At 41.7% G+C, this 59,787-nt stretch overlaps 2 protein-coding genes and 1 long non-coding RNA gene across 3 annotated transcripts; all 3 read right to left on the bottom strand.

The window, feature by feature from the left end:
- Positions 1-2,784: 2,784 nt before the first annotated feature.
- LOC120544693 lies at positions 2,785-38,052 on the bottom strand. The gene is made up of 6 exons (XM_039778638.1): positions 37,680-38,052; positions 34,487-34,741; positions 34,147-34,224; positions 8,715-8,839; positions 6,187-6,292; positions 2,785-3,013 (listed from the first exon to the last, which is right to left on the bottom strand). Exons 1-6 carry the CDS (start codon positions 37,905-37,907, stop codon positions 2,849-2,851), a joined length of 957 nt encoding a protein of 318 aa, XP_039634572.1. The 5' UTR covers positions 37,908-38,052; the 3' UTR covers positions 2,785-2,848.
- On the bottom strand, positions 32,604-58,589 carry LOC120544694. The gene is made up of 5 exons (XM_039778639.1): positions 58,217-58,589; positions 52,792-53,046; positions 51,548-51,750; positions 33,669-33,774; positions 32,604-32,829 (listed from the first exon to the last, which is right to left on the bottom strand). The coding sequence occupies exons 1-5, from the start codon at positions 58,442-58,444 to the stop codon at positions 32,668-32,670; spliced, it is 954 nt and encodes a 317-aa protein (XP_039634573.1). The 5' UTR covers positions 58,445-58,589; the 3' UTR covers positions 32,604-32,667.
- Positions 47,569-47,969, bottom strand: LOC120544695. The gene is made up of 2 exons (XR_005636539.1): positions 47,885-47,969; positions 47,569-47,773 (listed from the first exon to the last, which is right to left on the bottom strand). It is a non-coding gene; the product is annotated as an uncharacterized LOC120544695 (long non-coding RNA).
- Positions 58,590-59,787: the final 1,198 nt, after the last annotated feature.

The following is a 59,787-nucleotide window of genomic DNA, read 5'->3' as shown; positions in this document are numbered from 1 at the left end:
TCCTGTAGTCAGGTGTGTTCAGCAGTCTGAGCTAGTGTCTCCTGTAGTCAGATGTGTTCAGCAGTCTGAGCTAGAGTCTCCTGTAGTCAGGTGCATTTATTGAATCAATGAAACAATTAAACAAATCACCAGTGAAAACACCATGAACTGTGACGTTTCCCTTCATCATTTCCCTGTTTGAACTATTTAATTTCCCCTTCGGAACACGAGACAGAATAAGAGTTTACTTGCAAAATGTAATGTGCAAAATAATTATTTTCATTGTTGTTGCGATCGTTACTTATGAGCCGAAATCGAGGATGATCATATACTGAGCAGAGACAGTTTATGTCTCATTTGCACCACATCCTGTTAACAGGTTGTGCAATATAACTATACAGTAGGTAATATAACTATACAGTAGGTAATATAAATATACAGTAGGTAATATAATATACAGTAGATAATATAATACAATAGGTAATATAAATATACAGTAGGTAATATAATATACAGTAGGTACTATAACTATACAGTAGGTAGATCATTAACCCTTGTGTAGTCTTCCCCATCAACTTTTAGTTTTTCTGGGTCAAAATGTTCCAATGTCTTGTTCATCGTTTTACACTTTCTGAAGATTCTGTCAATATTTTTCTGCACTTTTTTGACATTTTTTAAGCTTTTCCCACTTTTCCTGACTATTGTAAAGATTATCCTGGCTTTTTTATGACTTTTTGTCCAAGTTTTCTGTTACTTTTTCCAATGTCTTTGTCACTTTCTTTCCAAGTTTTTGAAAGTTTTTCTGACATTCTTTTCCTATGTTTTTCAACGGTCTATTATACATTTTTCTTCAAATGCTATAAAATTGAATAAAACACAGAAATTCAAAGAAAGTAGTGAACTGGTCATTTATTTAACTTGTGAAGAGCATTGTATGGCACCTCCACCTTATTTTTATTTTAAATTTGGTTGAAAAGAAAAGATTTCTGATATAGAAACTTTAAGCAAATGGGTCAAATTAGACCCGAGGACAACAGGAAGGTTAACTGCTGTATATCATTTTATAACGTATTCAGCCATAATAACACTATTTATAGTTGCAATATATCTTGTTGAGCTAACATAGTTACCTCAGTATTCTATTATTATCTCACTGAATAGAAGCTGCTGTAACTAGGAGTCAGATTCCTCGAACACAAAGCACACTTAGCCACAGGGCTGATAGTGGCATCATAAAACCATCATAATATTTAGAGAAGGAGAGAAACAGGACAACGGGTTTCTCTTATGAACATTTGTCCTTCACTTTCATTTCTTCTTATTTCCTTTCCTGTCTTAATGGGAATCCACATTGTTGGCACACTATATAAAAACACAAGAACAGAGAGATAGACAGAAAAAAAGGAAGAGACAGAAAGAAAGAGAAAGAAACAGAAAGAAATGAAGAGAAACTAAGACAGTAAGAGTAGGAAAACAAAATAGATATCTGTTAGTTTTGGCTGATTGTTGTCTGAGGGCAGGACAACTTAACTTCTGAATGTGCTAGAGTTATGCCAGAGTTGTACACACACAACTACACCCTATTTACACTTTCAGGCTGTACCTGGCAGCCATGCATTTCAATGAGAATGCTGGCCCCACCCAGGCCAGGACTACATCAGGGAAACTAAGATACAAGGTGCTATTTCCTGAAGCCAAAAAGGGAGCTCACACCTTGAAGGGATTGTGTTTGTGTGTTGAGTTCAGAAAGAGTTTCTGCTGACTCATCACTAGCAGAGTGAAGTGCTGCTGGACCTAAAAAGGCCATATAGTTTAATAAACAAGAGAATCCAGAACATAAAATATAAAACACCTTTTAAAATGCTTTTTAAAGATGTTCACTGACATGTATGGAGGAAATATTTATTCATAATTCAAAATGAAAGTCCAAAGAGACGAAGCAAGATCAAATTAAAAATATTATTATTTTACTACTCTACTAGGAAAAATCATGCCATAATTACATTTAAAAAAGGAAACTGAAAAAGCAAAGTTTTAATGTAAAATGATAATTTCAAAATGTAAAGTTCAATGTAAAAAGTCAAATTTAAAATGCAAAGCTTAAATATAAATGCTTAAACTGAAATCTTTGAAATCTTTCATTGAATGACAGAAACATCAAATATGAAACTCAAAATGTGAAATGCAAAGCTTAAATAGAAATACTTAAATTAAAATCTCAAATAGAAAAAAATAATTAATAATTTTCAATTTGAAGTTTTATCTTTTGAATTTTACATTTGGTAATTGCCTTTTGACATTTTTTTAGATTCACCATTGCTATTTCTATTTAACATTAAGGCTTTTCAATTTGAAGTGATACTTGTCAATTCAAATGAGGAGGCCTGGCATGAGGGCTGCTGTCAAAGTTGTTAGGATCTCACTCAAGGCCAAAAGAGATGAGGCACGTTTCAAAACTCTGTTTGAAGAGGCGACGGCTGTGGTTCAGTATTTAGGTGTTAATTACCATTCCACAGACCAGACCACCCCCAAAACGCTTCATTGAAGGAGCTGAGGCACATCAGCCTAAAAGTGTGAAAGACCACTACAGAGGGGAATTCTTTACAGCGAGAGTTACGCTTTAACTTATAAAAAACAGAAAGGACAGTAAGAAATATAAAAAAATACTGTGAAGTATACAGTATAACAATACAATATAGTGATATTATTAAGTGTTTACCAAAGTAAAGCAGGATGTCAGGTCTTAACGACTGATGGACACTGTACAGACAGGACAACCCCAAAACAGACTCAGAGGCAGGAAGATTCAGGGAAGACACTTTAATAGTGAAAAACTATCAGATGGTGACACTGTTGACACTTAATTTAGCTATTCATCTTTCTCCAGTGGTGAGGGATATTTAGGCCAAAATTCATTAACAAGCTTTTCAGCTGTTTGGAAGTTTTCAAATGTGACACCACGTATAAGTCCAGGTTTTTCTGCCCTGCAGAACTTGAGGTTCTCTCTCAGTCGGCCGGCATCAAAGTGCAGCACCTAAAACAGAAAAACAAGAGGAGAAGGTGAGGAGCAGAACAAGTGCCGGGTCTCTGAATGAAAGGGTTAAAAAAGTGGTGTGTGTGGTGGGGTGGATGGGTCAAACAAAACACAGGACTTTCCCCCAGCAGACCAAGGTTCATGTCCCGTTTGAAAAGAAAAGGAAACAGAGAGTTATTTTAACTTTAAGCCTGGCTCACATTACAGGAATTTTAAAATCCTAACCTGTTATGGTTTTGGTCTTGTCTTATTTTGGTAGTCTGTTTTCTGTGTTGTCTTTTGCTCAGTTTCCTGTTTTATTTTGAAGTCTCTGGTTTTCTGTCTTGTCTTGTCCTATTTACTTCCTGTCTTGTGTTTCCCTCCCTTTTTGATTGCTCTGCCCAGCCTAATGTGTTTCACCTGTTTCCCAGCCCTTGTGTCACCTGTCTTGTGTTTTCTCATTAGTCTGTGTATTTAGTCTTTGTGTTTCCCCTTGTCCTTTGTCAGGTCATTGTTTGTGTTTGTGTTTGTCATCATTAAATCCTCGTTTTCACCTTACTCCTGCCTGCCTGCCTGCTCTCTCCGCATTTTGGGTCCGCCATTCCCTACTCCTCCCTGCTGAACCTGACATAATGACCTGACCATCATGGACCCAGCGGAGAAACTTCTTTTCACCAAGAAGGTGTTGGAATTTGGCTTGACTGTGCAGTGTTTGCTCTGCTCTGAGCCAGACCGGCACCCTCCTCTCCTGGTGAAGCTCGCCATTCAGCGACAGTGGTTGGCAGAGAGGCCTTGGGTGAGTCACTTTGTTCCCCAGCTGGAGGAAGTCAAGCTCGTGCTAGAGCGTTTTCTACAAGCCACCCCCAGTGACTCACCCACCACCAGCCTGCCTCCTCCCCAGTCGGCCAACACCGTAGCCGTCGGTGTGTGCTTTGTCAGCCCGCCTGCCACTTTGCCAGCTTCCCCAGAACTCTTGGGAGACTGCTCAGACGCTACCCGCCTGGCCGTCTTCACGGGGACCCGTGGAGGCCGTGGACGGAGGAAGGGACGTCGTGGCTCTCAGCGCCATGTCCCCAATCAGCCTCACAGTGGACCTGAGCCTGAGCCGACCTGTGTGCCCTCAGCCACGCCGGCAGTCCAGTCGCCCGACCCCAAGCCTGCAGCCCGGTCGCCCGATGCCCAGTCGCTCGACGCCACTCCTGCAGCCCAGTTGCCGCTGACGTGCAGCTCTCCTGACTCTGAGCTGACGTGCAGCTCTCCTGACTCTGAGCTGACGTGCAGCTCCCCTGACTCTGAGCTGACGTGCAGCTCTCCTGACTCTGAGCTGACGTGCAGCTCCCCTGACTCTGAGCTGACGTGCAGCTCTCCTGACTCTGAGCTGACGTGCAGCCCTCCTGACTCTGAGCTGACGTGCAGCTCTCCTGACTCTGGGCTGACGTGCAGCTCTCTTGACTCTGAGCTGACGTGCAGCTCTCCTGCCTCTGGGCTGACGTACAGCCCCTTCCCAGCCTCTCGGCCTGCTAGCATCTCCCCTGAGTCCAGGCCAGCTAGCATCTCCCCTGAGTCCAGGCCAGCTAGCATCTCCCCTGAGTCCAGGCCAGCTAGCATCTCCCCTGAGTCCAGGCCAGCTAGCATCTCCCCTGAGTCCAGGCCAGCTAGCATCTCCCCTGAGTCCAGGCCAGCTAGCATCTCCCCTGAGTCCAGGCCAGCTAGCATCTCCCCTGAGTCCAGGCCAGCTAGCAACCTCCCTGACTCCCCGCTAGCTAGCAGCCCCCTAGAGTTCCTTGAGTCCCGGCCGTGTAGCGGCCCCCTTGACTCCCATCTAGCTAGCAGCTCCCCTGATTCGCAGCTAGCTAGCAGCTCCCCTGACTCGCAGCTAGCTTGCAGCTCTAGCAGCTCCCCTGACTCGCAGCTACCTAGCAGCTCCCCTGACTCGCAGCTACCTAGCAGCTCCCCTGACTCGCAGCTACCTAGCAGCTCCGCTGACTCTTCGCCTGGCTCCAGCCCCGCTGACTCTTCGCCTGGCTCCAGCCCCGCTGACTCTTCGCCTGGCTCCAGCTCAGCTGACCCGTTGCTTGCCCGGCCCTCGGAGGGTTTTCAGCCTTCATTGGCCTGCCAAGTCTCGTGAGGGGTTCGCGCCCGGCCAGAGGGGATCTCCTTCGCCCCCGCCAGACAGGGACTCTCCTCGCCACCAGAGGGCTTGGCGCCCCCCGCAGAGGGGACTCCGCCCGCCCCCCGGCCGCCTGAAGCATCCTGCCGCTCGTGCGCTCGCCTGTGGGATTCTGCCTTCTCTGCGGCCCCCTGTCGCCCCAGTGCTTCGGTGTTTCCCGTACGCCCCGGGGACTCTCTGTTCCTGGTGCCGGGTGATTGTTTCCCGCCTGTGGACCCTCCTCCGGACTCCCTCCTCCTACGTGGTTTTTTGTGTATTTGGGTCGTTCCCTCCTCCGGGCCCCCCTCCGCCCTCCCTGGGTTGGTTTTGCCCTTGGTTGGTTTGTTTTGTTGTTTTTGTGGACATCTGGGATCTGTCCCTTGGGGTACTGTTATGGTTTTGGTCTTGTCTTATTTTGGTAGTCTGTTTTCTGTGTTGTCTTTTGCTCAGTTTCCTGTTTTATTTTGAAGTCTCTGGTTTTCTGTCTTGTCTTGTCCTATTTACTTCCTGTCTTGTGTTTCCCTCCCTTTTTGATTGCTCTGCCCAGCCTAATGTGTTTCACCTGTTTCCCAGCCCTTGTGTCACCTGTCTTGTGTTTTCTCATTAGTCTGTGTATTTAGTCTTTGTGTTTCCCCTTGTCCTTTGTCAGGTCATTGTTTGTGTTTGTGTTCGTGTGTTTCATCATTAAATCCTCGTTTTCACCTTACTCCTGCCTGCCTGCCTGCTCTCTCCGCATTTTGGGTCCGCCATTCCCTACTCCTCCCTGCTGAACCTGACATAACCGATTTTGAAATCTGGTTGCAGCACACACTTGAGGAGAATCTTTGCAGATTTTATACTTAAATAAAATACTTAACTTTTCACTTAACAGCAAGACTTTAGAGACGTGGTTCACCTGAGAGACGGCTGGTGGTTCACCTGAGTTGTCCTAAATGTCTGAATCTGCCCAGAACCTGCAGATCCACTTTGGATCCTCCTGACCTCTTTATCTTTAGAATATGGACAGAAAAGACTAAAGAGTGAGAAGAACGAGCAGTAAAGGTACCTGTTTATTCGGCACATGCAAGGTGATGGAGACATTATCCCAAACATCGAACTCATGTCTACGACTCAGCTCCTGGGCTTCCATCTGACCCTTGACAAACTCATATCTGACAAATAACAGAGACAAATATAACGTTGAACCCTTTCACTCATTACTATTACTAAAGATATGGCAGCTACAGAGAGACAACTGGAAACTACAAGTTCCAGGTCAGTTCAGTGTCTGTAATAACAGCAGGATAGATGGGTGTCTGTGGTCAGTTCAGTGTCTGTATTTCTGAATTGCTAAAACACTAAAATCCATTTGCAAAACCAAAGTTGCAAGTTTACAAACCTTATTGATTGAATCACACAGTTTGCAGAACTTTAAACACTTCTCATGTGGTTAGACACAACTAGCAAATCGAAATCACTCTTTGTGCAAAACTGTAAACACATTGTCATTCACAAAGCACATGTAGCATTGTGGTGCACTTCGACTCAAAATGGCACAACACAGCCCCCAAAAGTGAAACAGAAGCAACACACTGTCATCAGTAACACACAAGCACTCAAAATTGAACACACCTGTTTCAAATCAGTAATGTGTTGCACCTAATCAGTAATCAGGATATAAAGCCATGTCAAATCCAAATGGCATGTGTGATTTTCATAATGGAGGGCAGGAGAGAAGGAGGAAGTGGAAGTGGAAGAGGACAAGGACAAGGACAAGGACGAGGAGGAGGAGGAGGAGGAGGAGGAGGAGGAGGAGGAGACAGGAGACAGGAGACAGGAGGAGGAGGAGGAGGAGGAGGAGGAGGAGGAGGAGGAAAAACAAGAGCCATCATTTCCAATGAAATTAGAGAAACAATCATTCACCATGTTCTGGTTCATGGAATGAGTGAGGGAAGCAGGACTACATGTCCAACCAAATATAAGCAGGTTCTCTGTGGCCTCTGTTGTCAGGACATTCAGAGAAGAGAACAGGTAAGTGTACTATCATTTGTGGTTCCTCAAACTTACAGTACAGTATGTAGAGTCGTGGAACATCTCAGTAAATTACTGTAACATATCTCTAGAAATTGGTCTTTCTTGCAGTGATGTACTTGTATAATATTATTTTATGTATTGTACATATTTGGTGACATTTCAATGCATTAGGCCTGTCTGTACAATTCTAACAAGAGGTTTATTTGCTAGAATTGAAAGACTACCACATGCCGGTGGAAGGAGAGGTATGTTCTCACAACAGCAGGAGACCATTATTGTCAATGTGGTCCTTCAAAATAATCGTATTCGTCTGCGTGAAATACAACAGCGAGTTGAGGAAGACAACGTGAATTTTGAAGGAATCAACAGTGTGAGTCTCTCCACAATTGACCGTGTCCTGAAACGCAACTTGATAAGTTTCAAACAAGCCTACAGAGTAACATTTGAGAGAAATTCTGAAAGGGTAAAAGAGCTACGATATCAATATGTACAAGTAAGTAATCATGTCCAGAGATTATACAGCACTATTGAGTTACTGTACATCTTTACTGTGTTGAATGTAATGCAGCACATGTATACAGAGGCATAAAGCCTGGAATGCTTTGTCATTTACGTTACTTCATTTCTATAGAGAATGTTTCAACTGGATTCCATGGAGAGGCCTCATGAGTGCATCTTCTTGGATGCCTCACCAAGAGGAGAAGGAGAGGCCGCAACATTATTGGTCAACGTGCCATTGTAGAGTTGCCATGGCAGCGTGTTGGCAACGTGACCATATGTGCACCCATCAGCAGCTACGGGGTTATTCACCGCCATGTAACTCTAGGGCCTTACAACACTGCCCATCTTATGACGTTTCTGTATGCTCTACAGGAAGCACTACTGAGACATGAACAGAGAGCTGATGAGCAGGCAGAGCATCCCATGTATGTGGTAATCTGGGACAATGTGAACTTTCACAGTGGTCCTAGAATTCGTGAGTGGTTTGAAAATAACCCCGTTTTATAAATATGTGCCTCCCACCATACTCTCCCTTCCTTAATCCCATAGAAGAATTTTTTTTTCTGCATGGAGGTGGAAGGTCTTTGACAGAAATCCTTATGCACAGGAAAATCTCATTCAGTCAATGGATGCAGCATGTGACAACATTGGAGTGGAAGCATGAGTGAGTGCTCTGCCCTGAGTGCAGTGTTTTGCATTTATCTCTGTAGTGTGTAATGACTGCTGTGTAGTGTTTATGCATTAGCTGGATGTGTGTGTTATCTGTGTTTGGTTTTGGGTAAAGATAACATAGTTCTGAAGGAATTGTTTGATATAGCAAGACAAGTCAAAGGTTTTGACAGTGTAGCTTAAGTTTGGTGATTTGTGTTTTAAGGTTTTGAGAAAGCGAGAGAAACATTAAAAAAATGTGTTTTAGCAATTCAGAAATACTGTAACAGCAGAATAGATGAGTGTCTGTGGTCAGTTCAGTGTCTTTAATAACAGCAGGACAGATGAGTGTCTGTGGTCAGTTCAGTGTCTTTAATAACAGCAGGATAGATGAGTGTCTGTGGTTCTTACCCGTGTGTCTCACTCATGGCCTCAGGCCTCCAGATGAAGCAGCCATCTCTGTAAGTGCAGACAGTGTCTGGGTTGTCAGTCAGCAGAGGATAGTCAGAGAACTGGTCCTGATCTGGACTGTGGACCAGCACAACGTAATTCACTTCCTGTTTGTACAGGATGGTCTTGAACACCCGCATAACGGGAGGAGCACTGGAGCAAAACTGGAAACAACAGAAGAGGAATTACTGTACAGTACAGGAACATCCATTCATCAAAGTCACTGTAATGTTCTGAAAACCCTCTTCTCTGTATGTTGAAGGAGGCAAGAGCTGTTTTTGATAGTTAACTGTTTGTTTAAAGTAATAATTGTTCATTAATAATGGATTTTTAAGACCGATAACAAGAGCGACCTGACGTCTATCAATCTATTGATTGTTTTTACTTCTGCCAACACAACGTACAAACTGATGGAGCTTAACTCTAACCCTGTACCTGTTCTCTGTAGGCCTCCAGCAGGTCCTCCAGGGGGAAGGTGAAGCAGTACGAGCCCAGCCTGGAGGTCTTCAGGAAGGCAGGAGAGGTGGTGAACTTCTCCAGGAATCCCTTCTCCTCCTCATCTGGGAGGTCCTCATCTTGGAGGTCCTCATCTTGGAAGGGATTCTCCTCCTCATCTGGGTAGGTTTTCTCCAGGAGTCTCCTCTCAGCTGACTTTATCTCATCAGGTCCCACAGACAGACTCCACCACAGCAGATCCAACCCAGAGGACCGGTCCTCAAATCCCTAGGAGATGTGGAACAAAATCTGATATCACGATATTCTTGACCAAATATCTCAATGTCAATATTGCGACGATAATTGGTTCTTTAACAAAATGTTTTCACAATTTTTGATAAATAATCATCAGTAATGTGAATACTAGAGGGTGTGAGGGTATCTCGAGAGATTAAATGTGACGAAATGTCTCGTTGAGGTTAAAAGTGTTTCGCGATATGAGTTCACAAATGCAGAGCAGCAGCCTTGAAATTAGCTTAGAAAATCCAGCTTCTGTTTTTACGTTATCAGGCTTTATTGTTACATGGCTACTATTTGCGCTGCAAAGGCTTCGGACACCAGTGGCTTTGCATGAACGTCAGCATAGCCGCTGCTGCAGCCATCACTAGAATGAACCTGCCATTACGGTCGACAGCTTAGGAGACTCACCGGCATCTCCGCCCCAATGCAAAATGTTCTATTAAAGAAAAGATAGAAAATAAATATTTGTGTGTTAGAAAAAAATCTGACATCAGAATCGGCCTAGAAAATTGGAATCGGTACATCTCTACTTTTTATTGTATCCAATACTTGATAGAGATGTTATGCAAAATGCAATGAATATACTGTATGTTGTATTTAGTGTATTTAGTTGTATTTAATTTCGTGCCAGTCAAAAGAGAAACAGGAGCATGTTTACCACAGTGTTCACCTCTTTTTTATTTAACCAGGTAGGCCATTGAGAACAGGTTCTCATTTGCAACGACGACCTGGCTAAGAAAAGGGTGAGCGTGCAAGACAACGCAAGTAGTATACACCCCCCACCAGTACGCCTAACAGTAAACACGCACGCGTTGACTGTTACGCGTTGGTTTCTAGGGTTGTGATTGGCCGAGCGTCCGTAACTGCGCGCATCTAGCGTGCGTGCGTGATGACATTGTCATTGTGTCTGTATTGCGTAGGGGGGTGCGATGCCTGACATTAATAACAATGCATTATTTATATTTGTAAAGGTGTTAAAAACTTATGTTAGACCAATGGTTAACGGCTAAAAGTCTAATGGCTAGGGTTAGGGTGTCAAGCTGTCACACAGGGTGTGGTTTGTATGGTTTAAAAGTATGTGTTTCATGCTGTAATCAACTGTAATCAATCCGACTTTGTTTTGCACAAAGTGCAAAAATGTTCTGTCCATGTCTGTGTGGGTTTCTTCTGGTGGGGGGAAAACCAGAGCCCTTACAGGAAACATTCTTACAGGAACACTCATCCCTTGAGGGATGGGTTAAAATGCAGAGAATGAATTTTGTTTGTGTGTGTGTGTTTGTATGGGAAGACAGAGGGAAGTAATACAATTTTTGCCTATTGCTTACACACTTTTTGCAGAATTTGGCTCATTACGTCAACACTCTACACACCACTCTAAGCCAATCAGACGTAGCACTTGGAGATTACAGTTTTTTCCAACTGCTTACACACAAAATCTTTTCATGTCACACGATTTTTGAAACATCTCACTCAAAGTGCAAAACTACAAGCTATTTCTCAGCCTTTCACTCAGCTTTCAATTGCATAAAACACTTTTTTCAAAACATGAAACACAATTCTCTACCTAAGACACAAAACTCTAACAGGAAGTGACTTGCTTTCCTTTTCTAAACACAACCAATCAAAATGCTACACTTATTTACCAGGGCACACACACACTCCTCACATTTGCAAACACATTATGTCATAACTGAACACTAACCAATCACTGCTTTAGTATAGGCCTATACATAGGTCAAAGGTCAGATTACCTGTTTTGAACAATGGATGCCAACAATAGACAGAGAGCAAGGGGAGGAGGAGGAGACAGGACAACAATGAGGAGGAGGAGGAGGAGGAGGAGGAGGTGGGAAGAAGAGGAAGAAGGAGAGCCATCTCTGATGAGATCAGGGCCACACTTATTCATCATGTGATCAACCACGGATTGACCAATGAGAGAAGTCCATCTTGAGTAGCTTTACAGTGGCATCCATACTGCATGCAACTATCTAATGACTTTTGAATTGAATTTTTTTTTGCATACAATCTCTGACACACACGCACGCACAAACACACACAATACACACACACACATATTCTTTATTCTAAAAATGATACCTTTGCTTTACATATGTTTGTACTTTTGTTTTCTTGTTTCATGCTACTGTATACAACACCGTGCTACTCTTACAAACATAATGTTTTGCCCAATAAATATTTTCTGTTTTACTGTAACATTACATTGTTTTTTACAGTGCACTTTTCAACCACTTCCAGCAGATTACTTTCTCTCTAGAACATTGTAAATGTAGATATAAGCCTATGAAAGACAAAAGAGCTTTAGATTTAGAACAACAGTGTGTACATGGTACAGTGCCTTGCGAAAGTATTCGGCCCCCTTGAACTTTTCGACCTTTTTCCACATTTCAGGCTTCAAACATAAAGAAATAAAACTGTAATTTTTTGTGAAGAATCAACAACAAGTGGGACACAATCATGAAGTGGAACGAAATTTATTGGATATTTCAAACTTTTTTAACAAATAAAAAACTGAAAAATTGGGCGTGCAAAATTATTCAGCCCCCTTAAGTTAATACTTTGTAGCGCCACCTTTTGCTGCGATTACAGCTGTAAGTCGCTTGGGGTATGTCTCTATCAGTTTTGCACATCGAGAGACTGACATTTTTGCCCATTCCTCCTTGCAAAACAGCTCAAGCTCAGTGAGGTTGGATGGAGAGCGTTTGTAAACAGCAGTTTTCAGTTCTTTCCACAGATTCTCGATTGGATTCAGGCCTGGACTTTGACTTGGCCATTCTAACACCTGGATATGTTTATTTGTGAACCATTTAATTGTAGATTTTGCTTTATGTTCTGGATCATTGTCTTGTTGGAAGACAAATCTCCATCCCAGTCTCAGGTCTTTTGCAGACTCCATCAGGTTTTCTTCCAGAATGGTCCTGTATTTGGCTCCATCCATCTTCCCATCAATTTTAACCATCTTCCCTGTCCCTGCTGAAGAAAAGCAGGCCCAAACCATGATGCTGCCACCACCATGTTTGACAGTGGGGATGGTGTGTTCAGGGTGAGGGGGTTTGCTGCTTTGTGTTGGCCAAACATAACGTTTTGCATTGTTGCCAAAAAGTTCGATTTTGGTTTCATTACCACGCACACCTTCTTCCCACATGTTTGGTGTGTCTCCCAGGTGGCTTTGGTTAAACTTACAACATCTGGTTTTATGTACATTAATCTTTAAGAAATGGCTTTCTTCTTGCCACTCTTCCATAAAGGCCAGATTTGTGCAGTATACGACTGATTGTTGTCCTATGGACAGAGTCTCCCACCTCAGCTGTAGGTCTCTGCAGTTCATCCAGAGTGATCATGGGCCTCTTGGCTGCATCTCTGATCAGTCTACTCCTTTGCGAGCTGAAAGTTTAGAGGGGACGGCCGGGTCTTCGTAGATTTGCAGTGGTCTGATACTCCTTCCATTTCAATATTATCGCTTGCACAGTGCTCCTTGGGATGTTTAAAGCTTGGGAAATATTTTTGTATCAAAATCCGGCTTTAAACTTCTCCACAACAGTATCTCGGACCAGCCTGGTGTGTTCCTTGTTCTTCATGATGCTTTCTGCGCTTTAAACGGACCTCTGAGACTATCACAGAACAGATGCATTTATACGGAGACTTGATTACACACAGGTGGATTCTATTTATCATCATTAGTCATGTAGGTCAACATTGGATCATTCAGAGATCCTCACTGAACTTCTGGAGAGAGTTTGCTGCACTGAAAGTAAAGGGGCTGAATAATTTTGCACGTCCAATTTTTCAGTTTTTTATTTGTTAAAAAAGTTTGAAATATCCAATAAATTTCGTTCCACTTCATGATTGTGTCCCACTTGTTGTTGATTCTTCACAAAAAATTACAGTTTTATATCTTTATGTTTGAAGCCTGAAATGTGGCAAAAGGTCGAAAAGTTCAAGGGGGCCGAATACTTTCGCAAGGCACTGTATATCCAAAAATGTACTATTATGAAAAAAGTGTTGCCATTTGATGCAAATGCTTCATTTTGAGATGTGTTTATGGTATTTTGAATGCAGTGTTTCATTTTGAAGGAGATGTGAGGCATTTAGCATTTTGTGTGAGCGGTTTTGGGAATTGTGTGTAGAGTTTTGAAAAAAGGAGACATAGTTTTGAAAATGTGTGTAAGCAGTTGGAAAAAACTGTAACAACTCACATCTATGCCAAAATGAAACACTGCAATCAAAACGTAACACTCCTTTCTAAAAATGAAATTCTTGCACCAACCTACACACAAGCACTATTTTAATTCCTCTTTCATATCACCAGCATCACACTGATGGGCTTTATAGAAAACACTGCAGTCTTTGGGGTTCTAGTTTTGTTATTGTCATTTTCTCGGACTCAGTCTTCTGGAAAACTCAAAAGTAGAATTCCTGCAATAATCAAACAAGAGTTTTTACAAAAAACAAACATTATTACAGAAATAAAGAAAAATAGAATCACAAATCATCACATTTAGCAACAAAACAAAATATTTGATAAATTGCTTTTGGGATCCTTGGTGTGTGTATGCGTGTTATTGAGTGTGTGTCTGTGTGTGTGTGTGTGTGTGTGTGTGGTGGTGGGGGTGGGGGGCTTATGGATCCCACCTTCTGTTTGGATCTGGCCACAAGAGCTTGTCAACATCACAGGCGATGTCTCTTCCACGTCCGACTCCTCTCTCTCTCTTTGTCTTCCTCTTACTCTGACTCTCGTTGCCTCCATGCTTGCTAAGTTCTCGAAATGGTTTACCTGAGGCCTATCTGTAGTGCTAAGGCTCAGACCGATTGGTGTTCTGTTTTCTGGTCTGTATGTAAGTTCGTACAATTGCCAGATGCGTTTTGCATTTTGAACAGAGTGTTTTTACCAATAACAACAGGAGATTTCATTTTTGAAGAAAGTGTCTAATGTAAGAAAACGTGTGTAGTGTTTCGCAATAAGTGTGTTAAAGAATTGCAAACATAGTGCAAAGTTGATTATGTGTTTAAGCTATGGTTACACTGTGTTTAAGCTATGGTTACACTGTGTTTAAGCTATGGTTACACTGTGTTTAAGGTATGGTTACACTGTGTTTAAGCTATGGTTACACTGTGTTTAAGATATGCTACAAGAAGTTTAGGTTTTGAGGCTTTGGTCTAAAAAGAAACGACAGAAAGCAGCCTGCAGGCTGAAATGAGTGTGATTTGGCCGACTGATGTCTGAGAGGAGACAGATAATACATCAGAGATGACACAACTAACTTTTTGGAAAAAAGCAACTTTTATTAAATCAAAATAGTTTAATATTTTTGTTGGTTACAGAGTTTATTTCTATTTCCCCTGATTGCCTAAAAGAAAAATTTTCAAAAGCCAAAATGTTTAGTCATCATATTTCTTTATGTGATTTCAAAACATTTCTGTGAGATTTGTCTGTATAGTCATAAAACAGTTTATACATCCATGTGACATCCCTGCAGCACATCCTGATAGCCCAGGTTCTCCTGAAAGAAATTATGTCTAGAACTTGATTTAGATTATACAGGCAGTATTACACAGGGAGACCATGCAGGGTGGACAAAGATGGGGAAACATGGATCAGACCTCAGAGGAGAAAAGTGGAATATTTCTAATAGTTAGTCGTACATTTTTTTATTGTAAGTCTGAATAAAAGTCTAGAGAAAGTATTGAACTGGGTACCCAGGCCCATTACTTAAGTCCAAAATGTTGAGGTACTTGTACTTTACTTGAGTCTTTTTTTCGGAAATATTGTACTTTTTAATTGAAATACAGGAAATGGTTTACAGTGTAACTACATTTATGGAGACTTTTGTTTGCTCAAATCAAATGATGATAAGTGATCATTTCCTGACACAATATCACTAAACTCAGGACTGAGACACATAATGCCACACTCATATTTTAAGAGGAATCATCCTGGCACAGGCAACACAGAATAGTTGTGCAACATGAAGTGATGCAATCGCAGATGCCACTGCAGTCGCAGCCACTGGTGTCGATGTCACCGGTGTTATTGTCACTGGTGTCGATGTCACTGTTCTCCATGACAGTTTTGATGGCAGCCTTGGTGGCAGTCTTGGTGGCAGACTTGGTGGCAGACTTGATGGCAGACTTGGTGGCAGACTTGGTGGCAGTCTTGGTGACATCTAAGAGAGAGAGAGAGAGAGAAAGAGAGAGGGAGAGAGGGAGAGAGAGGGACAGACAGAGAGGGAGAGACAGAGGAAGAGAGAGAGAGAGGGAGAGAGAGATAGGGAGAGAGAGACGTTACGTCTGAAGCAAGAATTTTGTTAGCAAGTCCAATATCCAAATGTCAGTTTTTTGCCTATGTCTGTAAATTACATATATTATTGTCACCTCTGCCTCCTCCTCCTCCTCCTCCGTCTGGAGCTTAGCCCCGCCCAAGACATTTATGATTGGTTTAAAGAAATGCCAATAAACGAGAGTACGTTTGTGTGTGTGTGTGTGTGTGTGTGTCTGTCTGTGTGTGTGTGTGTGTGTGTGTGTGTGTGTGTGTGTGTGTGTGTGTCTGTCTGTCTGTCTCTGTCTGGGCCGGCTCGTGCCTGTAGGTAGACTAGGCCACGGCCTAAAGCGGCACTTTTGGCAAGGCAGCAAAATGTGGGCTAATAAAAACATTGTTTTACTTTTGTTTAGTAATAATAATGAAGTATTATTAGTTGGTTCAGTATTGCACAACAACAATGAACCAACTGGTTTATGGGATGTAACTTTTACTTTTGTATTCTCTAAAACTCTTTACGTGTTGTATTGGACCAATGTCAAAGACTGTTGTTCCCAGCAGTCACTTAGACACAAAAACATAAAAATAAAATAAAGCCATGACATATCTCACACACACACACACACACACACACACACACACACACACACACACACACACACACACACACACACACACACACACACGCACACATACAGTACACACTAAAGTTTAACTTTAAAACTGAAAAATAAGTATTTAAGGGGGTAACTGGTGCTACAGAACATTGTTATTAATAGTTATTATAAACTAAACCATTAGACACTATTTCCAATACAGAAATATGAGTCAACTCTTCTACAGTGTTGAGTTCACAGCACAATGCCAGACTCTGTCTTTCCTAAACTCTTAACGCACCAACACACCTACAACATACAATTGGCAAAACAGTTAATTTTATGCTCAAAATCACACATTGTAAACTAAACTCCAAAACATTTTTTTCAAAATACAATAATTCACTAACACAGTACACTGTATTTACCAAAACAATGAAATTATGTCTCAAAATTAAATAATTCTTCCAAAACACTAACACATGTCCTCTCCCAACAGGAACATTTAGTCAATCACTGCACAATGTCATAAAAAACACTAACATCCCAGGAATTACAGAAACTGCATTATTTTATATGTCAGTCAGGTCTGCCCTTATACAACAGACAATAGTGATTGTATTGATCATATACTGTGTGTTTTGCACTGCAGTTTCTCTTGAAGTCTCTCAAATTTTTTGTTTTGTTGGGTTTAGTAAATGCATGCATATTTTTTTAAGATTATTTTTTGGGCTTTTCCACCTTTATTTGACAGGACAGCTAGTTGAGAAAGGAGAGAGAGAGAGAGAGAGAGAGGGGAAGAATTGTCCTGGTACTCCTCTTCCTCTCCCTCGTGAAGGCATTTTTCTTATTTTCTGTGTTCATCTACAGTCTATTGTTCAAATAGGTCCTCTTTTACTGTATGTACTAGAGTAACATATGGTCATGCGATTGGAAGAACCTCGACACCTGAATGTGTTTCCTAGAAGGGAATCAGCTGTGATTGATCTATTTGCATAACTTAAATCAGCTGTTTCTCAATAAGTGCATATATAAAATGCAGGGGATATATTTGTGTTTCAATTTACATTATGATCAGCTCACTTTGACTTTAGCCTATAAGTTAGGTTTAGAACATGATGTTATCTGTTCTGACATACAGTGTGAAAGCATTTCGTCACCTTCCTAAAATAATTGCCTAAGTCATTTTTTCAGGTTTTTCAGAAAACACAAAAAATAAAACTGCCTAAGTCACATGCTTGACATGGGCAGTTATACAAGGTGTAGAATCACATTACCTGTTCAACTGAGGATGTAGGCAATTTTACCAAAGGTGGCCAGCACCATGAGGAGATGATTTAGGCAAAGAAATCATTTTTGTTAAAAGTAATTTTTTCAGGTTTTTCGGAAAACACAAAAAATAAAACTGCCTAAGTCACATGCTTGACATACGCAATTTTACTAAAGGTGTAGAATCACATGACCTGTTCAACTGAGGATGTAGGCAATTTTACCAGAGGTGGCCTGCACCATGAGGAGATGATTTAGGCAACAAAATCATTTTTGTTAAAAAATGACTTAGTCAATTATTTTAGGAAGGTGACGATTTGTAAATTGGTCAGTAAAAATCCATTGTTTTGGTCTTGGTGGAGCTTATGTGTAAAAGAAGTTCAGCATTTTAAATTTGTGTTAACTGTATGCATTTTGTGTCAAAGCAACAAGAAATGTGTTAATTGTATAGCCTACACAGACAGATGTTGTGCTTAAGAGTTTAGGAAAGTTGTTAAAAGTATTGAAAAAAGTGTCATAGCGATCGTAAAAAACTGTAACAGAGCACTGATACTGATTCAAAGAAATGTGCACTTCACGTGAAACAGCTGTTACTAAATTAAGTAAAAACGTAAACAAATACAAATACGTTATTAAACAACGTCCCGTGAAACATTGATTCCCAAAAGTCTGGACTACTTCTTAATTGGGTAATTTTCTGTCTGAGTCTGGTTCATAATCTGGAACTTACCTTCAGTTATTTGACAAACATTAAAATTCTCTCGCTCCGCTGATTGTTGGATCGATTGTGTGCGAGGACTGGCTGGTGTCTCTCTCTCTTTCTCTCTCTCTCTCTCTCTCTCTCTCTCTCTGTGTCTCTCTTTGTACGTGTGTGTGTGTGTGTTTAAAGGAAACAAAAGTAAAAAAAGGTTTTAACACAATTAAACTTGATATGAGGAACACATCAGATGATGCTATCGCATGACCAACTGGTTCTTTATGGAAAGGGACTTTCAGACACACCACACACACACACACACACACAAAAGAACACACACACACACACACACACCGAAATAGAGAGAAAAGTTTTCTTTTCAGTCATGGTGGGTACATTATATATAAGTTTAAGAAGCAAAACATTTCAGCGAGTTATAAGTTATAGCCAGATTGAAGTCTGGAGGCTGAAATGAGTGTGATTTGGTCAAATAGCTGACAGATAATACAGTAGAGATGAGGTTTATCTTTTTTACAGAAATATTGCACTTTAAATATACACACACACACATACACACACAAAAACATGAATGGCAATCAGAGAGACACAGGGGGAGAGAGAGAGAGAGATGGAGAATGAGAGAGAAAGAGAGAGTGACAGACACTCTCACACACACACACACACACACACATGCACACACACACACACAACCAGGCTTATAATCGTTAACATAAAATGGCTGAAATGAGTGAGATTTGGTTTACATAGCTGACAGATAATACAGTTAAGCTTCAGTGAGTTATGCACCTTATTCCTAGCTCCCATGATACCTTGCAGGAATCATGGGCATGACTTCCAGAGTCAGCAATTGCCATGGTAACGGTCATAAACAGTCATTGCAGTACACTAATTGTCTTTCAGCGTTTGGGAAATAAAACATGTGGGAACACAGCCTGTTCCACCTCAAACGGGACAATGTGATTATACCTCTGCCTTCTACTATTGAGGGATGGGAGGATGACCGGAAAAAGTGGCCTCAGATAACGTACACTAGCATATTTGGCTACTTTATCAACTCTGCTGCTATGGACGGTGAAGCGATGAATAACCTGAAAAGCTCGGAGTCTTATCAGTACCTGCACAGCAATAAAGTCGGTCGCGTTTTAATAAAGGAGGTGGGACACAACCTTATCTACCTTAAAGCAGACACAGAGCCTAGTCAGAGCCTTAAAGTCCCACATCACATCCTGGGTTTTAGTTTCATCGTCAGGTGAACTACAAACAGCTGGGTGCTCATGTGTTGCTGGACCAGGGCCACCTTGCAGCCATGCAGGTGCAATACTGAGGAAGGTAAAGTGCTGATTCTTTTGATTGTTTTATTTTATTTTTTTCAATGTATTTTGTAATATTAGTTTGCAACTAACAACTATTTTATAATGGACAGTTTTCTAATGTAGGTTGAGAATGCAGTCAGACAGGGAAAGACAGAGGAAGTGGAATGCAGGCACAAGGAAGAATGTAGAGCAGAAAAAGTTGAAGCATATACATTTCAAACGTCACAAACCAGACCACATTCATGCAGGCTCATCAACAGTAGCAAGTGTGTCATCTACAGAAGGCTGCCCCAATCTTTTCAAGGATCACTCAGAATTTAACCCTTTTTTCCATTTTGGTAGCTCTCTTTTGTTTGTGAATACAATTTCATCCGTTAATTTTAACCTGGGAATATTATAATTGTCACATACCAGCCATCAATCCAAAGACAACTAATGAGCTCAACTCATTTTACTCAGAAGGTAGGTATAATTTCATGTAAATGAGGTCTGTTGACCATAAATAGAAAAGAATAAGTGTAAAATTAGTTGAGATGAATTGGAATGAAGTTGAATAAAAGTGGTAACACAGAATTGAGTGATTAATTATAATTGTCTATGCTTTATAAACACGAAAAGCAGACCAGGTCACTTTTTACCCAAGAAGACACCAGGTGTGATTATTGGCTGCCATTAAAAATAATAAAATGGTTTCAAAACCATATCCTGACTAATCACTAACATATACCAGTCAGTGATTATCCACAAACATAGGTTCATCTGATCTTAACTATCATGAAAGTAATTCATAATTTATGCTTATTTTACCCCAACAATTAGGTATTGTTTCATGTAAAGTAAGTTTATTCACCATACATTCCAAAGATAAGTGTAAAACTAGTGTTAGTGAGTTGGAATTAAGTTGTTGAGAAGGTGTAAAATAGAATTGGTTGATGATTTATACTTTATGCTTTATTAATAGTCAAAACAGATTGGGTCAATTTTGACCCGGGAGGACAACAAGTGTGATTATTGGCTGCCATTAAAAAAATTGAAATGGTTTCAAAACAGTTTCCTGACTAAACTTTGACTTATACCAGTCTGTGATAACCCATCAACATATGGTCCCGTTGATCTCAACTTTCAAATTTCATCTTTTTTTAACTCAGAAATTAGGTTTAATTTGATATAAATGCATTTTTTGACCATATATTAAAATAAATAAGTGTAAACCTAGTGGTAAAAGGTTGGAAAGAAGGTGGCTAAGAAGATGTAACACAGAATTGGGTAATAATTTATACTTCATGCTTTATAAACTGGCAAAACAGACCGGGTCAATTTTGACCCGGTCAGGACAACAAGTGCGTGGTCCACGGGAGGAAAACACAAGGGTTAAAAGTGATGTCAGTTCCTCTGTGATGGCCCCACTATTCCAGCTACAGACGGATGGTCTCCTTCAGCGGTTTAAAAGAAAATGAGCATATAGCCATACAGCGCATGGAGGCTCAAGGGCACACTGTGGAGAGAAAAGGCCTGGTAGTTGGTCCTGACCATCCCTGGTTTGGAGACAGCCCAGATGGAATCTGGACCCACCACAGCTCCTTGTGATAAAGTGTCTCCAAAAGAGACCTGTGTCACTTGCAGAGTTTCTTAGTCAGCCAAAAGGGGACATCAGATGCTTAAGTGATGGACATGATCTCATTCTTCCAAATGGGCAAAGTGAATACTACCTCCAGGTGGGTACACAAATAGTGTTACTTATGTGTGAACTAATGCAACAGATATTTGTGAACCTTCATTAAAACATTAATGAGCCTTTTTTTTCATTTATTCTTCCAGATCCAGCTGACAGTGCCCGGGGCTACAGAGCTGCAAACTCGTTATCTGGACATCAACTGAGCACCTGGAGTTGGACACTTCATTTGACAAAGACTATGCAGATGCACACATTAAACACCTCCAGGAGTTTTATTTTTCACACATGCTTCCAAGATTAGTAGATGATTTTGTTGCAAAAAAGATGAAGCTCTGCCCCAAATACCTGAATCTGTTGGAAATACAGTAAGCACATAACAGCTGTTATGTCTTGTACACACAACAAACAGCAAGAGCACTGTAGAAAAGCAGTAGCAGAAACTAAACAGTAGAGTAAGAACATGGAAGTTTTATTTATGGCGCTGCAGTATACAAGAACTCAACAATCAATAAATACAATATACTGTAACACACAGGTATACAAGAACTCAACAATCAATAAATACAATATACTGTAACACACAGGTATACAAGAACTCAACAATCAATAAATACAATATACTGTAACACACAGGTATACAAGAACTCAACAATCAGTAAATATTTTAACACACACTATGTACCAATTTGGGGAGTAGAAAAAAAGTTCAATCACACCAGGTTAATTTAATAACACACATAGGAAGGCAGTTTGAAAAGAATAAGTTATACATCAAGCTATATATATCAAAAGACATCTGTATTATTATAAAAAAACATGAGGCATTAGAAAAGTATATTACATTTTAACAAAAAACATACACTAATGAAAACACTTGTTTTTTATTAATTTAGTTACAGCTTTTTCTGCTTTATTTATTATGTGAGTAAAGGGGTTTTCAGCATTGTACCTGCTATGTATAATGTTATGTATTATAGGTATGACGATTGTAGCTGTACCTAATTACAGTTTTTTTAATGAATGAAATGTGTGTGTGTGTGTGTGTGTGTGTGTGTGTGTGTGTGTGTGTGTGTGTGTGTGTGTGTTGAAGTGCAATATATTTAATGTCTTCTTACCTTTCAATTGAAATAAGCTCAACTCTTAAATTCACAGATCTTGATTGTTTTATCAATTTTTGGAACCAAGTTGATTGGCACTGTTTGAGAAAGAATCCTGTACACCTTAAGACGCCTAATTGCACGTTCAACATGAATGCGGGCGTGAGCAATGCGCCGTATATGAGCGACCTCCTCATTGGTCAGCTGGCAACCTTTGCGTGTAAATGCTGGAATGATTAAGTTCACTCTACGCTCCTCCAGCAAGTCCCTAACTGTGAAACCACGATCAGCCATCAGCTCATCTCCAGCACGCAACTAGTCCAGAAACCCAGAGCTCTGTGTTATGGACCTGCCACTGCATTTGCCACCATAAGCATCTGAAATGAACATGATTATTTCAGAGGGAGAAATTGCCACTAAATATTTCACAGTGTTGCTGGCATAGTAGTGACTGTATGATTCACTTGTACTGTTCAGATTTTTGGCTTTCTCTGAGACAGTCTCTGTGCAGTCAGTTACACAGGTTATTAGGTTTAAAAAGTGTTCTTTAAAAGCTTGGAGCAACATTGCTCGGATTGTTTCACGAGGCAACCACATAACAACATCATTGGTGTGTTCAGACATTATGTCTATCCAAATTCCAACAGTCTTGCTGACCTGACCTTGTGATGTTTAAAATCGTCGCGCTAAATCAGCCATAACAAAATTTTGTCTTAGCTTCATTAAGGTCATTAGGATTTGGTCCACAACAGGCATGGATGAAGACGATGGGGAAAATGGTTGTAGGCAGGATACAAGGGTGTGGAACTCAGTAAGTGGAATCCCTGTATTCAAGAGGGAGTCTGCTTCACCCTCCAAAATAAAATCTGCAACAGGAAAAGGTAATTTTGGGGGTGATGTAGCACTCATTCTGCACGTGATGGTAGGCCTTTTTGAATAGGTGTGGTCCTCCATCCCTGGGTCTTTGTGTCTTTGTGTGTGTGTGTGTGTGTGTGTGTGTGTTTCTTTGTGTGTGTGTGTGTTTAGAGAAAACAAAAGTAAAAGAATAATCCTGTCAGACAAGTTTCAACACAATTAAACTTGATATGAGGAACACATCAGATGATTCTATTGCATGTTCTTTATGGAAAGGGACTTTCACACAGACACACACACACACACACACAAACACACACACAAAAACATATACACACAAAGACTGCAATAGAGAGAGAAAAGTTTTCTTTTAAATCATGGTGGGTACATTATATATAAGTTTAAGAAGCAAAAATTCAGCGAGTTATAAGTTATAGCCAGATTGAAGTCTGGAGGCTGAAATGAGTGTGATTTGGTCAAATAGCTGACAGATAATACAGTAGAGATGAGGTTTATCTTCTTTACAGAAATATTGCACTTTAAATACACACACACACACACACACACACACACACACACCTGTGTGTATACACACAAAAACATTCATGGCAATCAGAGATACACAGGGGAGAGAGAGAGAGAGAGAGAGAGAGAGAGAGTGACACACACTCACACACACAGACACACGCACATGCACATGCACATGCACATGCACACACACGCACACGCACACACACACACAAACCAAATAATCGTTAACGAAAATCAACGAAATAACGAAAACTAGATGGGAAAAAACATTGTCGTTAACTGAAATAAAACAAAAACGAGGCATTACAAAAAAAATTATAAGTAAACTAAAAATGTAATGTCTGTTTGCAAAACTAACTAAAATTAAACTGCAAGAAGCGATACTGGATACTGGATCATAAGATGGATCATAAGATGGATAGGATATGACTCAGATTTATTAACAATCTTAGCAAGATTTAGGGCGTTTTCACACATGAAAGTCCGAACCAAGGTCCGGACCAAGGTTCGTGTTTTTGTTCCATTGTCTACATTTGATCCGGTACGTCTTGGTTTCACACTGCAGTTATGCAAGCCCACTAAAGATCTCTACGTGACAAACCTACGTCCTGCCGTCATCACAAACGTGAGCTGTGTCTCCAGATACTCAGAACTGATTGGTTTGTTGACGGGCTTCCCCGTCCTCTCGTCTCCTCTCTCTGTGTCAGAGTTTTTTCAACTGACTGCTGCTCCCCCCTACTGACTGCTGCTCTCCCCTACTGACTGCTACTCTCTCCTACTGACTGCTACTCTCCCCTACTGACTGCCTCTCTCCTACTGACTGCTCCTCCCCTACTGACTGCTGCTCCCCTACTGACTGCTACTCTCTCCTACTGACTGCTACTCTCCCCTACTGACTGCTACTCTCTCCTACTGACTGCTGCTCTCCCCTACTGACTGCTACTCTCTCCTACTGACTGCTACTCTCCTACTGACTGCTGCTCTCCCCTACTGACTGCTGCTCTCCCCTACTGACTGCTACTCTCTCCTACTGACTGCTGCTCTCTCCTACTGACTGCTACTCTCTCCTACTGACTGCTACTCTCCCTACTGACTGCTGCTCTCCCTACTGACTGCTGCTCTCCCCTACTGACTGCTACTCTCTCCTACTGACTGCTGCTCTCCCCTACTGACTGCTACTCTCTCCTACTGACTGCTGCTCTCCTACTGACTGCTGCTCCTCCTACTGACTGCTGCTCTCCTACTGACTGCTGCTCTCCCCTACTGACTGCTGCTCTCCCCTACCGACTCTACTCTACTGCTGCTCTCTCCTACTGACTGCTACTCCTCCTACTGACTGCTGCTCTCTCCTACTGACTGCTGCTCTCCCCTACTGACTGCTGCTCTCCTACCGACTGCTACTCTCTCCTACTGACTGCTGCTCTCCTACTGACTGCTGCTCTCCCCTACTGACTGCTGCTCTCCCCTACTGACTGCTGCTCTCTTCTACTGACTGCTACTCTCCCCTACTGACTGCTGCTCTTCTACTGACTGCTACTCTCCCCTACTGACTGCTGCTCTCTTCTACTGACTGCTGCTCTCCCCTACTGACTGCTACTCTCCCCTACTGACTGCTGCTCTCTTCTACTGACTGCTGCTCTCCCCTACTGACTGCTGCTCTCCTCTACTGACTGCTGCTCTCTTCTACTGACTGCTACTCTCTTCTACTGACTGCTGCTCTCCCCTACTTTTTGTTTTGTTGTGATGTTGAGAAGCAAGACACGGGAACTTTCTTTCTGGAGCATTTATTCAGAGACAAACTGAAACCTACACTGTACATTTACTACCACTTAACAAGTAAACTGCTGATGTATTCTCTGCTCTGATAGCCGACAGCTGTCTGCTCTGAGCACATTCACCGTCACTCTCTCTCTCTCTCTAAGCACCGAGCTGTTCCTTAAAGGAGCTTCCCTGGTCTTGTAACATGAGGAGAGCCTGCCAGAGCTTCTTGTATTTGGTCCGGAAGTCCGAACCATCCAAAAAATGCTTTCACACTATTAACGAACCGGACCGAGACCACTTCTTTTTGTCGGACCAAAGTTTGGTCTTTTGATCCGGACCATGGTCCAGGGGAGGTTTCACACCTGTAATTTTGGTTCGGATCAAACTAAGAAGTCCGAAAGTCTGGACCAAATAAGGTATGTGTGAAAACGCCCTTAACACTAAAAGTGCCGGAATTCCATAACTACTAGAACTGCCGTGAGCGGTCATTTTGACCGCCACATTCCAAACTCTTTAATCTCTCATAATAAATACCTAATTGCAATATTGTACATTTAGCTATAACCTAACCTAACCTGGCTCTGCTCTGGTGCGCAGCGCTGCTCGGACCGTGCGCCGCTGCCCTTTTTTTCCTCCATAAACTCCGCTCTCAGCTCCTCTGCCAGTTGCTGCATGAACTTCCTCCAGACAATTTTACTGCTGGTGCAATCCTTGGAGAGGATGTGTGTAATGATTCCAGCCAGATCGAGGATGTATAAGTTATATGAACATGTAAACAGCCACCGGCCATCTACGTGTACCGCGCCTTTTACACAGCGAGTGCCCGGAGCTTGCCTTCTGATTCAGAACCGAGTCCATCCAAGCCTACGTTACCGACTGTGGCTTTGCCTTCGGCCCATCGGTGATGCCCACACTTGTTACCGCTAGTTACGTTTCTCTGACAGAGACTATGGTAGTTACTAAGCAACCAAGATGCATCTTCAACCGCGCAAAAGATTAAAAACAATACCGCGAAAATCCGAGCGGTCAATATGACCGTGTATGGCCGAAATAGGTAAAAGTGATTGTATTTTCTTTGCCTTTTGTGTAATGTATGTAAAAACAATTTTAAATTAAAATACAGACTATTTTAGGAAAAGTCAGGCAGCAGCAGGATTGTATTTTTTTATTCAGCAAAGTTATTACACATAAAGGTCAAAATGACCGTCATGGCTGTTCTAGTGTTAAACAGTGGGCCGATAAAGGGTTAATAAAACACTATGACCTCTATGAGCGGGGCACGCTGTGACAATTCCAGGATCTTAAAAATCTATTTGGTTTAACCAGTCAGGATTTTTATAGATATTATTATTACAGACACTGAACTAACCACAGACACTCATCTATCCTGCTGTTATTACAGACACTGAACTAACCACAGACACTCATCTATCCTGCTGTTATTACAGACACTGAACTGACCACAGACACTCATCTATCCTGCTGTTATTACAGACACTGAACTGACCTAGAACTTGTAGTTTCCAGTTGTCTCTCTGTAGCTGCCATATCTTTAGTTATAGTAATGAGTGAAAGGGTTCAACGTTATCTTTTTCTCTGTTATTTCTCAGATATGAGTTGATCGTGGGACCTGATCAGATGGAAGCCCAGATGCTGAGTCCTAGCCAAACTGAGTTTTATGTTTGTGAAGATGTCTCCATCGCCATGCATGTGCCGGATAAACAGGTAGCCTACTTTTACTGCTCGTTCTTCTCACTCTCTACAGACACCCCTGTTTTCTTTCAGTCTTGTTTTTTATTCTTTCAATTTTCAATTCAATTTCTTTATTTTTGAAAGGGGACAGTGAACATTAATCAATTCTGTCCATATTCTAAAGATAAAGAGGTCAGGAGGATCCAAAGTGGATCTGCAGGTTCTGGGCAGATTCAGACATTTAGGACAACTCAGATACATTAGAGCCGTCTCTCAGGTGAACCACGTCTCTAAAGTGTTGCTGTTAAGTAAAAAGTCCATCTGAACTTCAGTATTTTATTACCAACAAGTCCTCCAAACCATATGAAGATATAGTACGTATGGGAGTATTTTTTAGGGGAGGATAGTCTCTTTATTCGTGCTGACAGCCCTGCCTGAACCTTCCTGCCACAGCAGATCCACCCCATATTTGTGTTTATATGTTTATAAAATGCATATAAAGTATATCTTCACCAAATTTTTAACCCTTTCATTCAGAGACCCTGCACTTCTTCTGTTCCTCATCTTCTCCTCTTGTTTTTCTGTTTTAGGTGCTGGACTTTGATTCCAGCCGACTGAGAGAGAACCTCAAGTTCTGCAATCCTGGACTTGAATGTGGTGCCACATTTGAAGACTTCCCAACAGCTGAGGAGCTTGTTAATAAATTGTGGCCTGGCCATCCCTCACCACTGGATGAAGATAAATAATAAAGTAGAGGCAGGACTGTTTAAGCATTAGAACTTGTCCTTTTTTTGGTTCTTTGGTGAAATCAGATTGATTTGTCTGTTTGTGTTTCATCTTTGTGTTTTTTCCCGATGTTTTTTCTTTTCTTCTTTTACATAGAATCAGAATAGTTTTTTTTGCCACAATAAGTACACTCATTGGAATTTCCCTTGGTGAAAGGTGCAAAACATAAACAAACAAACATATTAAACATTTATAACAAAAACAAATATATATTCAGTACATACAAAGTAACTGTTGCATAAGAAAAAAGGCTGAATGGGTTGAGTGCAAGATTGCAAAGAATATACAGAAATATGAATAGCTAAATTAAGTGTCAACAGTGTCACCATCTGATAGTTTTTCACTATTAAAGTGTCTTCCCTGAATCTTCCTGCCTCTGAGTCTGTTTTGGGGTTCTTCCTGTCTGTGTGGCGTCCATCAGTCGTTAAGACCTGACATCCTGCTTTACTTTGGTAAACCCTAAATAACATAACTGGGTCACAGTTACACTCAGCAGTTTCTGGGCTGATACAGTTGTGTTCGTTAATTGAGAGGAAGTCACAAACAGCTTCTCTCATTTGATCTCTATTTATTTTAAGTAATAAAGCAAAAGGATTACATGACAAACATTGATGCGGGTCACTTTGCTTTGCTCTGAAAGCTCTGCCAAATGGCCCAGACTTCCTGGTACAGACAGTTGCTATTCTATTCTACTCCAGGGTGTTGCCTCCTCCCATTGGTTGGTTGGGGCCAGGGTCCTTTGGCCCTTTGCTTCAGCACAATCCTGGTCCAATGACTTCCTCAGCCACCCTCTGAAAGAGGAGTGTGCTGTAGGGAATTGTTCTGAAGAAGTGGAAGGCCCACAAAGGCTAGAAAAGATCTGAGTCCAATTACTCTGTTTAATAATAATAATAATAATAATAATAATGCATTTTATTTAAGGGCGCCTTTTATAGCACTCAAGGTCACCTTACAGTTAAAACAAGCAAAAATACAGTTAAAAAGGCAAATATAATTAAATTAAAACAAACACATTGAAAAGATTGAGATAAAAAAATTTAAATAAAGCAATCTATCCATTATTTTGATGGAGAGTGTATCATGTGGGGTAGGCCTTTCGGAAAAGGTGGGTTTTGAGGGAGGTTTTAAATGTGGGTAGAGACTCTATGGTATGGATGCAGGAGGGCGTTCCAAAGGCGAGGAGCAGAATGGCTGAAGGCTCTAAACCCCATTGTGGACAGGCGGGCAGAAGGAGTGGAAAGCAGTGAGGAAGAGCAGGATTGGAGAGTTCGGGATGTCCTGTGATGCCCTGCTATACCCTGCTACGTCCTGCTATGCCCTGCTATGCCCTGCTACGTCCTGCTACGTCCTGTGACACCCTGCAGTGCCCTGCTATGCCACGAACTACTACAACTACTATTTCTAGTCACTGATCCATTATCTTTAATGTGACTATTATTGCAACTGTTCATCACACCCCCAACCGGCACCGTCAGACACCACCTACCAAGAGTCTGGGTCTGTCCCGTCAGACACCACCTACCAAGAGTCTGGTTCTGTCCCGTCAAACACCTCCTACCAAGAGCCTGGGTCTGTCCCGTCAGACACCTCCTACCAAGAGCCTGGGTCTGTCCCATCAGACACATCCTACCAAGAGCCTGGGTCTGTCCCGTCAGACACCTCCTTCCAAGAGTCTGGTTCTGTCCCGTCAGACCCCTCCTACCAAGAGCCTGGGTCTGTCCCGTCAGACACGAGGAGCCAGATTATGGAGGGCTTTGAAAGTGAGAAGAAGAATCTTAAAGTCAATACGGTATTGGACAGTTTAGTAATACAGCAGTTTAAGTTCTACAAACACATATGTGGGCTCACAAATGACACTAAGTTTCCCTAGCTTCAGACACGAGTGTACGGCGCTTAAGGTCAGCAAAGTCTGCACCTCGTCTAACCATGTCCCCAATCTTTTATCATCCTCCTCTGTCTCTGGGCAGATTCTTCAGCACACACACACACTGACCCAAGAACTGAAAGATCTAAGAAAAGATCTTTTCTACCTACACAAAAGGCTTATTTCTATCAAATATTGTTAATAAATCTGTCTAAATCTGTGTTAGTGAGCAGTTCTCCTTTGCCGAGAAAATCCATCCACCTCACAGGTGTGGCATATCACGATACTGATTGGAGAGCAGGATTATTGCACAGGTGTGACTTATGCTGTCCACAATAAAAGGCCACTTTAAAATGTGCAGTTTTACTGTATTGGGGGGGTCCAAAAACCAGTCAGTATCTGGTGTTAGGGTTAGGGTTTATAAGGTATTTAGCTATAGTAAGACTCTTCATAGTTGCAATATATCTTGTTGTGCAATCATAATTACCTCCAGTATTCAGATTCCTTGTACACAAAGCACTTAGCCAACAACACTGATAGTGGCATCGTAAAACGATGAGTCATTATGTGATTTAGAGAAGGGGAGAAACAGGACAAAGGGTTTCTGTTATGAACATTTGTCCTTCACTTTCATTTCTTCTAATTTCCTTTCCTGTCTTAATGGGAATCCACATTGTTGGCACACTATATAAAAACACAAGAACAGAGAGACAGACAGACAGACAGATAGAAAGAAAGACAGCAGACAGAAAGAGAGAAAGGAAGAGACAGAGAAAGAAGGAAAGACAGACAGACAAACAGACAGACAGACAGACAGACAGACAGAAAGAAGGAAAATAGAAAGAGAAAGAAAAAGAAGGAAAGAAAGAGAATCTACGACAGAAAGAGTAGGAAAATGAAAGAGAAAGAGAGATAAATGTGTTAGTTTGGGCTGATTGTTGTCTGAGGGCAGGACAACTTAAATCTTGAATGTGCTATGTTATGTCAGAGTTATGTACACAACTACACCCTATTTACACTTTCAGGCTGTACCTGGCAGCCATGCATTTCAATGAAAATGCTGGCCCCACCCAGGCCAGGACAACAGGGAAACTAAGATACAAGGTGCTGTTTCCTGAAGCCAAAAAGGGAGCACACACCTTGAAGGGATTGTGTTTGTGTGTTGAGTTCAGAAAGAGTTTCTGCTGACTCATCACTAGCAGAGTGAAGTGCTGCTGGATCTAAAAATGCCATATAGTTTAAATAAACAAGAGAATACAGAGCATAACATATAAAACAACTTTTAAAATGCTTTTTAAAGATGTGCACTGACATGGCTTCTTATCTATGTTCATTTTCATTTGTCTTATAAATACGATCAAATGGAAATACACAAACTCTCTATAAATTCCATTTAACTCCCGTTTTCCAGAGCTTTCACAGAGCAGAGCCAACTCTGTCTGATAAAGACTGAGAGACTTTTCATTTCAAGATCAAGAATGAACTTCCATGTCCAATTCCTCCTACACTGTTTATCTGATGTTAATGCTGGACAAGAGAGAGACTTTTATTTTGTCTTTTTAATCTAAATTATTCCTCATCTAAACATGGAGACAGTGGGATACAGGAGAGGATCTGATGAACACGTTAGAAGATTGCCCTTAAAGCTGAATTACTTGACTTACTGACCAATCAACTAACTAACTGACTGATGAACCGACCGACCAATCGACCGAACAATTGACTAACTAACTGTATTGCTATAAAACGGTATTTTATTGTGTGTCATTTTAATATTTCAATAATGTTAATAATATGCATTTATTTGCATCTCTTTAATTTATCTTTAAACTTTTAGATTTTTAGGACTATTTTAAATTTAATTTTATATTTTGAATTTATTAAAATATATTTTTTAATGTAGCGCATTCATTTAGAACAGTAAACAGACAGTTTCACCGAACTCCTTTAGTAGGTGTCCTACATCACTTTTTACTGGATACCCTGCAGCCAATCAGAATCGAGTATTCACTCTGTATTGAATCGAGTATTCAACTGTTAAAAAAATTCAGTCAGAAAATTGACTTATAAAATATAAAAAATTAACTAAAATAAACAATTTTTTGAATATTTTTGTTTCATTTTATTATTATTATTATTATTATTATTATTACTTGCAATGCTCTTTCACATATCTTAAAAAAGTAAAAAGGATGGGGAACGAGTATACTAACTAAATAACTGTAATGGCTGTAAAAGACTATTTTATTGTGTGGTATTATTACTACTTTAATAGATCTGAGTACTAACTTTTTTGTCACTTTTTTCGATGTATTATGTCCTCCACTTTAAACATACTCACTTATATAACTAATATAATACAGTATTTTTCTATGACACTGAATGCATGTAGTACTCAGTGATGACCAGCAGGTGTCAGCAGAACTCTGACATCAGAATGAAAATGCAAATAAATATCAGAATCAGAATTAGATTTATTGGCCAGGTTTGCATAAACCAAACAAGGAATTTGACTCCAGTTAGTCTCTGCTCTCAAAGTACAACACTCACTTACCTTATAAAGAATAAAAACAGAAAGGACAGTAAGAAATATAAAAAAACTGTATAGTATACGAATACGAATAACGACTGATGGACGCCACACAGACAGGAAGAACCCAAAAACAGACTCAGAGGAAGGAAGATTCAGAAAAGACACTTTAATAGTGAAAAACTATCAGATGGTGACACTGTTGACACTTAATTTAGCTATTCATCTTTCTCCAGTGGGGAGGGATGGCCAGGCCACAATTTATTAACAAGCTTTTCAGCTGTTGGGAAGTCTTCAAATGTGACACCACGTAGTGCAGGATATCCTTCACTGCAGAACTTGAGGTTCTCTCTCAGTCGGCTGGCATCAAAGTTCAGCACCTAAAACACAGAAAAAACAAGAAACGTTAGCCTAGAAATCAAGACGCGCCCTAGCGGCAGCAAATGTAATCTTCAGCCAGGGTCATCTAGCAACTCTCCGTTGGCTTGCGAGCTGGAAAAACCAAACTCTAGTCAGGCCAATCACATCGTGTATAGAGTCGGTGGGTGGGGCTTATGGCTGCTGCTGCTGGAGAACAGCAGTCTTTGGAATCGGCTTTGGCCGCGACTCTGGAAGACTTGGAGTTCAGCTTTTTTTTGAGAAAAGAACAAAGAACTGCACTGAAGTCATTCTTAAAAAAGGAATGTCACCTTCTTCGTTGCTCTGATTGGTTGTAGCGCTATCCTATTGCGTGCAGAGGGAATTTGAAAGACAACTGTTTATCCCGCCCCTCAGATTGAGCCCTGCCAATGGGGAGTTCCCAGACCCAACATCTGGATGTGGGTCTGGCTCGTCAGGCTTAAGTCACGTCTGATCTGAACCCAAACCTCCATCTTTTTATCAACCTAACTCAGTAGTTTTGGTGTCTAAACCTAACCAAACTGGGACATTTTCACAACATTAACCACGTGTTTAAAACCACCACCGTTACCTTCTCTGATTTAGATATGAGGATGAAAACTCTCCTATGGTTCGTACACTTTAGAGATGTGGTTCACCTGAGAGACGGTTGAAATGTATCTGAGTTGTCCTAAATTTCTGAATCTGTCCAGAACCTGCAGATCCACTTTGGATCCTCCTGACCTCTTTATCTTTAGAATATGGACAGAAAAGACTAAAAAACAAGACTGGAAGGAAACAGGGGTGTCTGTAGAGAGTGACAAGAACAACGTGAAGGTACCTTATCCTCCACATGCAGGGCGATGGAGACATTATCCCAAACATAATGCTCGTAATCATACCACTTCTGGGCTTCCATCTGATCAGGTCCCACGATCAACTCATATCTGACAAATAACAGAGACAAAGATAATGTTGAACCCTTTCACACATTACTATTACTAAAGATATGGCAGCTACAGAGAGACAACTGGAAACTACAAGTTCCAGGTCAGTTCAGTGTCTGTAATAACAGCAGGATAGATGAGTGTCTGTGGTCAGTTCAGTGTCTGTAATAACAGCAGGACAGATGAGTGTCTGTGGTCAGTTCAGTGTCTGTAATAACAGCAGGACAGATGAGTGTCTGTGGTCAGTTCAGTGTCTGTAATAACAGCAGGATAGATGAGTGTCTGTGGTCAGTTCAGTGTCTGAAATAACAACAGAGCAAATAATTTTTTTTTCAACAGAAGGATGTCAATGAACTGATCTGGACTGTGGACCAGCACAACGTAATTCACTGTCTGTCTGTACAGGACGGTCTTAAACACCCGCATGACGGGAGGAGCACCGGAGCAAAACTGGAGACAACAGAAGAGGTTTTAATGGACGACTGTACAGTACATGAACATCCATTCATCAACGTACCTGTAATGTCCTGAAAATATTTCCTTCCTGCTGTTTGTGACAGTTAACTGTCTGTTTAAAGTAATACTAATTCTTCATAAATAATTTTTTTTTAAGACACATAACAACCTGACGTCTATCACTCTTGATTTCTTTTAATTTTTACTTCTGCCAACACAACGTACAACCTGACGGAGCTTAACTCTAACCCTGTACCTGTTCTCTGTAGGCCTCCAGCAGTTCCTCCAGGGGGAAGGTGAAGCGGTACGAGCCCAGCCTGGAGGTCTTCAGGAAGGCTGGAGAGGTGGTGAACTTCTCCAGGAATCCCTGCTGCATCTGGAGCTGCTCCTCCATCTGATCTGGGTAGGTTTTCTCCAGGAGTCTCCTCTCAGCTGACTTTATCTCATCAGGTCCCACAGACAGACTCCACCACAGCAGACCCAACCCAGAGGACTGGTCCTTGAAGGGGGCCTGGGAGATATGGAACAAAATCTGATATCACGAAATTCTTGACCAAATACCTCAATGTCAATATTGCGATATAACTGGTGCTTTAACATATAGGGCCCTATCTTGCCCTCAGCGCAATTCCCTTTGTACACCGACGCATGTATCATTCCTATTTTGCACCCGACGCACAGCAGACTTTTCCCTCCACAGACTCATGTCGGTAAATTAGTGAATGAATTTGCGCTCCTGGGGGCGGTTCAGGCGCAAATGTTCCCCGGTGCTATTTTGCAGTTTCAGAAAACACTTCCGCCACAGAGCAGGAAAAACCTGGTCTAAAGTCAGTGGTCCTAGTCTAAAGTCAGTGGTGCTAGTCTAAAGTCAGTGGTACTAGTCTAAAGTCAGTGGAGCTAGTCTAAAGTCAGTGGTACTAGTCTAAAGACAGTGGCGCCAGTCTAAAGTCAGTAGTGCTAGTCTAAAGTCAGTGGTGCTAGTCTAAAGTCAGTGGTACTAGTCTAAAGTCAGTGGTACTAGTCTAAAGTCAGTGGAGCTAGTCTAAAGTCAGTGCTACTAGTCTAAAGACAGTGGTGCCAGTCTAAAGTCAGTGGTACTAGTCTAAAGTCAGTGGTGCTAGTCTAAAGTCAGTGGTGCTAGTCTAAAGACAGTGGCGCTAGTCTAAAGTCAGTGGTGCTGGTCTAAAGTCAGTGGCGCTAGTCTAAAGACAGTGGTACTAGTCTAAAGTCAGTGGTGCTAGTCTAAAGTCAGTGGTGCTAGTCTAAAGACAGTGGCGCTAGTCTAAAGTCAGTGGTGCTGGTCTAAAGTCAGTGGCGCTAGTCTAAAGACAGTGGTACTAGTCTAAAGTCAGTGGGGCTAGTCTAAAGTCAGTGGTGCTAGTCTAAAGTCAGTGGTGCTAGTCTAAAGTCAGTGGGGCTAGTCTAAAGTCAGTGGTGCTAGTCTAAAGTCAGTGGTACTAGTCTAAAGTCAGTGGCGCTAGTCTAAAGTCAGTGGTACTAGTCTAAAGTCAGTGGTGCTAGTCTAAAGTCAGTGGTACTAGTCTAAAGTCAGTGGTGCTAGTCTAAAGTCAGTGGTACTAGTCTAAAGTCAGTGGTACTAGTCTAAAGTCAGTGGTACTAGTCTAAAGTCAGTGGCGCTAGTCTAAAGTCAGTGGTACTAGTCTAAAGTCAGTGGGGCTAGTCTAAAGTCAGTGGTGCTAGTCTAAAGTCAGTGGTGCTAGTCTAAAGTCAGTGGTACTAGTCTAAAGTCAGTGGGGCTAGTCTAAAGTCAGTGGTACTAGTCTAAAGTCAGTGGTGCTAGTCTAAAGTCAGTGGCGCGTTATTCAGATGCTATTTTAGGGGCCCATGCTTGGCCATAATGTAGCATTCACTTAGCTTCTCTCATCTACACGAGCAGTTCCCATTTTTGCAAACCATACATAATTACAAGGAAAAATATTACTGAAAATGCGCTTCAAGTGTTTGGATAGATCAGGAGGCTTTACAGTACAGTCCTCAAAAAGTCCCTGCATTCTTTGTGGCTTGTTGTGTTTAACATTTCCATGAATCATGGATGTGTTGATGACATAAATGAGGAAATATTAGAGGACTTAAGGAGACGTGATGTTGAACTACGGTGGGATTGGACATTCGATGCGGGTGTACGGAGATGGAGTCGGGGGAGGAGGAAGGGGCACAACAGGTGCAGTTGGTGCATTTGGAGGCCCACGCTCCATGGCTGCAGCAATCCTCTCCAGACTTGAGGAGATCGCCACCCGGTCAAGACGGGCACTTATTACTTTGATGCATCCCGGACAGCTTCCGCTGGCGTGCGCCAGGCAAATCCGCCATCATAATAGCAATCCGCCATGGAACAAGCGCCTGCTATTAAAGGGAATGTTAGATGACGCTCTGATTGGTTATGTTCACGTTACGCCCAAACCACACCTAGCTACTACAGACCAACCCATTTTAGATTTGCGTCGGGTGCAAGAGTCATTTATCCCGCTGGTATCATAGCAACAGCGCCTAAGATCCACCCACAAAGCTACTTGCATTTTGCATTTCAGATCGTTAAAATAGTGCCCTGTTTCTTCACAATGTTTGATAAATAATCATCAGCAATGTGATTACTACAGGTGTGACGAGATCTCGTCCCCGCAAGATCTCATGAGATTAAACGTGAAGAGATTTCTAGTCGAGGTAAAGAGTGTCTCCCGATATCAGTACACAAGTGCAGAGCAGCAGCCTTGAAATTAGCATAGAAATCCCCCCATCTCCAAAGTTGACTCTGAGTTTACTTTGCAGAACGATAATGGAAGAAAAAAGCTGTAAAACCGAGAGTTAGAATGTTAGAGTACCGCTGCTCTCTCTCCCTCAACCTCTCCCTCCCTTTCTCTCTCTCTCTCTCTCTCTCTATCCCTCTATCTAGGGTAAAATGACAGAAAAATGAATAATTCAAGAACAAAACATTTGGTCTCAACCACTGCCAGAAAACGCTTGGAATTGTCCTAACTTTTCCCCCCTATAGGCGCCCCTGAGTAACGGTGTAACTGTTAGTTATTCAGGAGAGAAGACAGGAGAGAAGTTATCTCAGTTCATGGCAAAACCTTTCAGTGCTCGGTTTTCATTTTGTGACTTTTAAATGAATGAAGGACTATTTTTACAGTCTTGTTTCTTCATTGAAGTTTTCTGTAAAATAGTGTTAAAATCTTGTCTCATCTCGATCTCGTGAGCTGGGTGTCTCGTCACACCCCCAGTGAATACTCTGACTAAGTGGTTAAAGACAAATAATAGAACAGCTAGAACACTCTGAAAGTTCAGAAACTCGCATCACTTTACTGTAAAGCAGCCTTTAAAACCAGGAAGAGACACCATTTAAGACATATCACGATATCTAAAATCTAAGACATTATCTAGTTTCATATATCACAGTATTGATATAATAATGACATATCGCCCTGTCCTACCTTGAAGCCGTTATCCTCACTGATGCCACGCAATCCCGTTCCCTTTGTGTCGTGTTTCACATGAGATACGACAAACTCTGGGTGAGGGTATTCTGGGATGTTGTCTTTGGAGAGACATTTGTTTACCAAACCTGCAGCTTTAGCTTCCTCTTTTAAATCATTCAGCTTCAAGTGCTGTTTTTCAACAACATGTTCTTCATGTCCTCTCCTGTTGACCCCTTTCTCCATGTTTAGATGAGGAATGATGTAGATTAAAAAGACAACATAAAAGTCTCTCTCTCTGAGTCTGTATCTGTGGAGTGAACAGTTAATATCGCCTTCTAATAAACCACATCTGTGTTTTCTTTACATATCACACCCAGAGGAGGGTGAAGTAATGTCCCGCCCTGCGCTATCTGATTGGCTTATTCTGTATTCTCACCAAGGCAACGAGTACTAGCCAATCAGAGGCAAGTTGAGCGTTCGAGTTCTGTCTCTAAAATGTGGATCAGAGTTTCTCAAAAAGCCAAAGATGATGTCCTCAAATATCTTGTTTTGTCCACAACTCAAAGATATTCAGTTTACTGTCCCAGAGGAGAGAAGACATGTCAATAACATGCAAACATTTATGATAGACAGATAAAAGACAAAGAGATGGAAAGATTAGAGATAGATAGATGGATGGATGAATGGATAGATAGATAGATAGATAGATAGATAGATAGATAGATAGATAGATGGACAGATGGATAGATAGATAGATAGATAGATAGATAGATAGATAGATAGATAGATAGATAGATGGACAGATGGACAGATAGATAGATAGATGGACAGATGGACAGATAGATAGATAGATAGATCAAAAAGACAAATTAAAAGTCTGAGTCTGTGCTAACTCTCCTCTGCTTGTAAGTGAAGTTATGTCAGGGAAATAAATAAGCCCAAGCCATTTCCTCTTTAATGAAGACTTCACCCGACACAGTGATCATGCACCTACTCTTGTACCAGAGACAGTTCATGTCTCATCTGCACCACATCCTGTTAAAAAGTTGTGCAATATAACTATAGGTAGATCCCTAAATGCTGTATTAATGATGCGTCATCAAGGGGAGAAACATTTGTTTCCTCTCATTTCCTTTCATGTGTTAATGGAAACAGAATAAAAAGTTACAACATTTTAGAAAAAGTTTAAATATTTTAGTAAAAGTTTGACTTTAAAAAAGACACATGACAATGTGTACCAAACACATGACAATGTGTACCAAACACATGACAATGTGTACTACATCCTTTCTCTTGACACCGACGTGAGAGGACGCTGGCGCTGGTTATTCGCCCGCTTCTCCGTCTGCTATTCATCTGCTATTCTCTTGTGTTTGTGTTCGCTGTACCCCCTACCTCTGGACAGCCTCTGTACCTCTGGACAGTCTCTCTGCTGGTTCCCCGAAGCCGCCTGGGGCTCCTTGACCGGACTCTTGCCTCGTCGGTTAGCCGCTAGCTAGCTGCCCCGGTTCACCAAACGCGGCGGGCGAAATCCTAGCTGCTTCGGCGGCTAACCCGATTGCTGACCTCCTCCTCATAGGCAACCTCCACCAGATGCGCAGCCGCACCAAGACTAGACATTCCTCTCCTTCGGTCATGCTGTGGATCATTTTGGCAATCACCTATTCATCCATCTCCACCTCCACCTCTGTGCTCCTAGCCCACGGCTAACCACTATCACGGAGCTCTCCGTTCCTCTCCGGCCGGATCATGATCAAATATTCAACTCTGCAACTGGTCCAATTCGTCAACTACTCCATTCCATCCTGCATCCCAGTCATCAAACAGCTCGGACTTCTACGTCGACGCCGCACATCCACAGAAGCTCTCGCCGCAAGTTTGTTTTCTTCCACCACGGACAATCCATTCCATCCATCTGGTCACCTGCACGCTCTGTTGCACCTGTCCCACGTCATCTGAATGCTTCACCCACTGCGTTCACATAGGGCTGAACGCATCATCAGGCTACACAGAAAACCCGGACCGGACTACAGTGCTTTCCCCACTTCACATACACTCAATCATACTCTCCAATCATTTGCTAATCGGCTCACTGTCCCCCTCAACTGCAATACCCCACACCCCAACGGACCACACGCACTGCTAACCGGGACAACCTCAGATCTCTCCAGCCTGCCCCCATCCCACCACCCTCTACCATGCCAACTTTGCCCTCCTCAACACCCGACCGCTCAACAATAAAGCCCCTGCCCTCCATGAACTAATCCTCGACAACACTCTGGACTTCCTTCTGCTCACCGAAACCTGGCAACAACCCAACGACTTCTTCTCCCTCAACCAAGCATCCCCGCCCCTGGCTACAACTACATCTGCAAACCCCGCCCCTCCCACCGTGGAGGTGGCCTCGCCGTTATCATTTTCAATCAGAACTTCCGGATCACAGAACTCACCCTCCCCTCAGTATCATCGTTTGAATATCTCGCCTTCAAAACTCTTTCCTCCATGACAGTCATCCTCATTTACCGGCCACCTAAACCAAATCCCTCCTTCCTCTCTGATTTTACTGAACTCCTCACACTAGCCTCATCTCTCTCTCCACGTCTGCTGCTACTCGGTGACTTAAACATCCACATGGACTCCCCCACCTGCAAGCTCTCATCAGAATTCAAAATTTTACTGGATAACTTCTCTCTCACCCAACATGTCACATTCCCCACCCATGAAAAAGGTCACATCCTCGACCCTGGTCTGCTCCACCAACCAACCAGTGCTCGACCTCCATCCATGCCTCTTTTCCCCTCTCTGATCACAAACTGATACGGTTCACCATCCCTTCTCCAACCCCACGCCCCGCCCTCAGAGAAATCACCTTCCGCAACCTCAAATCTATCAATCCCCACCATCTCTCTGACCTGCTCTCCACCACTCTCCACCTGGACTCAACCCTCACCTCACCCGATGACCTCACAGACCACCTCAACTCCACCTTGTCTACCTCCCTCAACACCCTGGCCCCCCTAAAAACAAAAACCGTCACTTTTAACACCTCTTCACCCTGGTACACACCTGCACTCCGGAAAATGAAACAAACTGGCCGCCAACTTGAACGTCTGACAAAGAAATCATCCCTCACAGTCCATCATGAAGCCTATATAACCCATCTCATCGCCTACAAAGATGCCCCTCATTGCTGCCAACTCGCCTACCTCTCCACCATCCTCACCGACCCCCTGCCAAAACCCCAGAACCCTCTTCTCCACATTGAACAACCTCATCAAGCCTCGGACCAACAGCCTCCTTACCTCTACTCCCGGGATCTCTGCAACTCATTCCTCCACTTTTTCACTGACAAAATCAATCTCATTTACAAATCCCTATCCCCTGTATCTGACCTTCCAGGATCTACTCCAGCACCTACCTTGGACCCTCCTCTCTCCATCCCTCCAGACCTCCCGACCCCTCCCCACACTTCCTCCTCTCCCAGTTTAACCCAGTCACTCCTCCTGAAATCTCCAAACTCATCAGCTCTTCCAAACCCACTACCTGCTCCCCTTGACCCCTCCCTACTCCACTTCTGAAGTCCTGCCTCCCGGTCCTATGCCCCTACATCACTAACCTCTTCAACTCCTCACTGTCCCTTGGAACTGTCCCTCTGCTTTCAAAACTGCCGCTGTCACCCCAATCCTTAAAAACCTGGTCTGGATCCCTCCTCTCTCAACAACTACCGCCCAATATCCAACCTCCCCTTTCTGTCTAAAACCCTGGAACGCATAGTCGCCACAACTACAAACCCATCTTCTTGCCAATAACCTATTCGAACCTCTCCAATCTGGTTTTCGCCCTACACAGCACAGAAACCGCTCTCCTCAAAGTCCTCAACGACCTCCTCACCTTTTGCTGACACCGGTTCCCTCAACATCCTCATCCTCCTCGACCTGAGTGCAGCCCTCGATACTGTGAGCCATAACATCCTGCTCACCAGACTCAAAGACCTTGTGTCGCGACGGTACTGCACTCAGCTGGCTCCACTCCTACCTTTCCAACAGATCCCATTTCATCTCTCTCCACAACCACACCTCTGCCACAGCCACAGTCACCAAGGTGTTCCCCAAGGCCCGTACTTGGCCCCCTCTCTTCATCATCTACATCCTCCCTCTTGGTCAGATACTCCGCCACTTCAACCTGGACTTCCACTGCTATGCTGACGACACCCAGATCTACCTCAGCACCAAATCCCCCCACAATCCTCCCTCTCCCACATCAACTCCTGTCTGTCAGCTATTAAAACCTGGATGCAACACAACTTCCTCAAACTCAACAGCGACAAAACAGAATTCCTTCTGATCGGCTCCAAATCCACACTCAGCAAAACCAATAACCCCACTCTCACCATCGACGGCACCATTGTCTCCCCATCTCCCCAGGCCCGCAACCTTGGCGTTATCTTTGATTCCACCCTTTCCCTTTGAGCCTCACATCCGTCAAGTCATTAAAACCTCCTTCTTTCACCTCCGCAACATCGCCAAAATCAGACCCTCTCACACCCCCGCTGCTGAAAGACTCATTCACGCCTTCATCTCCTCCCCGACTGGACTACTGCAACTCACTTCTCCTCGGCATCAGCTCTACCAACATCAACCGACTCCAACTGGTCCAGAACTCAGCCGCCCGCCATCACTACCCTCCAAATCCTGGCACCACATCACTCCAGTCCTAAAAAAACACAACACTGGCTTCCCATTTCCAACGGGATCACCTACAAAATCCTGGTCCTCACCTATAAAGCCCCCCACCATCTGGGCCCCCTCATACCTCACTGACCTCCTCTCCCCTTACCAACCCTCACGGTCCCTCAGATCCACCTCAGCCGGTCTCCCTCTCCATCCAAAAGTCCAACCTGCGCTGTTTTGGGGACAGAGCCTTCTCCAGAGCAGCTCCCAGGCTCTGGAACTCCCTCCCCCAAGAGATCCGCACCTCTGAGTCCCTCACCATCTTCCAGTCCCGCTAAGACCCATCTCTTCACCTCAGCCTACCCATAGTCCACCCCGGCCCCCTCCTTTTTTTCATCTGTATCTTGTTTTGTTCTACTTGTTTTGTTTGCTCGCTTTTGTTTTGTTATGTTTTTTAATCTACCCCTGCCCTGTAAAGCGACTTTGAGTCCATGAAAAGCTATATAAATTCAATTTATTATTATTATTATTACTAGACACAGAACAATGTGTACTAGACATGAAAATGTGTACTAGACAGAACAATGTGTACTAGACAGAACACTGTGTACTAAACAGAACAATGTGTACCAGACAGAGAACACTGTGTACTAAACAGAACAATGTGTACCAGACAGAGAACACTGTGTACTAAACAGAACAATGTGTACCAGACAGAGAACACTGTGTACTAAACAGAACAATGTGTACCAGACAGAGAACACTGTGTACTAAACAGAACAATGTGTACTAGACACAGAACACTGTGCACTAAACAGAACAATGTGTACCAGACAGAGAACACTGTGTACTAAACAGAACAATGTGTACCAGACACAGAACAATGTGTACCAGACAGAGAACACTGTGTACTAAACAGAACAATGTGTACCAGACAGAGAACACTGTGTACTAAACAGAACAATGTGTACCAGACACAGAACAATGTGTACCAGACACAGAACACTGTGTACTAAACAGAACAATGTGTACCAGACAGAGAACACTGTGTACTAAACAGAACAATGTGTACCAGACACAGAACACTGTGTACTAAACAGAACAATGTGTACCAGACAGAGAACACTGTGTACTAAACAGAACAATGTGTACCAGACACAGAACAATGTGTACTAAACAGAACAATGTGTACCAGACAGAGAACACTGTGTACTAAACAGAACAATGTGTACCAGACAGAGAACACTGTGTACTAAACAGAACAATGTGTACCAGACACAGAACAATGTGTACTAGACACAGAACACTGTGTACTAAACAGAACAATGTGTACCAGACAGAGAACACTGTGTACTAAACAGAACAATGTGTACCAGACAGAGAACAATGTGTACTAAACAGAACAATGTGTACCAGACAGAGAACACTGTGTACTAAACAGAACAATGTGTACCAGACACAGAACAATGTGTACTAAACAGAACAATGTGTACCAGACAGAGAACACTGTGTACTAAACAGAACAATGTGTACCAGACACAGAACAATGTGTACTAAACAGAACAATGTGTACCAGACAGAGAACACTGTGTACTAAACAGAACAATGTGTACCAGACACAGAACAATGTGTACCAGACACAGAACACTGTGTACTAAACAGAACAATGTGTACTAGACACAGAACACTGTGCACTAAACACAGAAACAGGTTTTCCCCACAGTCCGTCTTTCTCCTGAACACAGCATGAAGCAGTAACAGACTCTTGAACAGACCTTTTGGTTTAGCCCCTCTCTCTTTGTAACACGGTTACAGTCAGTCCTGTGTCCCAGTCAGGGTGGCTCGATTATAGAAAAAGTAATTATAATCACATTTATTTTGATCAATCTTGAAATCGCGATTAGTTAACATGATTACTTGTTGACTTTTGGAAAGATGTTGCATCTATTGAATCTATAAAACAGTAAAACAAGTCACCAGTGAAAACAGCCTGAACTGTGACATTTCCCTTCATAATTTCTCTATTTAAACTATTTAATTTCCCCTTCAGAACATGAGACAGAATAAGAGTTTACTTGCAAAAGGTAATGTGCAAAATAATTGTATTCATTGTTTTTGTGATTCTTACTTATGAGCTGAAATCGAGGATGATCATATACTGACCAGAGACAGTTTATGTCTCATTTGCACCACATCCTGTTAACAGGTTGTGCAATATAAATATACAGTAGGTAATATAACTATACAGTAGGTAGATCATTAACCCTTGTGGTGTCTTCTTTTTTGTTTACCATCTTTTTCAAGACATTTTTCAAAATTTCTGTCAATATTTTTCTGCGCATTTTTGACATTTTTTTAAGCTTTTCCCACTTTTCCTGACGTTTTTTAAGATTATCCTACCGTTTTTATCACTTTTTGTCCAAGTTTTTGCCACTTTTTTTGAAGTTTTTTTCCCACTTCTTTCAATTTTTTATTATCATTTTTTCTTCTAATGCTCTAAAATTGAATAAAACACCCAAATTCAATGAAAGTAGTGAACTGCTCGTTTATTTAACATGTGAAGAGCGTTGTAGGGAACCATCCACGTTATTTTGTTTTGAAATTTGGTTGAAAGAAAACTACATTTTTGATATAGAAACTTTAAGAAAATGGGTCAAATAAGACCCAAGGACATCAGGAAGGTTAAATGCTGTATATCATTTTATAAGGTATTCAGTCATAATAACACTATTTATAGTTGCAATATATAATCTAAATCCCATGATGGTTTTATGATGCCACTATCAGCCCTGTGGCTAAGTGTGCTTTGTGTACGAGGAATCTGACTCCTAGTTACAGCAGCTTCTATTCAGTGAGATAATAAGAGAATACTGGAGGGAACTATGTTTGCTCAACAGAAACAGGACAAAGGTTTCTCTTATGAACATTTGTCCTTCACTTTAATTTCTTCTTATTTCCTTTCCTGTCTTAATGGGAATCCACATTGTTGGCACACACAGAGAGACAGACAGACAGACAGAAAGAAAGACAAACATAAAGAGAAACTAAGACAAAGAGTAGGAAAATGAAAGAGAAAGAAAAGAAAAAGAAAGATAAATGTGTAAGTTTTGTCTGAAGGTTGTCTGATGGTTGTCTGAAGGTTGTCAGAAAGAGAGATAGGAAGAGACAGAAAGAAAGAAAGAATGAAAATAGAAAGTGAAAAAAACAAAGAAGGAAATAAAGAGAAACTAAGACAAAGAGTAGGAAAATGAAAGGGAAAGAGAGATAAATGTGTAAGTTTTGGCTGATTGTTGTCTGAGGGCAGGACAACTTAACTCCTGAATGTGCTATGTTATGCCAGAGTTATGTACACAACTACACCCTATTATCAGGCTTTATACCATGGTCTGGGTGAATACTCGATTCTGATTGGCTGCAGGGTGTCCATTAAAAAGTGATATAGGACACCGACTAAAGGAGTTTGGTGAAACTGACTGTTTACTGATCTAAATGAATGCGCTACATTAAATCAAAAAGGAAATGTGGATTTATTATTTCCAAATCGTCCTCTGAACACCACAGGATGGCGCTAAAACACACAGGCTGCAAGAAGTAAGTTCTACTGGCCCTCTGGACTGACTCAGTTTCACAGCGAATAACGTTATCTCACATCCCGTTCACTGTTCAGCTCGCTGCTTCAGGCCTGCGCTGCCCCGACAGTAACGTTAAACATCGCGGATCAAATTCTTCGTAAAAGTCGTTATATTGTTTTGGGGACAATACGGACATGGCTGATAGCTAAGCTTGTCTTGTTGTAGCAGACTTTTTTTTTTTTTTTTTTTCTTTTTTTTTTTTTTTTATTTAGCTAAACTGAAGGGTTCTACCAGCTGAGCGGACTATATCAATATCTCCGGTTGCTAAGGGAGGCAAGTCGTATCTAAGGTTCTTCCTAATTCCTGGTGGAGAGAACGTTTGCATTGCATAAGAACCTGATGGATGGGAATGATTGTTCCAGGTATTAGTCAAACCGTCAGGCGTAACCAGGGAAACATAGAACATAAAAAACAGCTTTTAAAATGCTTTTTAAAGATGTGCATTGACATGGCTTCTTATCTACGGTCATTTTCATTTGTCTTATGGAAAAACACAAACTCTCTAAATTCCATTTAACTCCCTTTTTCCAGAGCAGAGCCAACTGTGTCTGATAAAGACTGAGAGACTTTTAATTTCTAGGTCAGTAATGAACTTTCATGTCCAATTCCTCCTACACTGTTTATCTGATGTTAATGCTGGACAAGAGAGAGACTTTTATTTTGTCTTTTTAATCTAAATTATTCCTCATCTAAACATGGAGACAGTGGGAAACAGTAGAGCATATTTAGAAGATTGCACTTAAAGCTGAATTAGTTGACTTACTGACCGACCGACCGACCGACCAACTAACTAAAGGCCGTTATAGACCAACCAGACGGCCGACTGTCGGCAGTAAAGCCAGTCGGACTGATCAGTCTCCCCGAGTTGGTCCCAAAAGTTCCTCAGAACACACCGAAGAGGCGAGACCTAATACGTCTCCATAATAGCAGGCGGCGCTAATCTGTATTGTCGCCCAAAAAAATCAAAACAGGCAGCTGATTGGACGAACGCGTCACATGGGTCTGGCTGCTGCTTCCGGATTTTTCAACCGGCCATTAATGGCGACTCATTCAGAATACGATCTCATATTGGACTAAAATAGTTTTACCGAAACGTGTTTCTGAAAACATGTGAAGAGAGAAATAGGCCGTGCAGTTGCTGAATCTGTCTTCATCTCAGATCAACTAAGGTCAGTTTAAGAGATTCTCACCAGATTTTAAAAGATTTTACTCAGATTTTGAGAGGCTTAGTCCCGGTCATCTTGCTTGCCATTTCCGGGTGAGTCCCGACTGCTGACTCTGAGCACGTCCGGTTGGCCCAAAATGAACGCCGACGGCTCCTCCAATGGACGATGGCACAGGACACACCGAACAGACCTCGCCAGACTGTCAGACGGCCGATTATCGACTCGGTGTGTAGCTGCCTTAACTAAATGACTGGCTGGTTGACCGACTGACTGACGAGTATACGAGTATACTAACTAAATAAAATACTCTTTTTTTAACTCGTAAAAGAGTATTTTATTTTGTGGTATTATTAGTACTTTAATAGATCTGAGTACTTCCTACTTTGTTATGGCTGTGGCTATGACCCAGAACACAGAGTATCACAACACGGAGGAAAACGTTTAGAATGTCTTTTAATGATTGTCACAGAAATAAACAAAGCAGCCAGGGACAGTTAGCTGCGCAGGACTGCAGCGAGCGTGGGCAGAGTGTAGCGTGTCCAAAAAACTCTCACAGGAATCCAAGCAGGGAGATGGAAGGTCTGAGAAGCGAACGGCTGGCGGAACAGCGGTCTAAAGACAACAGGTCGGGTGGTGTAGGTCTGGATCAGAGGACAAAAAGGAAACACACAGGTAAGTGGAGCACGAGGAAAAACACGAGGCAAAAACTTACGAGCACGGAAAAATGACGATGCAACTGCGAGCCAAGTTACCACTTTGGTAGCTGTAACGATCTGGCGCTGAAAACAGGTTCCAACCGAGTCTAAATACTGCAGCCGTGATCAGGGGAATCCTCAACAGCTGAGAAGAAGGTGATTGCAGGATTGCCGGCAGCCATGCAGGTAGGTAGATCGCCCGGCCACGCCCCTTGACCTACTTTCAGCCGCTCCAGCAAAACAGACAGACAGGGAAAAGGGGGGAGAGAGAGAGAGAACACACACAGGACGGGAGAACACAACCGCTCCCATAACATACTTTGTTCGATGTATTACTTCCTCCACTTTTGCATCTTAACATACTCACTTACGTAACTAATATAATAGTTGTGGTGGTGATGGTGCAGTGGATATGACACATGCCTTTGGTGTGGGAGATCTGGGTTCAATTCCCATTGCGATACACCAACCAATGTGTCCCTGAGCAAGGCACTTAACTCCTAGTCCATGACACTGAACACATATAGTACTCAGTGATGACCAACAGGTGGCAGCAGAACTCTGACAATTTAGAAAAAGTTTGAATATCTTAGAAAGAAGTCAAATTATTATGTGAATAAAGTTGGAATATTTAAATGTTCTTAAGTACTTTACTAGAGTATTTTCTTACGTTACTTTCTCCGACAGCTTTAGTTTCTTTAATAATCAAAACATGAAGAGTTTATAAATCTGATGTGTATTTATAAATTAAACTCAAACAGTTAAAAAATAAAAGTTCAGTCGATTGACAGAAAATGGATGTGAAACTATTTTTAAGGTTTAAGTCATTTTCATGTCAATAATGTTAATAATATGCATTTATTTGCATCGCTTAAATTTATTTTTAAACTTTTAGATTTTTTTGGATATTTTTTCAATTCTTTTTCTTTTATTTTATATTTTGTTTTAAAAAAAAGTTAAAATATTTTTTGTTTTATTTTATCGTTATTACTTTGTTGCAATGTTCTTTCACATATATTAAATAAAAATGATGGGTAACGAGTATACTAACTAAATAACTGTATTGGCTGTAAAACCATATTTATTGTGTGGTATTATTAGTACTTTAATATTTCTGAGTACTATTAATTCCTCCACTTTTGCATCTTAACATACTCACTTATATAACTAATATAATATATTTCTATGACACAGAATGCATGTAGTACTCAGTGATGACCAGCAGGTGGCAGAACTCTGACATCAGAATGAAAATACAAATAAATAAATAAATAAATGATCAGAATCAGGGGTCCGTTCCAGGTAGAAGGTTTAACAAACTCTGAGTCTAACCCTGATGTCTGAGTTGATTTACCCTGAGATGAGAAACTCTGAGTTTTCGGTTCCAGAACAGCTGATTTGAGTTGGTTCAATCAACTTGGAGTAAGTTCACTCAGATAATATATGCGTGCACATAATGCAGTATGAATGGAGCCATGATTCTACGATTCACCATGGTAACAACCACAAACAAACGGGTCGGTGGAAATACTCATGCGCACAAACAGCGAGTTTGAACATGCATTTCGTTAAAAAAGCAAGACAGCTGCAAAAGAGAGAGAATTGGTGTGGGAGAAAATTGCTGCTCGAGGCAATGCGTACGCATTAACAGTGTATTAATTTAATATCTAATCACAGTAAACTTATAATATTAGGCTACTGGTGAAAACTGGAATTGTATTACACCTATAATTTCATTCAGGTGCAATCCTGCGGGCAAAAAAGTAAACTATACTAATCCCATTCTGAGGCTGCAGCACCATGATCATTAACAGAACTATAATGTATAATCATTTATTTATTTTTAATGGCTCTCACTGGTTTGTGTCCAGGGAACACTACAAAAACGTTTAAAAAACGTTTCAGAGCGATCACACTTTTCTGACGGCTCTGCATACAGTGGCTTTACTATTACAGTATGATCCGCTACACTGTTGTAAAGAAAACTGCCGTTTGCAAAAAACGTAATGCGACACAAAGAATCTGCTGGGATGTTAAAGCCTGTCCACGATGGTTGATGTTAGTGATATGAGGACAGATAAGGTATCTACATATCTAATGGACCTGTCCACGATGGTTGATGTTAGTGATATGAGGACAGATAAGGTATCTACATATCTGATGGACTGTGATAAAAAATACCTCTCAAATCGGTTATGTGGAAATGAAAATACATCTATAGTCGGGACTCACTACCCACGTAAACCCCTATGTGAATTAATAGCCTATAGCTTTTTCATCAGCGGGATCGTCAACAAAAGGACATGACACGTTTTATAGTCTGCCTATCATAAACCAATACGTCTTTTTATTCATGCAGATAACAAACTGCATTAAAATGCGCCTGATACAGACTGAATGAATGAATGAGAAAATGAATTTCTCTCAGAGGGAGGAGACTGAGAGAAACTCGAGGTTTCTTGAAGAAAACCTGCTCCCGACCAGGTTAGGTTCACAGGCTCAGTTACCATAGTAACTGACTCTGAGGTTAAGTTACCTCTCTTTCTGGAACGGAAAACTCAGAGTTTCCCTCATCTCAGGGTTAACCAACTCAGGGTTTTCACTAAACCTGCTTTCTGGAACGGGCCTCAGGTCTTAACGACTGATACAGGAAGAACCCCAAAACAGACTCAGAGGCAGAGAAGATTCAGGGAAGACACTTTAATAGTGAAAAACTATCAGATGGTGACACTGTTGACACTTAATTTAGCTATTCATCTTTCTCCAGTGGGGAGGGATGGTCAGGCCACAATTCATTAACAAGCTCCTCTGTTGGGAAGTCTTCAAATGTGACATCACCATTTCTAAGTATTTCTCTACGGCAGGACTTGAGGTTCTCTTTCAGTCGGCCGGCATCAAAGTCCAGCACCTAAAACAGAAAAACAAGAGGAGAAGATGAGGAGCAGAACAAGTGTGGGGTGGATCTGTTGTGGCAGGAAGGATCAGGCAAGGCAAGCAGCAGGAATAAAGAGACTGTTCTCCCCTAAAAAATACTCCCGTACGTACTATATCTTCATATGGTTTGGAAAAAGGTAAAATAAGGGGGGAAAAAAAAACAAAAAAAAAAAAAAAAAAAAAAAGAAAAAAAATGGGGGGGGGGAGATTGGGGGGTGTGGAGACATTATCCCAAACATAGAACTGCACGTCGTAACCAAACAGCTCCGTCACTTCCATCTGATCAGATCCCACGATCAACTCATATCTGAGAAATAACAGAGACAAAGATAATGTTGAACCCTTTCACTCATTACTATTACTAAAGATATGGCAGCTACAGAGAGACAACTGGAAACTACAAGTTCCAGGTCAGTTCAGTGTCTGTAATAACAGCAGGATAGATGAGTGTCTGTGGTGAGTTCAGTGTCTGTAATAACAGCAGGACAAATGAGTGTCTGTGGTCAGTTCAGTGTCTGTAATAACAGCAGGATAGATGAGTGTCTGTGGTCAGTTCAGTGTCTGTAATAACAGCAGTACAGATGAGTGTCTTTGGTCAGTTCAGTGTCTGTAATAACAGCAGGATAGATGAGTGTCTGTGGTCAGTTCAGTGTCTGTAATAACAGCAGGACAGATGAGTGTCTGTGGTCAGTTCAGTGTCTGTAATAACAGCAGGACAGATGAGTGTCTGTGGTCAGTTCAGTGTCTGTAATAACAGCAGGACAGATGAGTGTCTGTGGTTCTTACCTGTGTGTCCCACTCATGGCCTCAGGCCTCCAGATGAAGCAGCCATCTCTGTAAGTGCAGACAGTGTCTGGGTTGTCATTCAGCAGAGGATAGTCAGAGAACTGGTCCTGATCTGGACTGTGGACCAGCACAACGTAATTCACTTCCTGTTTGTACAGGACGGTCTTGAACACCCGCATGACGGGAGGAGCACCGGAGCAAAACTGGAGACAACAGAAGAGGTTTTAATGGACGACTGTACAGTACATGAACATCCATTCATCAACGTCCCTGTAACGTTCTGAAAACCCTCTTCTCTGTATGTTGAAGGATGTAAGAGCTGTTTTTGACAGTTAAAGTGATGGTCGGAGTAATTCACCCTAGGGTCCTTTGCACCATGACCTCGAGCCAAACACGCCCCCAGAAGCTTTTTTCACCTGGGTCGAACATTGGGCGAGTTAGCGTAGAGTAGCGTTATCAGCTGAATAGCTTAGCACAGGGGCTAATGGACCCACGTTTGTATCTCGTAAGTTACCCCACTAATAATGCCCGAAATGATACCAAACGTCTATACTAGTATATATAGGTTATGCTCTCATAAAAAGAGATGCAACAAAAATAACTTTTTTTTTTAAAGTAAGTGCTGTAGTATAACTAGCAGGAGACAAGTAATAATTGAGGTAAGTTTGGAGACATTACCTTATTTAATCATTAAATTAATAAATATTTTTGTTGTATCTCTTTTCGGTGTAGTAATTTATAGACACCCTAAGCACTCGTCTAACTGCAGGTAGCAGCAGCAGCAACAGAGAGCAGAGAGAGAGCAAGCAAGTGTTCATAAACTTCTGGTTATTACAAACTTTACAATCCATCGTTTTATGAGTGCATAACCTATTTGTACTAGTGTAGAAGTTTGGTATCTCAATTACGGCATTAGTGGGGTCATTTACGAGATACAAACGTGGTCCATTAGCCCCGCGCTAAGCTACTCAGCGGCTAACGCTACTCTAGCTAACTCGCCCAATGTTAGACACAGGTGATAAAAGCTTCTGGGGGTTTTTTGGCTCGAGGTCATGGTGCAAAGGACCCTAGGGTGAATTACTCCGAACCATCACTTTAACTGTCTGTTTAAAGTAATACTAATTGTTCATAATAATGTTTTTTTTAAGACAGATAACCTGACGTCTTTCACTCTTGACTTCTTTTAATTTTTACTTCTGCCAACACAACAAACGAACTGACAGAGCTTAACTCTAACCCTGTACCTGTTTGCTGTAGGCCTCCAGCAGTTCCTCCAGGGGGAAAGTGAAGCGGTAAGAGCCCAGCCTGGAGGTCTTCAGGAAGGCTGGAGAGGTGGTGAACTTCTCCAGGAATCCCTGCTGCATCTGGAGCTGCTCCTCCTTCTGATCTGGGTAGGTTTTCTCCAGGAGTCTCCTCTCAGCTGACTTTATCTCATCAGGTCCCACAGACAGACTCCACCACAGCAGACGGAACTCAGAAGACGTTTCCTTCATGGGGTCCTGGGAGATATGGAACAAAATCTGATATCACAATATTGGTATTTATTTAATTTTCAGATCAAATGACATACGTCATACAAGCAGTGGTGAACAAAGCATAGGACAAACCGCATGCCAGATCAGGTCCAAACCAGATGGGGGCAGACAACACAGACCCACACACGCAGACAGACACACACCAGCAAGGGCACAAAACATCCGAAAGACAAAAAATAAACAGATAAACAAATATATATAAACAAACTAGAGAATGCAAATTGCAATGTGAATGCTGTATGTTGAAAGGCTGATGCTACACTGGATTGCTGACGAGATTTTTGTTAGAAGGTGAAGTGGTGAGAATACTTGAGAAAGTGGGAATGAGTTTAATTTGCATGAATGTCTTTGAAAAGTTGAATAACACCCAGAATATTTCAAAGATATTTGTAGTTAATTTTAAGATGATGCTAAATGGGATTGCTGGCTTCAATTTGGATGATGAAGCAGTTAAGGGAGAATGAATGAGTCGAAAAAGTGGGAAAGGTGTCAGATTAGGTCATCTCAATCAACTGACTGTATATACACACACACATATACACACACATACACACACACACACACACACACACACACACACATACACACACACAATATACACACAGCCGTTTCTCAATGTCAAAGAAGGATCCTCCGAGGCCAGAGAAGCCAAAGAAAGTTCAGAGAATTTCCCATAGACAGCAAAGGATGCATATGTGTATCCTTTGCGCCATATCACCCACAATCCTTTGCATGCGGCTTTGCTGGCTTGTTAAAAAAAATTAAATGTCAGACCTAAGCGGGAGATGGAGCGGCATCGCTGACAGCAAAATTATTATTTAACTGTAAGTATCGTTAGTGTTTGTCGTGCATTTGTTATCGCCGTTAACGTGTTACATCAATGTAAAGCTTAACCCTTTAATGCTGGTACAAATTGCTATAGTAATTAGGTAGATACACCCTGAGCTAACGTTAGCTGACTGAACCTATCATTAACATTAGTCTGTTAGCTAGCTAGCTAGGTTGCTGTCTTTTTGTGCTATTTGTGTTTTTTAAAGTTTAAAATCCGGTGGCATTTTCATCTCTTTTATATGTTGTTACTGTATATAAGTAACTTTTAGCCGAGATTTAGAAATGTGTGTGTTTATCAGTTGTAGCTGCAGGATGGTAGGTAACGCTGCATCTTGTTTACTTCACTATCAATGTTAAATGAGTAGTTTCCCATTTAAAAAAGTATAACGTTGCATATAACGTTAATTTATATCATTCATAATGGTAAACATATTTTACTTGTGGTTGCTGTCTTTTAACAGGGACAAACGGAGGCGGTCACTGAGGATGGGAAAGTAAAAGACAAGCAGGGAGACAAGAGACCAAAGAGAGATGAATAGCTAGATTATTTGCTAAAGCCTTTTAGAGATTGGCATTCTGAAAATAAATGCATTAAATTAACTGGTTTGTCTGTGTCATTACGTTTTTGGGTGTGTATATAATATAAACTGTTTTTCAATGTCTATTTCTAACTGAATAATTATATTCAGATGGTACCTGTTTTAATAACTAGTTAGATATACAAGCTCTTAAAAGACATTAACGAAACGTGTATCTTTATTATAACATTTGTTCAAACATTGCTATATACTGTACACAATATTCAACATGAAGCAGCGATCAGACTCAGCTGCTGATGATGGTGTTTCCAGACTGCAGACAGAAGGAGAAAGCTTTAGGTTAGTCCAGTAGTTATCCAACCTGTCCTGGTAAGATTAGAATTGTATCACAAATATATGTACACTGTAAAAACGAAAATGTTGTGAAAACTCAAAATTTCAAGGCAACTTACTGCACTAGATTTTTGAGTTTTGGAGGCCAACTCAAACTCCTACGTTTTGAAAATAGTTCAGCCAACTAATAATGTTTTGTTTAAATAATTTATCTTTCATAGATATAAAAACTTAAAATCTTAAGTTTCACATACTAAATAATTCAAAAAACAGTCATATCAACTAATTATCTTTTGTTCAGATAATTAACTTTTGTGTGTAAAAACTAAGTTTCAACTTCTAAAAAGCCCCCGCGCAAAATAGGGGCGCCCCATCTAAAGCTGCTGATCTTGCATCACTTGACATAAAAGGGCCACTAGTGAAGTGACCCGACCGCAGAATACTGGCTGAAGGAAGCCTATTACTGCTCAAAGTCTAACACTGCAAAACTCCAGCTCTTCTTATCAAACGTAACAGTCACTTACCTCGGTTACAAATGTAAACCAGCACAACAATGACAATTACCAGGCAACAAAACATTACATTCTAAGCAGACACGTTTAATAAACGGAATTCATAAAGTTACATTTGTATTTCGAACAAACTGCAAACTTTTCAGCAAAAGTTTGACACAACCATTTACTGCCTTGCATCATGGGAATTGACCAGCCAATGAACCACCTGACTGCAGTACGCAAATCGGAGTTCAAGGCATAGAGCAGGCCGAAAAGGTAGGCAACTGAAAACCCCTGCAGAACTGCCCAGGAAACCCTGTTTTAGCGTGGAGCATGAAAAGAGTAATTGACCTGGCCTCAATTTGAGTCTAACTACAATTTCAAAGTGCGGCCACCATACATTTTGAAGTGAGACCAACTTATCACAATAAACTTAATACAGTGAGTTGAAGTAACTACTTTAACAAAGTTTATAATGCAATTATGTGTTTTTTGTTCTGTTTAATTGAAAATCAAAGTAAGATGAGCAATTTCAAGTTCTCGTTTTACAGTGTAAGCATACTGTAACATTAAGGTACTTAATGTAACTGTATAGTGGTCTCCATCATGGTCTTAACTGACAACTGCTGACCATTTAACACACTTACACCTAGCTACCTTTACTGTGTTAGTGGGTGTTTATCAATGGTGTTGTTATGACTTTTCATATGTTGGATGTAGCCTTGTAGCTTGTGTGTTTATAGTACTATTTAACCTTTCTCACTTGCAGTTTACTGCATATCATACTGCCTGTGGTAGGTCATTAGCTGGTAGTGTTTACCTTGTATTTGCTGATCATTTTTTGCACCGCATTTGTTTGAAAGCTAGAAGCTACTGGACAATGAGCTAATGTTACATACATGCAGTAAACTACAAGCTAATGTAAACTGCTACTGTAAGCTTAATGTAATTAAGATTAATTAATGCAATTCTCCTAAACGGTAAGTGTTACGACAACTACAAACATGAACTCCCACAATTTTTTTATTTATTGACATGGGATAAATAAGAGAAAACGCCTATTGCTTACATTAAAGCCTATCAGTGTCGGTAACGTTACCTACCTTAGCACGTTGCGGCAAAGTTGCCGACAGAATATTCTCCTCCTGCAAGCAGACTGACGCTGATTCAGCTTCTCAACAAAACAATTAACAGCACAGTTCACAGTTCCATATCCATTTCATCCATTGTTTTGAAATGCAGCGCGAAAGTGAAGGCGGCGAAACATTTTCAATGACGCAAGCACGCAATGACGTGCACTTGGTAGCCTGTTTCAATGTACATGCTCTGATACACACACACACACACAGACAGAGATACACACACACACGCAGACACACAGAGACAGAGATATACACACGCACACACACACACACAGACAGAGATACACACACACACACACACACACACACAGACAGAGATACACACACACACACACACACACAGACAGAGATACACACACACACACACACAGACAGAGATACACACACACACGCAGACACACAGAGACAGAGATACACACACACACACACACACACACACACACAGAGATACACACACACACACACACACACACACAGACAGAGATACACACACACACACACACACAGACAGAGATACACACACACACACAACATCAACGTTTTGATGTTTGAATGTTGTTTCTGTGCTGAAAAATGTGGAAGGAGTTAATGTGCAAAAACTGTGGCAGAAGAATAAGAATTAAAAAAACAGTAGAATAACATAGCTGCCTTCAGCATTCACACCAAATAAGAGAAATGCAAGAAGATAGAGAGGGGGGGGGGGAATAAAGACAAAGGGGAGAGGGTGAAGCTGACATCGAGTGGAGCAGTCTAGGAGGAACTCATTCCTCCAATGACGTTTTTCCATTACATGGTACCTGCTCGACTCGCCTCAACTCTACTCGCCTCGACTCGACTCACTGTGCGTCCCTTTCCCATTGTAGATTTTAGTACCGCCTCAGCGTGGCTGGTCGTCATAGCAACTGCCGTGGGCGTGGCTTGGTAGCGTTGCATTTCCCCCGACTCATTTCCTGGTTCTCCTTCTCCGTAAACAACATGAAATCAACAAGATAGTTAACTTTTCCTGCTCCAGATCTCCCACTGTGGTCAGAAAGCACAGGGGAGACACTTTGTTTCTCTCACTAGGACTCTAGAGTCGGTACTCGCTGGGGAGCTAATCACCGGCACTCTCTCACTGATCCCTCGCTCTCCAGCTACACACACACACACACGGTGACTCAAAACACACACACACACACACACACACACACACACACACACACACACGGTGACTCAACACACACACCAGCGCACCAGTATAACCATCAGGACCCGTGCGCTACCGGAGAAAGCTCTGGGGCTGGTGCAAGCGCCGCCCCCAAAAAACACCGCTGGCTAAACTATTTAAAAATGCCGTCTGTCGCTAGCAATGCAGTGATCAGAGACGATTCTTTCCGACCAATCAGCAGCCTGCAGGTTTTCACATCACCTTCTCGGCTCGCCTCGGCTCGCTTGGAACCTGGACTGAGGTGGTACTAAAAAAAGGACCTGTTAGCAGGTACCAGGGACTTTTTTTCGCAATGGAAAACCAAAAAAGGCGAGTAGAGTCGAGGAGAGCAGATACCATGTAATGGAAAAGCGCCATTAGTCAGTCGTCACACCCCCACTGAATACTCTGACTAAGTGGTTAAAGACAAATAATAGAACAGCTAAAACTGTCTGGTGAGTTCAGAAAATTACATCACTTTATTAAAGCAGCCTTTAAAACCAGGAAGAGACACCATTTAAGACGTATCACGATATCTAAAATCTAAGACATTATCTAGTCTGATATATCACAGCGTTGATATAATAGTGACATATCAGCCAGTCCTACCTTGAAGCCGTTATCCTCACTGATGCCACACAATCCGTCTGCATCTGTGTCGTGTTTCACATGAGATAAGACAAACTCTGGGCGAGGAGATTCAGGGATGTTGGGTTTGAAGAGATAATCGCTTTCCAAACCTGCAGCTTTAGCTTCCTCTTTCAAACCGTTCAGCCTTAAGTGCCGACTTCTAACAAAATGTTCTCTAGAATTTCTCCTGTTGTACACTATCTCCATGATTAGATGAGGAATGATGAGTCTGAGTCTGAGTCTGTATCTGTGGAGTGAAGAGATCTCGGTCCAGTGATTCTTCAGCCGTCCTCTGAATGAGGAACACTAGTTCCCCTGTAACCCCTCCCCTAGTTAGAGATGTATGACATACAGGATGGAGACTGATTTTACTCAGGGCCTTGGTGTGATAACAGCAGGATAGATGGGTGTGGTTATTACTTGTGTTTCTGACTCATACAGACAAACACACACACACACACACTCCTACATACACATACACACACACACACACACACCCCCACACACACACACTCCTACATACACATACCACACACACACACACACACAACACACACACACACACACACACACACACACACACACACACACACACAGACACACAGACACAGACACAGAAACACTCCACAGTCCCACACAGACACACACATGCGCACACACACACAAACACGCACACACTCTCACACACTCACTGAGAGACACACACACACACACACACACAGACACACACACACACACACACACACACACACACACACACACACACACTCACTCCCACATGTAAGTGAGTTAATTCTTGACCCTGAAATGAAAAGTCTCTCAGCCTTTATCAGCTCTGCTCAGTGAAAGCTCTGGAAAAGGGGAGTTAAATGGAATTCAAAAATAATTTGTTTTCCCATTTGATCGTATTTATAAGACAAATGAAAATGAACGTAGATAAGAAGCCATGTCAGTTCACATCTTTAAAAAGCATTTTAAAAGTTGTTTTAAATGTTATGTTCTGTATTCTCTTGTTTATTAAAGTATATGGCCTTTTTACAGCGAGAACAGAAACTGTTACATCTGACTAACACAAACACAATCACTTCATTCAGAAGTTAAGTTTTCCTGCCCTCAGAATGTAATGGCAGAACATTTTATTTTAACATTATTGGTTTAATGATTGTTTAATATTCTACAAGATGTTCTTACATTTTGTGAAGACTCTTCCACTCCAAGTTGAAACAGTTGAAATTGTGAACCTTGGGTCTAGCTGAAGTTATTTCTTGTTGTGAAGACCTTGGTCTCTCCTACTGTTGAAGGCTATAACACTGTCTGAAACATTGTCTCTTTCTGTCTCCTGAGATAAGCAGGTGTGTTGTCTAATGTAGGAGACACAGGAGCAGAAGGGAGGTTATAGAATCATCTGACTGGTTATGGTATTTTTAGAAAAGTGCCAGCATGCTAAAAATATTTGGAGATGGGTGGCTTTAAGGGAGTTTCTTCACTATAAAATGTTTTGATTCTTAGACTTTGGGTTAGGAAGACTTTTTCAGACGTGCTGAATGTAC

Source organism: Perca fluviatilis, chromosome 16 (assembly GCF_010015445.1).
Source record: "Perca fluviatilis chromosome 16, GENO_Pfluv_1.0, whole genome shotgun sequence".
In the NCBI taxonomy this organism is placed as follows: domain Eukaryota; kingdom Metazoa; phylum Chordata; class Actinopteri; order Perciformes; family Percidae; genus Perca; species Perca fluviatilis.
The sequence above is the reverse complement of the archived record's forward strand: the minus strand, read 5'-3'. Positions and strand labels throughout refer to the sequence as shown.

What these genes read in the sequence shown, in the direction of transcription:
- LOC120544693 (XM_039778638.1), bottom strand. Translation starts at nt 37,907, where the DNA reads ATGGAGAAAGGGGTCAACAGGAGAGGACATGAAGAACATGTTGTTGAA. An exon ending in GTGAGGATAACGGCTTCAAG is followed by an intron (nt 34,742 to 37,679) that starts GTAGGACAGGGC and finishes CATATCTCCCAG; the next exon opens with GCCCCCTTCAAGGACCAGTC. An exon ending in TGGAGGCCTACAGAGAACAG is followed by an intron (nt 34,225 to 34,486) that starts GTACAGGGTTAG and finishes TGTTGTCTCCAG; the next exon opens with TTTTGCTCCGGTGCTCCTCC.
- LOC120544694 (XM_039778639.1), bottom strand. Translation starts at nt 58,444, where the DNA reads ATGGAGATAGTGTACAACAGGAGAAATTCTAGAGAACATTTTGTTAGA. An exon ending in GTGAGGATAACGGCTTCAAG is followed by an intron (nt 53,047 to 58,216) that starts GTAGGACTGGCT and finishes CATATCTCCCAG; the next exon opens with GACCCCATGAAGGAAACGTC. An exon ending in CCCTGCATGTGGAGGATAAG is followed by an intron (nt 32,830 to 33,668) that starts GTACCTTCACGT and finishes TCTGTGTTTTAG; the next exon opens with GTGCTGAACTTTGATGCCAG.